The sequence below is a fragment of the Dendrobates tinctorius genome, unplaced genomic scaffold (assembly GCF_039654945.1).
Source record: "Dendrobates tinctorius isolate UK_male_01 unplaced genomic scaffold, ASM3965494v1 ptg000071l, whole genome shotgun sequence".
Classification (NCBI taxonomy): domain Eukaryota; kingdom Metazoa; phylum Chordata; class Amphibia; order Anura; family Dendrobatidae; genus Dendrobates; species Dendrobates tinctorius.
Window position 1 is genome coordinate 1,680,027 of NW_027361739.1, and position 72,089 is coordinate 1,752,115.

The window sequence follows — 72,089 nt, forward strand, 5'->3', positions numbered from 1 at the left end:
GGGGCCTTGTGCGAGCACAGCGGACGGTGAAATGAGTCACGGTACTTAGAAGAGATAGAAATGTAATTTTTTTCTATTACATGGCAATGTGCTTTGTCCAGGAGGAAAAAAATAATAATAATTATCGTGGTCCCTGTGGGTGAGCCCAATGGACAGAGAAAGAATCGGCGGAGAACAAAGCAGATCTATCAGTCTGGGGCAAATTTTTTGGAGAAATATAATGGGCGATCTTTGATGGATGTGTAGGTAACAGCAGGTTCGCAGGATGCAGTGACGAGACGCGAGACTGGTTGAATTTTGAAAAGCAAACTTTTTATAATTTAAAGCCGCTAGGGCTATACTAAGCAACCGAAAAGTGGTAAGAACAGTTGTCCTCGCAGGGACTCAGTACAACCAAACACTATTTGAAAAGAACACGACTAACCCGTCCGAGGCTGGTTACCATGGGGCCACTGCATATCTACCCTCTGCTGCTGGTCTCTTCTCTGAACTGTCAGTGTCCTTCCCGCTCTCTCACTCCTCCTCCGTCTCCTGCTTCGTGTCTGACGTATCACCAACTGCCTCCTCTGCGTGCTCCCTACCCCTTTTATACTCGCCCCTCCCCTTGCTGTCCTGTCACTCTCAACAGTCCACACTCCTCCTCTGTCCCCCGGGTACTGTTTCCTTAGGAACTCAGATGGCGGTCCCCATGGTTTTGGCCCAGACACTCTGTGGGGGTCCTCCTCCCTACAGATGGTTTATGTTGCAATTCAGATATGGATTTATACTCGGACGGGCCCTTTTGGGGCTGGTCAAGAACATAGCATTGCTTCAGATTTTCCCTTTTTTAGTGGCGGTGACAATGTGAAAAGGTCGGCTAACAAACAAGAAGGTTAATTTCAAATGCGATAACATATAAATGCTTCTCCTCCTCCAGTAATTAGGGTGTTGCTTCAGTTGGTTTTGGAATGTTTATCCATCAATGCTTATTTCACCGCATCACATGTCCCGGGTGAGTATAACTCAAAAGCTGATGCACTTTCTCGTTTTCAGTGGGAACGGTTTCAGGCATTGGCTCTGGAAGCAGAAGAAGAGGGCTTACCCTGCCCTCCTGGACTCTGGAATGTGGTATTAGGGCTGCCGAGCCATTGAGAAGATAGGTTTACAACTAGAGGCTGTTTGCAGGTCACGTTTTTGAGATAGGGTTGTTTAGGGTAGCGTTTTCACTGGCATTTTTTCGGGGCGATGAGAATATTGGAATTAGTAGCACCAAGGTTGGGGTTGGAGGCATTTTAGCTACAGACATCATGGCCACCCAGAGAGGGGTAAAATCTTGGATCATGAAGTCAAACACAGACCAAATGGGAAAAGGAAAGAGAATACTGTTGGGAAGGGTGAAGGATCCTGCTATGTCCCCTTTGCGATGTTTTGGGATATTTAGGACTTCTAGGCCCTGTTAGGAGGGATCGTTATTATGTCACAAGGATGGGTTGTTCTTATCAAAATATCAGTTTATTTGGTGTTTCGTAAGTGCCTGAAGGGAGCTGGTGTGGACCCGCACAGATATGCAGGCAATTCATTTTGTAATGGGGCTGCAACAGAGGCAGCTGTGAGGGGTTTGAGCTCAGAGATTGTAAGGAGGATTGGCCGTTGGGAGTCGCAGTGGTATCGGTTCTACGTCCGACCTCAGGGCTGCTGGAAAGCTAATCATTCTGCATATTAAAATTCACTAATTTATGTTTGCTTCATTACAGGATGGGTTCCACTTCTAGTCTGGATTCTAGGCCATTCTTACTTTCACTGGGGAGTGCTGCAAGCAGACAGACAGATGGGAGACAGATGGGTTTTGCAAGGGATGCGGCGTTAATCAATTGGCTTGGTTTTAGGGGTATGGCTTGGAGTCAGGTACTATACGAGGTTCACCGAGCTGTTCACCTCAATAGGGCTGCACATATTTTAGTCTTGCACGTGGGGGGTAATGACCTGGGGGTCCACTCTGGGAGGATATTGGTTAGGGACATTAAAATAGTTCTGATGCAGTTATCGTTGGCATTCCCGGGTTTGAAAATAGTGTAGTCTGACATTGTACCCAGGAAGATTTGGCAGGGGGGCACGGTCGGTTCCAAAGATTAACAAGGGACCCATTAAGGTCAATAAGGCGGTACCCAAATTCGTAGTACACAATGGGGGAGTTGTAGTGCGCCACACAGTTCTAGGTCTTATGGAAGAGGATTTTTGGCTAGCAAACGGAGTACACTTGAATGCAGTGGGGATAGATTTGTGGACTTTAGAGTTACAAGAGGAGAAAGAAAGGGCCACAGCTTTGCTGAAAGGTAGGGCATCGAGCACTTGAGGTGATCAAGGTGCTTTCAGTGTGGCGTTGATGGGTCCTCGAAGTTGGTTACAAATTTGGGATTGGGGATTCATTAAATACGTGGATCTCCTTTATTGGATGGTTATTTGATGGTTATTTGATGGTGATCTGGTGAGATGTGGGTGACACCCGGCAATGGAACATCGGGTTCACATTAACGGTAGTGGAGGACAACCTCTTCCCTCGGTTTCACGATGTTCCTGAGCAGGTGAACACAGCTAGGAGTAAGTCTCAGAGGGGAGGGACAATGTCATGGAAAAATCACCAGATTTTTTTGTAGTTTCAAGGATCTCACCAATGGTTTTAATTATGAATAAATTGGCTGCTGTGGCCATTTTTTATCCAAAGAAAATGGATTGTTGTCAGAGTTTTTATTTATGAGAGGGGGTTGAGGGGGAACTTCCAGGGAGAGGTAGGATGGTGGATAGTGGTCAGGTCACAAAATCGACCTTACCAGAGTCATGATGGTCTTTCTGCTTGTTTTAAACGGAGGTATGTTTTCAACACAGGAAAACACACTAATCATTATGGCTCTGAGTTATCACAAGTACAAAGAGCTTTATGCCACAAAAAGATGCTTGTCCACTACAAAGAGAGGAAGCAACAAACGAAAAAAAAACTTCTTCCTGTAAAGTCAGTGGGAAAGAGTCATTAGAAATCCTAATTAGGAAAAATCCTTTCAACCCGGAAAACTATGTATATATATTGTTATTTAGAGACTCCAAGATCTTATCCAGTTCCTATAATAGCTCTGTGAATGACTGGATGGACTCTCTACACTCTCCTGTATGCTCCCTGTGGTATTCTGAGGCGTTTCTCTAAGTCTAAAATACAAAGATCAAGAAAAGTATATGAAGAGAACATGTCAGACATTGTAATTCTATTTAAAGGAATGTTCTTATTAAGCTGTTGCATATCGCATTTCATTTATTGAAGATAAAGATTTATTCAATATCTACAGTCATGGCACAAAGTTTTGAGACTGACAAATGTTGGTTTTCCCAAAGTTTTCTGCTTTAGAGCTTTTAGATCTTTTAGTCAGAGGTTTAGAAGCATGTCATAAGCTTTTAAACTTTTATTAAAAAATACATAAACTTTATGCAAAGCCTCAATATTTACAGTGTTGTGCCTTAAGGGCCTTTTACACATAGCGAGATCGCTAGCGATATCGCTAAAGCGTCACTGATTTTGCAACGCAACAGCGATATCGCTAGGAATCTCTCTTTGTGTGACACGTACCTGCGACCGGCCCCCCCCACTGGATATCACTGATCGCGCTTGAATGTCCTGGGCCATTTTTCCCTTGTTGGCGTCCCGCTGGCGCCGACTAGCGTCGCATGGACACAGGCGGAAGTCGTCATCATCGCTGCGGTGTGACAGGTAAGAGCGACGGCCAATGGATCGCTTATTGCTGCTGCATCGCTGGTGAGATCTGCCTGTTTGGCAGCTCACTAGCGACCATTTAGCGATGCACCAGCGATCCTGACCAGGTCGTATCATTGTCGGGATCACTGGTGCATCGCTAAATGTAACGGGACCCTTACTTTTCAAGACTTCTGCTATTCGCACAAGCAGCTGGCAATCGGCTTCTGGGCTAAATCCAGACTGATGACAACCCATTCTTCCTTAATTAGTGTTTGGAGTTTGTGATGAGCAAGCGTGCTCAGATAAGGTGTTATTCGAACATGATCGAGTGCTGATTGAGCATCTCTGTGTGCTTCATGCAGGGATTGCCTAACAAACAGGCAATCGCTGCATGCATTAAGGCTGTCAAACAGCCGCGAGACATGCAGCCACTGCAGCTCGAACATAATTTTCTAGCATCTTATCCGAGCACACTCACTCATCACTACTTGGAGTTTTCACAATTTCTGTGTTTTTCTTTGTTCACCTGAATTTTGAGGATTGACCACAGGTTCTCAAAGGGATTGAGATCTGGGGAGCTTCCTGGCCATGGACCCAAATTTTCAATGTTTTTTCACTGAGCCACTGACATATCAATTTTTCCTTGTAACATGGTCTCCATTATGCTGGAAAAACATTGCTCATCATCAAATTGTTCTTGGATCATCAGGAGAAGTGTCATGATCCCAGTGAAGGTTTTTGAGCTGCACGTCAGGGGTTAATGTCTGGAGCTCAGTGCAGGTTTTGACCTGCACACCTGGGGTTAATGATTGTGGCCTCTCTATGGTTCTGGGAGAGCTTCTTACACTCCTGGGAAGCTCCAATCCCTGTCAGTTATACTTTTGCCTTTGGCCGAGTGTGGTGACCTCTGTGTGCCTGTTCGTTGTTATAGCTTGTTTATATGGTTCTGACCCGGTTCTGTTCCCCGTTGTGAGTTTGCCTGTTGATTCTGTACTTCGCTACCCTCCCTGTGTATGACGCATTGCCTGTTATCTGACTACTCTCTGCTCGCCCCTCTTGTACCTTGCAGCTATCTCTGTATGACTCATTGGCTTAGTTCTGACTATCCTCACTGTCTATGCCCCTTGGTAACTTTGTCCCGCAGTTACCCTGCTAGGAGTTCTCGTGTAGCTCCTAGCTCTCTGGAGTTTAGGCCACACCCCCAGCAGTCACTTGCTTCAGGTCCTGCTGTTCAGAAGTACGCACCTACTCGGCTGCTGCCCGCTCCACCGGTATCTTTGAGCACAGTTTGCTTTACTCAGGACACGCGCACTGGCTCAGTGAGCAAGTGCAGTGCGGTGTTCCTGACATTATAACTGACCGTGAACTTTTTTTTTTTTCTCTCCTCACTTCTGCAGCATGGACCCAATGCATGCCTTATCTGAGCAGGTGAAATGCTTGACTCAGTTGCTGCAGAAGCTAAGTTTGGAACTCCAAGCTCTGGCCAAGTCCCAGCGCCAGCTTGCGGACTCGGTTCAGGGGGTGCTTTCAGCAGGCTTTCAGCAGGTGGGGAATAGAGATGTCATTTTAGTCCCACCCGAATCCCCGGTTAAATTGCCAAATACGTTTTCTGGTAACAAAGATGAATTCAGAGCATTTAAGGAGGGCTGTAAGCTCTTTTTCTCTTTGTGACCCCGCTCCTTTGCGGATGAGAAACAGAGGATGGGGATAGTTATGTCCCTGCTTAGGGGGTCCCCACAAACCTGGGCATTTTCGCTTTCCTCTTCTGCTCCTGAGAGAATGTCTGTGGATGCGTTTTTTGAAGCCTTAGGGCTTATTTATGATGAGCCTGATAGAGTGCGTTTGGCTGAGGACAAGGTGATGAATGTCTGTCAGGGGGAGCACTCGGCCGAGTGGTTCTGTACTGAATTCAGGCGTTGGGCAGCCGAGATTTCTTGGAGTGATGCCGCCCTTCAGGGGCTGTTCCGTAGAGGCCTGTGTGAACGTCTGAAGGATGCCTTGGCACTCCATCCTCCACCTGACTCCCTGGAGGATGCCATGACCCAAGCGGTTCGCATGGATCGCAGACTGCGGGCTAGAGGCGTTATGCAACTGGAAGCACCATTATTCTTCAGTGGAGATGAGACCTGGACTCTTCCTGTGGCTATGGAGGTGAGCGCTGTCACCTGTGAGGAAAAGGAAAGAAGACGCCGCTGGGAGAAGCAGTTGTGCTTCTATTGTGGGGAATCTGGACACTGGAAGAAGGACTGCCCCTCCTGTCCGTCATCCTCCAAGATGGCGGGAAACGACGAGGTCTGGGTAGTAGTCGAGGACGCTACCCAGACCTTCAGGTACAATTTTCCTCACGTGCAAAAATGGTGCTGCAGGTGGAACTGGAACTTGGCAATGGTCCGGTTCAAACTACTGCTTTTGTTGACTGTGGTTCTGCCATGAACCTGATTGATGCCAAAATGATGACTCTTAATAAGATAGGGACAGTTAGGCATCAGGATCCTGTTAAACTTGTGGCAATTGACTCGTCCCCTCTTACCCAGGACGGTATCTGTTGCAGGTCTGAACTTTTTTCTCTAAAAGTGGGTTCCACTCATGTGGAAAAACTAAGTTGTCTTGTGCTAGATAACTTGCCTGCAGGACTGGTACTGGGGATGCCTTGGTTTCAATGTCATAATCCTACCATTGATTGGGTGACAGGGGAGATCACTCAATGGGGATGTAAAGATAAATGTGGTAACCTGGGACATCTTGTTAACGCTGTTAAATCCGTATCTGTGTCGTCTGTTGGTCTGGAAGGTATTCCGGAGTACCTGAAGGATTTCGAAGACGTTTTTTCCGAAAGCGAGGCTGAGGCGCTGCCACCACATAGACCCTATGATTGTGCCATTGAATTAGTACCCGGAGCCAAGTTACCTAAGGCTCGATTGAGCACCAAGCCATGAAGGAGTACATAGCTGAGAGTCTCCGCAAAGGGCATATCAGGCCTTCTGTGTCACCTGTGGCAGCAAGATTCTTCTTTGTGAAGAAGAAAGATGGTGGTTTGCGGCTGTGCCTTGACTATCGGGATCTGAACAAGATAACGGTTAGGAACACTTACTCGCTTCCCCTCATCCCAGACTTATGTAACCAGTTAGCTGGGGCCCAATGGTTCTCCAAGTTAGATCTCTGGGGGGCCTACAATCTGATAAGGGTTTGGGAAGGGGACGAGTGGAAAACTGCATTCAGTCAGAAGGACTCTTTGAAAACCTGGGAATGCCGTTTGGGTTAACTAATGCACCCGCTATTTTCCAGAATTTCATCAATGTTGTGTTTTCTGACCTGATAGGCCATTTTGTTATTATTTATTTAGATGACATTTTGGTGTATTCCCCGGACAGCCAATCTCACTTGCAACATCTACAGGCAGTTCTCCAGAGACTCAGGGAGAACCAATTGTTCGCTAAATTGGAAAAATGTTCGTTTTTTGTACAGGAACTGTCTTTTTTGGGGTTGATTGTGTCCTGTGAGGGGTTTCATATGGATCCTAAGAAGGTGCTGGCGATCGCTGACTGGGTTCATCCTCGAGATCTCAATGGGCTCCAGCGCTTCTTAGGATTTGCAAACTATTATCGGAGATTCATTAAAGGTTTCTCACAAGTGGTTAAACCACTCACGGATCTTACCCAGAAGGGCGCTGATGTAAAACATTGGTCTGGACTCGCTAAGGAGTCCTTCTCAGCTATTAAGAAATGTTTCATGTCCGCCCGGGGTTGGTACAACCAGACCCGTCCAAACCATTCATTGTAGAGGTGGATGCTTCTGAAGTGGGGGTGGGGGCTGTGCTGTCCCAGAGTCCGGCCACCCTTACCAATCTCAAACCCTGTGCCTTCTCCAAGAAGTTCTCTTCAGCCGAGAGAAACTATGACGTAGGCAATAGAGAACTTCTTGCGGTCAAGCTGGCGCTTGAGGAATGGAGGCACTTTTTGGAAGGGGCAGCTCACCCTATCACGGTTGTCACGGATCACAAAAATTTGGCATACCTTGAATCTGCTAAGAGCCTTACTCCGAGACAAGCCCGTTGGTCACTTTTTTTTCACGATTTCAATTCTCCATTACTTTTCGACCGGGGTCCAAAAATGTTAAAGTGGATGCCCTGTCCAGAAGTTTTGACCCGGTGTCTACGCCCCGAGCAGCCATCCTCCATTCTTCCCCCAGGGGTGGTAGTGGTGGGGGTCTCATCTGAGTTGGAACAAGAAATTCTAAGGGCTCAGGCCCTAGCTCCGGCAACCAGGCCAGGGGATGAATTGTTTGTTCCAGATTTATTGCGGCCTAGACTTCTGCAGGAGTTTCATGTGTCTAGGTTGAGTGCTCATCCAGGTATCACGGCCACTAGAGAGGCAGTAGCCAGGGGTTTTTGGTGGCCTTCACTAAGGTCCGATGTCAAGAAATTTGTTTCTGCTTTTGGTGTGTGTGCCCGTTCCAAAAGCTCACATAACCGGCCGGCTGGGGAACTCATACCTTTACTGGTTCCTGATAGGCCATGGACTCATCTTTCCATGGATTTTATTACCGGCCTTCCACCTTCCAGGGGCAATACCGTGATCTGGGTGGTGGTGGATAGGTTTTCTAAACAGGCCCATTTCATTCCCTTGGCAGCATTACCCTCAGCGGAAACATTGTCAAGGTTGTTTGTGCAGCATGTTGTCCGATTGCATGGGGAACCCCTGAATGTTGTGTCTGACAGAAGTGTGCAGTTTGTGGCCAAATTTTGGAGGGCGTTCTGTATGAAATTGGGCATCTCACTCTCCTTCTCGTCGGCATATCACCCGGAGAGTAATGGTCAGACAGAACGCACCAATCAATCCCTGGAACAAATTCTCAGGTGTCTGACATCCGCCAGACAGGAGGATTGGTGTGATGCGTTACTGTTGGCGGAATTCGCTTTTAACAACCGGGTGAGTCAGTCCACCAACATGTCCCCATTCCTGATTAACTATGGGTTCAATCCGCATTTTGGGGAGTTTTCACGGGTGGATTCCGGTTGTCCAGGGGTAGAGGGGTCCGATCAACGGTTAAAAAACCTCTGGGCTGAAGTCCAGCGTATTATCTCTCAGGCCCAGAGGAGCTACAAATATTTTGCTGACAAAAAGAGAGCCTCGGGAGACATGTTTCAGGTGGGATAGAAGGTTTGGCTTTCCACACGTAATATCAACTTGAAGGTACCATCAGCTAAATTGGGACCAAAGTTCATTGGTCTGTACGAGATTATGGAGATAGTCAACCCAGTGGCATATAGGTTGCGTCTCCCCGCCTCCTTAAAAATATACAATGTGTTCCATAAATCTCTGTTGAAATCCGTAGGGTCTGTCAAAGAGGACTCCGAGCCTGTTGTTCCTCCAGTGCTGGTGGAGGGTCAATTGGAGTATGAGGTAGGACATATTGTGGACTCTCGGCGGGTGCGCCGCTCTCTGCAGTACCTGGTCCACTGGAAGGGATATGGACCAGAGGAGCGCTTATGTGTCCCTGCTCGCTCTGTACATGCAGATCGCCTGGTTCGGGCTTTCCATGCCAAGTACCCGGGGAAGCCTGGGGGTCCAGAGGCCCCCCGTTGAGAGGGGGTACTGTCATGATCCCAGTGCAGGTTTTTGAGCTGCACGTCAGGGGTTAATGTCTGGAGCTCAGTGCAGGTTTTGACCTGCACACCTGGGGTTAATGATTGTGGCCTCTCTATGGTTCTGGAGGAGCTTCTTAAACCCCTGGGAAGCTCCAATCCCTGTCAGTTATACTTTTGCCTTTGGCCGAGTGTGGTGACCTCTGTGTGCCTGTGCCTGTTCGTTGTTATAGCTTGTTTTTATGGTTCTGACCCAGTTCTGTTCCCCGTTGTGAGTTTGCCTGTTGATTCTGTACTTCGCTACCCTCCCTGTGTATGACGCATTGCCTGTTATCTGACTACTCTCTGCTCGCCCATCTTGTACCTTGAAACTATCTCTGTGTATGACTCATTGACTACATCCTGACTATCCTCCCTGTCTCTGCCCCTTGGTAACTTTGTCTCCCAGTTACCCTGCTAGGAGTTCTCGTGTAGCTCCTAGCTCTCTGGAGTTTAGGCCACGCCCCCAGCAGTCATGTTCTTCAGGTCCTGCTGTTCTGAAGTACGCACCTACTCGGCTGCTGCCCGCTCCACAGGTATCTTTGAGCACAGTTCGCTTTACTCAGGACACGCGCACTGGCTCAGTGAGCAAGTGCAGTGCGGTGTTCCTGACAAGAAGTTGCTCTTGGAAGATGTTTAGATCCCATGCTATATTCATGGCAGGGTATTTAGGCAAAAGTTTGAGTGAGCCTTGGATGAAAAGCAACCCTACACATGAGAGGGCTAAGGAAGTTTTACTGTTGGCATGACACAGGACTCATGGAAGCGCTCACAATTTCTTCTCAGGAAAATCATTCCTTCAGATGTCTCAAACAGTCTGAAGAGGGCTTTATCAGAGAATATAACTTTGCCCCAGTCCTTTGTGGGTCACCCTCACACCCAGGGCGGCGGGATACTCGGTACCAGGCCCGCGGGTCTCCACGAGTGGGGTTGTTGTCACGGCAGCTATGACCCGGTCCGTGGCCCTGGGCGCCCATTGTAAATGGCAGAAATGTTCATTGAATGATTCGTGACGCCACCTGTGGTGTTCGGCAAGAAAGGTGTTAAGCCGACGCTGCGAGCAGATCCTCTGGGACAGATAGTGAAGTGCAGCAATGATGTTGTGGCCCTCCACAGGTAGGGCAGAAGTCCCAGGGCAGTGTAGGTGAAGAGATAGGGGAGAGACGCAGATGGTGCAGTGTCAGGCACAGAGATGTAGCAGTGCTGAGGGTGTTGGCGCAGGAATAAGCGGAGGACACCAGGGCATGTAGTTCCAAAGCTTTACTCACAGTCTGTTGTGCATACAGGTGCCCGCATCCGTGCCGTGTCCTCCAGGTCAGGAGCTCAGCCAACTTCCAGGCAAGATGAAGTACTCCGCTCCAACACTCTGCCAACATATGTGCCTTTTCTGAACGTCTCCCTTTTGCGCCTATAGTGAAGTACTCTCAGTACTGAGTTACACTGGAGTTCCTCCTGTAAGATGTTCTTAGAACTCTACTTGTACAGCAGACAACTGTAGCCTGCTTCGGGGACTCCTTGCTACTAAGCCCCGGCTCACTCACGTTGCTGTTGTGCCCTCAAGTCTTGTGTGGGAATAAAGTGGTGACAACTTCTATCCCTCCGGTGTCTGCTGCAGGACCATTAGTATCCATACAACCTCGGGGACCGGACCCCGGCCTTGCGCTGTGAACTTGGGAAGGATTCTGCTCTAACCCTAATCCTCAGTCCTCCTCTTCTCCTTACGTTCCGTTCCAAATCTATCTTTCTTATAAAGAGTCAGGCTTTCCATCAATGTCTCTTTCCTGTGCCAGCAGACCCAGGTCACTGAGGTCCGCTGCAGCACTTCCCTCGTCCATCCCTCTCCAGGGATCTTCTCTCACCGACTGACCTAGTCAGACTCCCTCAATCCTAAACTCTTCCCAATCTTTGGTGCAGACTAAGCTCCACCCACCTCCCAGCACTCTTCGTGTTCCAAGCAGGGAGCCACCAAAGGGTGCTTTGCTACACTACTATGTTGTGTGGGATGCAGGTGTTGGAGTGTGGTCAGGTGTCTCCACCTTACCTGAATGGTGGGGTACCACACCTCAGGAGGAGGTGCAGTACCTCTGTGGTGACTGAACCCTCAGGGGCGCCACATATGCAGGTCAAAGACTGTACTGTGCTATTTTCTCTGATGGTATTTTCCCTCTTTACAAACTACAAATAATGATTGTACAGAGAAGAAAAGGTGGGCATGAGTCCTGTGTCATGCTAGCATTCTTATTGACTTATAAGAGCTGACTGGTTGCTTTAAAAGGGGGGTGGTGCTCAGAATCATTGTCTTTTTGTTTTAATCATGGTTAGTTACAAGGAAACATGTTCATTCATATGTGGGTTTGCTTTTCATCCAAGGGAGTAAGCTATCTCACAATTTTGTCTAAAATCACTGCCATGAATAAAGAATGGGATCTAAACTTTCAAGAGCAACATCTCCCAATGATCCAGGAGCAAATTGGTGATGAATAGTGTTGAGCGATACCGTTCGATACCCAAAAATATCGTATCAGATGGTATCGCCCGATACAAAAAAAATATCAGGTATCGCCGATTCCGATACCGGAAGTCCCATTCAAGTCAATGGGACTTCCGGTATCGGAATTAAAAAAAGGCCTTTATTTCCTTGTTGGCTAATTCTACATAATTGAAAACAAATAAGAATCATGTAGAATGTATTGTGGGAGGTGGAGGAGACATTAAAAGCATAGTGGTTTATTCAAATCACATGGCATAGCATTAATTCCAATTTTTTTTTTCAAGACGTTCGGAGTTAAAAAGATATTGACTATGTTAACTTTTTTATATTTAGTCAGATATGTATGTTTCGCAACTTCCATGCTCTTCACCTTCTTTTGTACTTCTCCCACACTTTCTCCTTCATGATCCGCAGCAGTAGCATTTTTTTCATCAACTTTTTCTTCACCTTATTCATCTTCTTCTTCACCTTCTTCCCATTAATTTTTTTTTCCATTCTTCATATTCTTCTTATTCAGCTATTATTAATTTTCATATGCTATTTCTTCATCTTCTTCCTATTCTTCTTTTTCTTCATTTTCTTATGGTAACAGGCATTCCTGTAGTACTTATCTATAAAAGTTATAAGATTACACCTTACGTTCTGCCTGTCACAAAAGATTTACAACAGGATTCAGTTTGGCCTGCAGCAGCAGGCATTTTCCAGGGGCACCACGAGGAGGAACGGACTCACCCCCATTTACTGCTTAGTCTTCTTCTGCTTATAATTTTGATTTCTTCTATGCTGATTTTTTGTCTTATGCTTAATGTTCTTCTGCTTTCTGTTCTTCTGCTTTTGCTTCTTCTGCTTCTTGTTCTTCTGTCTTTTGTTCTGTATCTTGGTGGTTGTCTTCATGTTCTTTGTCCTCTTGGTCTTATTATTTAGGGTCATATTTCTGGTCTTCTTTGGTGTGGTCTTCAGGGTCGTCATCATCAGGGTCATCGTCATGGAGATCGATAAGGATTACCAAAGACAATTTCAAATAGCTTGATCTTGGAAATGTAGCAGAAGGTACAAGAAGGCTGAGAAACTGGCGAGAACCAGCAGACAGTGCTGGCACCCGGATGGGTAGCAGAAGGAACAAGAGCCAATGGCACTACCGAGGACCAACTGACAGTGCTGGACCACTGTTTCTAAGCAGAAGGTACCTGTGCTAAAAAGCACTACCAAGGACCAGCTGACGGTGCTGGACCTCGGATACCGAGATGGAGGCACCTAGGCCAAAGGCTGTGGCGAGAACCAGCAGACAGTGCTGGCACCCGGATGGGTAGCAGAAGGAACAAGAGCCAATGGCACTACCGAGGACCAACTGACGGTGCTGGACCACGGTTACTAAGCAGAAGGTACCTGTGCTAAAAAGCACTACCAAGGACCAGCTGACGGTGCTGGACCTCGGATACCGAGATGGAGGCACCTAGGCCAAAGGCTGTGGCGAGAACCAGCAGACAGTGCTGGCACCCGGATGGGTAGCAGAAGGAACAAGAGCCAATGGCACTACCGAGGACCAACTGACGGTGCTGGACCACGGTTACTAAGCAGAAGGTACCTGTGCTAAAAAGCACTACCAAGGACCAGCTGACGGTGCTGGACCTCGGATACCGAGATGGAGGCACCTAGGCCAAAGGCTCTGGCGAGAACCAGCAGACAGTGCTGGAACCCGGGTGGGTAGCAGAAGGTACCCATTGAAAGCAAAGTAGCCAGGCCGCAAGCCGGCCGCAGTTACCGAAACCCACAGTCCTACAGGGGGTCCATGTCCCATTGGCACTACGGATCCAGCCTTCAGTGCCAGTTCCCGCAGCCCACATAGGAGTCACCTAAACTGCAGGCACCATAGAGTCGGCTAGCCCGGCCGCAAGACGACAGGACAACGGATTGGTGGCATAGTGACCTTGACACTACCCGGAAACAGCAGGCGTGCTGGAACCAGGCTGGGCAACAGGGAGTCCCCGTGCCAAAGACACTGCCGAGAACCAGGTGACGGTGCTGGAACCCAGATGGGTAGCAAAAGCTACAAGAGCCAATGGCACTACCGAGGAACAGCTGACGGTGCTGGACCACGGTTACTAGGCAGGAGGTACCTGTGCTAGAAAGCACTACCAAGGACCAGCTGACGGTGCTGGACCTCGGATACCGAGATGGAGGCACCTAGGCCAAAGGCTCTGGCGAGAACCAGCAGACGGTGCTGGAACCCGGGTGGGTAGCAGAAGGTACCCATTGAAAGCAAAGTAGCCAGGCCGCAAGCCGGCCGCAGTTACCGAAACCCACAGTCCTACAGGGGGTCCATGTCCCATTGGCACTACGGATCCAGCCTTCAGTGCCAGTTCCCGCAGCCCACATAGGAGTCACCTAAACTGCAGGCACCGTAGAGTCGGCTAACCCGGCCGCAAGACGACAGGACAACGGATTGGTGGCATAGTGACCTTGACACTACCCCGAAACAGCAGGCGTGCTGGAACCTGGCTGGGCAACAGGGAGTCCCCGTGCCAAAGACACTGCCGAGCACCAACTGGCGTTGTTGGAACCCAGATGGGTAGCAAAAGTTACAAGAGCCAATGGCACTACCGAGGAACAGCTGACGGTGCTGGACCACGGTTACTAGGCAGGAGGTACCTGTGCTACAAAGCACTACCAAGGACCAGCTGACGGTGCTGGACCTCGGATACCGAGATGGAGGCACCTAGGCCAAAGGCTCTGGCGAGAACCAGCAGACAGTGCTGGAACCCGGGTGGGTAGCAGAAGGTACCCATTGAAAGCAAAGTAGCCAGGCCGCAAGCCGGCCGCAGTTACCGAAACCCACAGTTCTACAGGGGGTCCATGTCCCATTGGCACTACGGATCCAGCCTTCAGTGCCAGTTCCCGCAGCCCACATAGGAGTCACCTAAACTGCAGGCACCATAGAGTCGGCTAACCCGGCCGCAAGACGACAGGACAACGGATTGGTGGCATAGTGACCTTGACACTACCCGGAAACAGCAGGCGTGCTGGAACCAGGCTGGGCAACAGGGAGTCCCCATGCCAAAGACACTGCCGAGCACCAACTGGCGTTGTTGGAGCCCAGGGACAATCATGGTGTAGGCCGAGGCCTACTTGGTGGTAGTTTTAGATTGTTTGTAGGCTACAACAGACTGTCAACGTGCTCCAATTAGGCATCTGTCTCCACTCTGTTTCCAGGATTTCACGTGACCACCAACACCGCCAGTTTATGCGTACAGCAGCCGTCTGCCCAATCCACACGTGTTGCTGTGTTACTGGGATTCTGTAATGTCAGCAGATCCCCTGATGTGTGTCTGCCACTGTCTCCTGCTCTGTCCACGTTCCCACCGCTTGCAGTGGGAAGGTGGACAGCGCAGGAGACAGTGGCGGACACATATTGGGGGATCTGCTGACGTTACAGAACCCCAGTAACACAGGAACCCGTGTGGAATGCGTGGACGGCAACTGTGAGCAGGAACTGGCGGTGTTGGAGGTCAGGGGAAATACTAGAGACAGAGTGGAGACAGGCCAAATCAGAGAATGTTTAAATCTGAAGTAGTTACAATTTGGAGGCAGCAGCAGTTTGCCCTCCACACAGCAGGGGATCAGCTGACGTTACCGAACCCCACTTTCACATGAACGAGTGTGTTTTTCTGTGTGGACAGCACTTCCGAGCACCAACTGGCGGTGTTGGAGCCCAGGGACAATCATGGTGCAGGCCGAGGCCTACTAGGAGCCAGGTGTAAAGCTGAGGTATTTTGACTTTGGAGGGAGCAGGACACTTTGCCCTCCACACAGCAGGGGATCAGCTGACGTTACCGAATCCCACTTTCACATGAACGAGTGTGTTTTTCTGTGTGGACAGCACTTCCGAGCACCAACTGGCGGTGTTGGAGCCCAGGGACAATCATGGTGCAGGCTGAGGCCTACTAGGAGCCAGGTGTAAAGCTGAGGAATTTTGACTTTGGAGGGAGCAGGACACTTTGCCCTCCACACAGCAGGGGATCAGCCGACGTTACCGAACCCCACTTTCACATGAACGAGTGTGTTTTTCTGTGTGGACGGCACTTCCGAGCAACAACTGACGATGTTGGAGCCCAGGGATAGTCATTTTGTAGGCTGAGGCCTACTTGGAGGCAGTTTAAGATAAGACGTTGTTTGAATTTGGAGGCAGCAGCAGTTTGCCCTCCACACAGCAGGGGATCAGCTGACATTACTGACCCCTCTTTCACATGAACAAGTGTCTTTTTCTGTGTGGACAGCACTTCCGAGCACCAACTAGCGTTGTTGGAGCCCAGGGAGAACCAAGGTGCAGGCCGAGGCCTACTTGGTGGCAGTTTTAGATTGTTTGTAGGCTACAACAGACTGTCAATGTGCTCCAATTAGGCATCTGTCTCCACTCTGTTTCCAGGATTTCACGTGACCACCAACACTGCCAGTTTATGCGTACAGCAGCCGTCTGCCCAATCCACACGTGTTGCTGTGTTACTGGGATTCTGTAATGTCAGCAGATCCCCTGATGTGTGTCTGCCACTGTCTCCTGCTCTGTCCACATTCCCACCGCTTGCAGTGGGAAGGTGGACAGCGCAGGAGACAGTGGCGGACACATATTGGGGGATCTGCTGACGTTACAGAACCCCAGTAACACAGGAACCCGTGTGGAATGCGTGGACGGCAACTGTGAGCAGGAACTGGCGGTGTTGGAGGTCAGGGGAAATACTAGAGACAGAGTGGAGACAGAGGCCAAATCAGAGAATGTTTAAATCTGAAGTAGTTACAATTTGGAGGCAGCAGCAGTTTGCCCTCCACACAGCAGGGGATCAGCTGACGTTACTGAACCCCACTTTCACATGAACGAGTGTGTTTTTCTGTGTGGACAGCACTTCCGAGCACCAACTGGCGGTGTTGGAGCCCAGGGACAATCATGGTGCAGGCCGAGGCCTACTAGGAGCCAGGTGTAAAGCTGAGGAATTTTGACTTTGGAGGGAGCAGGACACTTTGCCCTCCACACAGCAGGGGATCAGCTGACGTTACCGACCCCCACTTTCACATGAACGAGTGTGTTTTTCTGTGTGGACAGCACTTCTGAGCACCAACTAGCGTTGTTGGAGCCCAGGGAGAACCAGGGTGCAGGCCGAGGCCTACTTGGTGGTAGTTTTAGATTGTTTGTAGGCTACAACAGACTGTCAACGTGCTCCAATTAGGCATCTGTCTCCACTCTGTTTCCAGGATTTCACGTGACCACCAACACCGCCAGTTTATGCGTACAGCAGCCGTCTGCCCAATCCACACGTGTTGCTGTGTTACTGGGATTCTGTAATGTCAGCAGATCCCCTGATGTGTGTCTGCCACTGTCTCCTGCTCTGTCCACATTCCCACCGCTTGCAGTGGGAAGGTGGACAGCGCAGGAGACAGTGGCGGACACATATTGGGGGATCTGCTGACGTTACAGAACCCCAGTAACTCAGGAACCCGTGTGGAATGCGTGGACGGCAACTGTGAGCAGGAACTGGTGGTGTTGGAGGTCAGGGGAAATACTAGAGACAGAGTGGAGACAGAGGCCAAATCAGAGAATGTTTAAATCTGAAGTAGTTACAATTTGGAGGCAGCAGCAGTTTGCCCTCCACACAGCAGGGGATCAGCTGACGTTACCGAACCCCACTTTCACATGAACGAGTGTGTTTTTCTGTGTGGACAGCACTTCCGAGCACCAACTGGCGGTGTTGGAGCCCAGGGACAATCATGGTGCAGGCCGAGGCCTACTAGGAGCCAGGTGTAAAGCTGAGGAATTTTGACTTTGGAGGGAGCAGGACACTTTGCCCTCCACACAGCAGGGGATCAGCTGACGTTACCGACCCCCACTTTCACATGAACGAGTGTGTTTTTCTGTGTGGACAGCACTTCTGAGCACCAACTAGCGTTGTTGGAGCCCAGGGAGAACCAGGGTGCAGGCCGAGGCCTACTTGGTGGTAGTTTTAGATTGTTTGTAGGCTACAACAGACTGTCAACGTGCTCCAATTAGGCATCTGTCTCCACTCTGTTTCCAGGATTTCACGTGACCACCAACACCGCCAGTTTATGCGTACAGCAGCCGTCTGCCCAATCCACACGTGTTGCTGTGTTACTGGGATTCTGTAATGTCAGCAGATCCCCTGATGTGTGTCTGCCACTGTCTCCTGCTCTGTCCACATTCCCACCGCTTGCAGTGGGAAGGTGGACAGCGCAGGAGACAGTGGCGGACACATATTGGGGGATCTGCTGACGTTACAGAACCCCAGTAACTCAGGAACCCGTGTGGAATGCGTGGAGGGCAACTGTGAGCAGGAACTGGTGGTGTTGGAGGTCAGGGGAAATACTAGAGACAGAGTGGAGACAGAGGCCAAATCAGAGAATGTTTAAATCTGAAGTAGTTACAATTTGGAGGCAGCAGCAGTTTGCCCTCCACACAGCAGGGGATCAGCTGACGTTACCGAACCCCACTTTCACATGAACGAGTGTGTTTTTCTGTGTGGACAGCACTTCCGAGCACCAACTGGCGGTGTTGGAGCCCAGGGACAATCATGGTGCAGGCCGAGGCCTACTAGGAGCCAGGTGTAAAGCTGAGGTATTTTGACTTTGGAGGGAGCAGGACACTTTGCCCTCCACACAGCAGGGGATCAGCTGACGTTACCGAATCCCACTTTCACATGAACGAGTGTGTTTTTCTGTGTGGACAGCACTTCCGAGCACCAACTGGCGGTGTTGGAGCCCAGGGACAATCATGGTGCAGGCTGAGGCCTACTAGGAGCCAGGTGTAAAGCTGAGGAATTTTGACTTTGGAGGGAGCAGGACACTTTGCCCTCCACACAGCAGGGGATCAGCCGACGTTACCGAACCCCACTTTCACATGAACGAGTGTGTTTTTCTGTGTGGACGGCACTTCCGAGCAACAACTGACGATGTTGGAGCCCAGGGATAGTCATTTTGTAGGCTGAGGCCTACTTGGAGGCAGTTTAAGATAAGACGTTGTTTGAATTTGGAGGCAGCAGCAGTTTGCCCTCCACACAGCAGGGGATCAGCTGACATTACTGACCCCCACTTTCACATGAACAAGTGTCTTTTTCTGTGTGGACAGCACTTCCGAGCACCAACTAGCGTTGTTGGAGCCCAGGGAGAACCAAGGTGCAGGCCGAGGCCTACTTGGTGGCAGTTTTAGATTGTTTGTAGGCTACAACAGACTGTCAATGTGCTCCAATTAGGCATCTGTCTCCACTCTGTTTCCAGGATTTCACGTGACCACCAACACTGCCAGTTTATGCGTACAGCAGCCGTCTGCCCAATCCACACGTGTTGCTGTGTTACTGGGATTCTGTAATGTCAGCAGATCCCCTGATGTGTGTCTGCCACTGTCTCCTGCTCTGTCCACATTCCCACTGCTTGCAGTGGGAAGGTGGACAGCGCAGGAGACAGTGGCGGACACATATTGGGGGATCTGCTGACGTTACAGAACCCCAGTAACACAGGAACACGTGTGGAATGCGTGGACGGCAACTGTGAGCAGGAACTGGCGGTGTTGGAGGTCAGGGGAAATACTAGAGACAGAGTGGAGACAGAGGCCAAATCAGAGAATGTTTAAATCTGAAGTAGTTACAATTTGGAGGCAGCAGCAGTTTGCCCTCCACACAGCAGGGGATCAGCTGACGTTACTGAACCCCACTTTCACATGAACGAGTGTGTTTTTCTGTGTGGACAGCACTTCCGAGCACCAACTGGCGGTGTTGGAGCCCAGGGACAATCATGGTGCAGGCCAAGGCCTACTAGGAGCCAGGTGTAAAGCTGAGGTATTTTGACTTTGGAGGGAGCAGGACACTTTGCCCTCCACACAGCAGGGGATCAGCTGACGTTACCGACCCCCACTTTCACATGAACGAGTGTGTTTTTCTGTGTGGACAGCACTTCTGAGCACCAACTAGCGTTGTTGGAGCCCAGGGAGAACCAGGGTGCAGGCCGAGGCCTACTTGGTGGCAGTTTTAGATTGTTTGTAGGCTACAACAGACTGTCAACGTGCTCCAATTAGGCATCTGTCTTCACTCTGTTTCCAGGATTTCACGTGACTACCAACACCGCCAGTTTATGCGTACAGTAGCCGTCTGCCCAATCCACACGTGTTCCTGTGTTACTGGTGTTCTGTAATGTCAGCAGATCCCCTGATGTTTGTCTGCCAATGTCTCCTGCTCTGTCCACATTCCCACCACTTGCAGAGGGAAGGTGGACAGCGCAGGAGACAGTGCCGGACACACATTGGGGGATCAGCTCACGTTACAGAACACCAGGAACACAAGAACAAGTGTGGAATGCGTGGACGGCAACTGTGAGCAGGAACTGGCGGTGTTGGAGGTCAGGGGAAATACTAGAGACAGAGTGGAGAGAGAGGCCAAATCAGAGAATGTTTAAATCTGAAGTAGCTAAAATTTGGAGGCAGCAGCAGTTTGCCCGCCACACAGCAGGGGATCAGCTGACGTTACCGAACCCCACTTTCACATGAACGAGTGTGTTTTTCTGTGTGGACAGCACTTCCGAGCACCAACTGGCGTTGTCGGAGCCCAGGGAAAATGAGGTAGTAGGCCGAGGCCTACTTGGAGCCAGGTGTAAATCTGAGGTTGTTTGACTGTGGAGGGAGCAGGACACTTTGCCATACACACAGCAGGGGATCAGCTGATGTTACCGAACCCCACTTTCACATGAAAGAGTGTGTTTTTCTGTGTGGACAGCACTTCTGAGCACCAACTGGCGGTGTTGGAGCCCAGGGAAAATCAGGTAGTAGGCCGAGGCCTACTTGGTGGCAGTTTGCGATTGTTTCTAGACTACTACTAACTGTCAACGTACTCCAATTAGGCCTCTGTCTTCACTCTGTTTCGAGTATTTCCGCTGGCTTCCAACCACGCCAGTTGCTGCTCTGAAATGCCGTCTGCACAACCCACACTTGTTCCTGTGTTACTGGGGTTCTGTAACAGCAGCTTCTCCCTAGAGGTGAGTCAGGCAATGTCTCCTGCTCTGTCCACATTTCCACTACAAGTAGTGGGAATGTAGACAAAGCAGGAGACATTGCCGTGCTCAACTCTGGAGATGAGCAGATGTTACAGGACCCAGGTACCACACGAACAAGTGTGGATTGTGCAGACGGCACTTGAGAGCAGAAACTGGCGGTTTTGTAGGCCGGAGGAAATATTCAAAACAGAGTGGAGACAGAGGGCAAATCAGAGAACATATTAAATCAGAGGTAGTCAGAAGTTGTAGGCAGCAGGAGAGTTTGCCGTACACACAGCAGGGGATCAGCTGACGTTACCGAACCCCACTTACACATGAGCGAGTGTTTTGTCTGTGCGGTCAGCACTTCTGAGCAACAATGGGCGTTGCTGTAGCCCAGGGAAAATGAGGTAGTAGGCCGAGGCCTACTTGGAGCCAGGTGTAAATCTGAGGTTGTTTGACTGTGGTGGGAGCAGGACACTTTGCCATACACACAGCAGGGGATCAGCTGACGTTACCGAACCCCACTTACACATGAGCGAGTGTTTTGTCTGTGCGGACAGCACTTCTGAGCACCAACTGGCAGTGTCGGAGCCCAGGGAAAATCAGGTAGTAGGCCGAGGCCTACTTGGTGGCAGTTTGCGATTGTTTCTAGACTACTACTAACTGTCAACGTACTCCAATTAGGCCTCTGTCTTCACTCTGTTTCCAGTATTTCCTCTGGCTTCCAACCACGCCAGTTGCTGCTCTGAAATGCCGTCTGCACAACCCACACTTGTTCCTGTGTTACTGGGGTTCTGTAACAGCAGCTTCTCCCTAGCGGTGAGTCAGGCAATGTCTCCTGCTCTGTCCACATTTCCACTACAAGTAGTGGGAATGTAGACAAAGCAGGAGACATTGCCGTGCTCAACTCTGGAGATGAGCAGATGTTACAGGACCCAGGTACCACACGAACAAGTGTGGATTGTGCAGACGGCACTTGAGAGCAGAAACAGGCGGTATTGTAGGCCGGAGGAAATACTCAAAACAGAGTGGAGACAGAGGGCAAATCAGAGAACATATTAAATCAGAGGTAGTCAGAAGTTGTAGGCAGCAGGAGAGTTTGCCGTACACACAGCAGGGGATCAGCTGACGTTACCGAACCCCACTTACACATGAGCGAGTGTTTTGTCTGTGCGGACAGCACTTCTGAGCAACAACGGGCGTTGCTGTAGCCCAGGAAATAAAGTTCAGGTCATAGAAACATGAACACAACAGGAGACCTGGATCCTGTTGCCAGCCAATTATTTATTCTGGAAGAGGACTGGCAAATTCAGGTGAGATCCAGGCCTTGTTCATTTTCACAAAAGTAAGCCGGTCAACATTATCGGCGGATAGTCGCGTGCGACGGTCTGTTACCACACCACCTGCAGCACTAAAGACACGTTCCGATAATACACTGGCAGCAGGGCAAGCCAGCACCTCCAATGCATACTGGCTAAGCTCTGGCCATGTATCCAGCTTAGAGACCCAATACTTGAACGGGGAAGAGCCGTCTGGGAGAACACTAACAGGGCACGACAAGTAGTCTGTCACCATCTGACGGAAACGTTGCCTCCTGCTGACTGGAGCCGTCTGTGATGGTGTAGCCGTTTGTGGTGGTCCCACAAAACTTTTCCACATTTGAGCCATACTGGCCTTGCCTTGTCCTGCGGCACTGCCTCTGCTACCTCTTTGTGCAGAGCTTCCTCCACTGCCTCTACCCACATGGCTGCTTTGAAAAGCACTACCAGCAACACTTGTGGGGGGAATGCAAAACATGATGGCCTGCACAAGTGTTTCTTGGTACTCCCGCATTTTTCGCTCCCGGTTCAACTGTGGTATGAGGCTTTGTAAGTTGTCCCGGTAGCGAGGATCTAGGAGGGTGTACACCCAATAATCAGCCGTGTGGAGAATGTTGGCGATGCGGCGGTCATTTAACAAGCACTGCAGCATGAAATCAACCATGTGCTGCAGACTGCCAACTGGACCGGAAACGCTGTCCCCAGCTTGAGGCAGCATCTCTGCCTGCTCAGCATCACCCCACCCTCGCTGTACACACTGACTACTAGAGCCTTGTGTACCCCCCTCCTCTGGAGAGATGTGTTCCTCCTCCTCCATTGACTCCTCGTCATCCTCCTCACTAAGTGTCCCCTGCCTGGGCCTTTGTGTGGAAGCACGTTGCGCAGACTTGCCAGAAGCAGATGGCATTTCTGACTGCTCATCCTCGACCTCTTCAAAAACCTCCTCACTTAGTGCTTGTAAGGTTTTTTGAAGCAGACAGATGAGGGGGACAGTCATACTGATTAGTGCATCATCTGCACTGGCCATCCGCGTGGAGTCATCGAAGGCACGCAAAACTTGGCAGATGTCCCTCATAGTGGCCCACTCAGTGGTGGTGAAGTGTGTCCGGCGCACAGTGCGACTTGTTTGCGCCTGATGCAGCTGGTACTCCATTACTGCTGCCTGCTGCTCACACAACCGCTCCAACATATGTAACGTTGAATTCCACCTGGTGGGGAGGTCACATATGATGCGATGTTCTGGCAGGCGGAATCGGCGTTGCAGAGATGCAATTCGCGATCTTGCCATGCTGGAACGCCGCAAGTGAGCACACTCTAGGCGAACCTTGTGCAGCAGTGCATCAAGATCCGGATAGTCCCTCAGAAAGCTCTGCACGACCAAATTGAGCACGTGTGCCAGACATGGTATGTGAGTGAGGTTGCCTAGGCCCAGAGCTGCCACTAGATTTCGGCCATTGTCACTCACTACCAAACCTGGCTGGAGATTCGCTGGCACAAACCACACATCGCTTTCCTGCTTGATGGCATTCCAGAGCTCCTGTGCTGTGTGGCTCCGATTCCCCAAAGAAATTAATTTAAGGACGGCCTGTTGACGTTTGGCCACACCTGTGCTCATATCTGGCCTAATAGGCTCACGCAGTGCTGATTCCGAGGAACTAGAGTAGGAGGAGGACTCAATATGTACAGACTGCATTCCTGCAATCCTTGGAGTTGGCAGAATACGTACAGAGCCACTCTCCAGATCTGTACCCGGCTCCACAACATTGACCCAATGGGCAGTGAGGGAAAGGTATCGTCCCTGTCCATGGCTACTGGTCCACGCATCGGTGGTCAGGTGGACCTTGCTACTGACGGCATTTAGTAGCGCATTTTTAATTTTTCCCTCCACATGCTTTTGCAGGGCAGGGACAGCTTGCCTGCTGAAATAAAAGCGACTGGGCACATTGTATTGTGGAACTGCCAATGACAAAGTTCCGGAAGGTGTCAGTCTCCACCAGCCTGAATGACAGCATCTCAAGGGCCAGTAGTTTGGCAATGCCGGCGTTCAGAGCCAGTGCTCGGGGATGGTTTGCCGAGTATGGCCGCTTTTTCTCCCATGCCTGTGCTACCGATTGCTGGTGAGTGGCCTGGGAGTGTGCTGATGACTGCGAACGTGGTTCAGTGGGTGGAATCTCACTGGGTCTCTGGACAACAGTGGCAGTGGTTCTTCCATGGCATTCCAGTGAGGAAGCCGAACCAGCTGTGTGTGAGCTGGAGGAAGAGGCCCCAACACGAGCTGAAGAGGTGGTAGGTGCTGCTGAAGGTTGGCCTACATCTTCAGTGTGTCTGTGTAACTCCACCTCGTGCTTGGTACGCACATGTTTCCACATATTTGTGGTATTGAGGTTGGTCACATTTTTCCCTCGTTTCACTTTCTGATGACACAGCTTGCATTTGACAAAGCAAATGTCATCTGCAACTGTGTCAAAAAAAGACCACGCACTGCAAGTCCTGGGAGCGCCCGTTTTGTGTTTTGGAAGAGGATTGCTCCTCACGGGTGCCAAAGTGGAGGCTACAGGCAACCAAGTCTGCCCCCGCCCTCTCCCTCCTCTTTTGGCCGTTCGGGGAATCTCTTCCTCAGAGCTGCTCCCACCACCTTCCTGTGGCTGACGCCATGATGGGTCAAGGACCTCATCATCTCCACTCCCCTCTTCAAGCACCGGCTGGTCCTGGGTTGTCTCGCCAGCACCGTACGCACCAGAAATTGGCAACTGAGTCTCATCATCATCTGATGCATACTGAGGTGTGCTGACCATAGGCACTGGCCCACCCGCCTCTTCAGATTCAGAGGGACAAAGCAGTTGCGCATCACTGCATACTCCCTCTTCTTCACGCTCTAGAATGCTGCTTGGCTGGCCACCTCTTTCCAAGCCAACAGATTCTGAGAACAGAAGTAAAGATTGAGATGGCTCCTGTCCAGGGCTCTCAGACTGCCTGGGCAATTTGGCAGGTGGTGAAGAGACAGATGGTTGCTCTTCAGTGCTCTGGCCTTGGGAGGATGCGGAAGTCATTGAAGTGGATGCGTTAGCTGCCATCCATCCGACAACGGCTTCAATTTGTTCGTCACGCAGCAGTGGGGTACGGCGAGGTCCTACAAAGCTGCGCATGAAGGACTGTTGCCTGGTAAAAGTGGGGGATGCCGGGTCACTGGTGGCCGCAGCAGATACCGAATCCCCACGTCCTCTCCCTGCTGAATCCCCCCGTCCTCTCCCTGCTGAAACTCCACGGCCACGACCACGTGCCTTACTCCCTGCCTTCTTCATCTTGGTAGACTGATAAAGATAGGCAGAAAAGTAAAAAAGGGGTGGCTTAGTGTTCTTATTCCTGAACACCTGCTAACCAGTATAAGAAACACTAATTTGGCTAAGAGTGTGTGTACTACACTTTAATATGATCTAATGTGGCCTAGACAACTGTAAAGTGGAGTGTTTGGTGAACTTTATTTCCTTTTTTTTGGGTGGGGGGAAAGGAAAGGATGTGACCAAAGTTTGAAAGCTATAGCATCACAAACTTTTTGGAGCGATTACAATGCAGGAAGCTAACCTACAATGCAATTGATGAGGCTCCAAAAAATAGGGTGATACTAGCCTGGCTGGCCCTGAAGGGCACAAGCCAGCAAAAAGGCTCCTCTGTCTAATCCTATATAGTGTTTGCAACCAACCAATGACAATGGATGCGGTTGGAAGCACACTAATATAGGAGCAAAAATCTGGCTAAATTAGCTGCAAAAAAAGGACTATGTATGAGGCAGTGATGCACGCTGAGCGGACTACAGCTAGCGGTGGCTGTAGAACACACTGCAACGTGAGCTGCACTCACACACAGAGAGACCTATCAGACAGCCAAAAACAGTGCAGAGAAATGGGCTATAGCACTGAAAGGCTGCTGAAAGACTCCGCTGTCCACTCCTTTAGTGTTTGCAACCAACGTATATGGATACGTATGGAAGCACACTATAGAGGAGAAAAAAAAAAAAGCAGCAATAAAAGAAAAATGTGTATGAGGCAGAGACACACGCTGGCCGGCCTACAAGCAGACGTGCCTGCAGGACACACTACACAGCGTGGGTCTGCACTCACACAGCCCTTGCAGACAGCTGTGAAAACAGCGCTGCTAGGGAAAAGCAAGCTACAGTGGTGGTTTATGTAGCCTGGGTTAAGCACTATATGTTTTGTGGAATTGCTATTTCTAACTGTCCCTCACAGTCTTCAACAGCAGCCTGTCCCTAACTGAATTCACAGCAGAGTGACCTAAAATGGCGGCTGCAGCGCTTTTTATAGTGCATCATGACATCATTTCAGCAGCCAATCACAGCCATGCCAGTAGTTAACATGCCTACATGCCTAACAGGATATGCCCACACTTCTGAGGATCCCCATTGGCTGAATCAAATCGAGCGGGCTCCTAGCATTATGGGAACTTCCGATTCCGGTATTCGATATGAAAAAAGTATCGGAACTAAGTATCGGAATTCCGATACAGCTACTATCGGCCGATACCCGATACTTGCGGTATCGGAATGCTCAACACTAGTGATGAACAATGCTATTCCCAGCACAATCAAGCACAATGTCACTATACAAAAGTGATATCTAAGTGGCTTGGTGAACAAAACATTGAAATTTTGGATCCATGGCCATGAAACTTCTTAGATGTCTATCCTATTGAAAATCTGTAGTCAATCCTTATCCCCTTTCCGACGTTGGGCGTAATAGTACACCCACATCGGAAACCCTCCCTTTGACATCGGCAGATGTTTTGAACAGCTGACATGTGCCTCTAACAGCGAAACTAAAGGGTGATCAAAAGATCGTATATACACCAAAATGGTATCAATAAAAACATCAGCTCAGTGCGCAAAAAATAAGCCCTCACCCAGCTCCAAATCATGAAAAATGGAGGCGCTACAGGTTTCGGAAAATGGCGCCATTTTTTTTAACCAAAGTTTGGATTTTTTTTCACCATTTAATTAAAAAAGAACCTAGATATGTTTGGTGTCTATGAAATTGTAAAGACCTATAAAATCATAGTGGAAGGTCAGTTTTAGCATTTAGTGAACATGGTTAAAAAAAACCGCAAAAAACAAGTGTAGAATTGCACTTTTTTTGTAATTTCACCACTCTATGAAATTTTTTCCCATTTTAAAACCAATCAGGTGCCATTTTTACCTAAAAATAAAAAAGTTATGGCTCTGTGAAGAAGGAGAGCAAAAAACGAAAATGCAAAAATGGAAAATACATCTGGTCATTAAGGGGTTAAAAAGCGAGTGGACAAGCAACAACACAGCAATTATGGTAAACTTCAAGCACAGATTAGACAAGAATAAGTTGTCATGAGTCAGGTTTTGGCCCAGAAGCTGATATGCAGGATGTTATAAACTTGATGTATTTGTTAATAAAAGTGTAAAAACTTATGAAATGCTTCTTATTGTACTTCAGTAATCATAGACGCATCAGACTTAAGGACTAAAAACACTGAAGCAGCAAACTTTGTGAAAACCAAAATATCTGTTAGTCTCAAAACTTTGGACCACGACTGTAGATTACCCATTTGAAAAAGTAATAAGCCGACCCCTCCCATCAGCTTCATAACTGTTTGTCACCCTTGGCAGTAATAGCTGCAATCACAGATTTGTGATAACATCTGTAATAAGCCTTTTGAATTCCTGTGGATTAGATTTAGACCACTCTTCTTTGCAGAATTGTTTTAATGTCTTCCTAAAGCACATTAATGCGATTTAGCCTTGAAGTCTTTATATTGACCCATTTACAGGTGGACTTGCTTCTGTGCTTCAGCTTATTGTAATGCTGTATAACCCAACTCTGCTTGAAATTAAGCTCATGAAAGGATGAGACTGTATTGTCCTTTAGGACTTTATAATAAAGAGCTAAATTCATGTTTTCATCAATTTTGACAAAGCATCCAAGTCTTCAGGAAGCAAACGCGCCCCACACCATCATATGACCACTATTGTGTTGGGCTGTTGAGATATTGTTTTTATAGCAAAATGAGTTGTTAACTTTAGGTGACATTTATTGGGTCGCCCTCTCAGGGCTATGGGGTACTCGGTACCGGGCCGGTGTCAGCGGGATGTGTTATAGCAGCGGTGACCCGGTCCGTGGCCCTGGGCGCCCAAGTAATGGGGGAATGTAATGGTGGAATGTAGTTAGATGGATAGTTCGTGACGCCACCTGTGGTGCTCGGCAAGGGAGGTGTTAAGCCGACGCTGCATGCAGATCCGCCGGGACTGATGGTAGGGCGCAGCAGAGATGTAAAAGCTCCCCAAATGTGAAGCTGTAGTCCCAGGGCAGTGTAGATGTGATTGGCACGGGGATGTAGCAGTGCCGGAAAGGTAGGAAGCAGACAAGACACAGCGGGGTGCAATTTCTGTACCTTTACTTGATAACTGCAGTCCAGGTTCCTGATTACAGATGGTACTGGAGCAGGCTGGCCTGGAAGCAGCTCCGGATTCTCTCTCAGCAGAAGGGCTGTGCAGTCTCCTTCCTAGCGCCTATTTGAATGAAGTACTCCTAGTACTGAGTTACACTGAAGTTCCTCTCAATTCTCTTCTACTCTCTCTCTCTCTCCTCGTATGGCAGACAGCTGTAGCCGCTATTACTCTCTTGGCTCACTCCGTGCTGTTGTGCCTTTGAGTCTTAGATGGGGTAGGGCATCTACAGCCTCCTACTCCTCTGGTATCTGTTGTAGGACCGTTAGTATCCGTACAACCGTGGAGACCAGGCTCCAGTTCATGCGCTCTCGCTGTGAGGCAGCTCTCCTTCCTTAGCTCAACCTCCAGCTTCTCTCTACACGTCTTCACACTTCACCCTCCGCAGACTAACTCACCACTCCTTCCTCTTGGCCCTCAGAGAGCACTCCTCCCCTTAATCCCGGTTCAGAGTTCCCCCTGCTGGTCTGGAGTGGAACTGTGTTGCATGCATAGGTTGACTGCGAGAGAGACCCTTCACTGCTTCCAAGCCTAGCATTAGCCTCTCCTGGAGGAAGGCAAAGCCAGTGTGGCGACCTTACTCCTGGGGGTGCCACATTATCAAGACCGAAGTCTTACAAAACGTTCTCCTTTGATGCATCAGTCCACAGAATATTATCCAAAAGTTTTGTGTATCATCTAGATGCTTTTGACAAACTTGAGATAAATTTGTGTTTTTCTACTCAGCTGTGGTTTGCATCTTGCAACTCTTTCATGGATGCAATTTTCACCCAATGTGTTTCTCATTTTTTAATCATGTTGCTTGACCGTAATGGGAGTCTGCCAGTACAAAATGACTGTTAAAACCAATTACAGGTGCTCAGTGCACCCATGGACTGGCCAAACAGTTTTGTGCACCTTTGCACCTTAGTTTCCCCTCAATATCCAACCTTCTCTGGCTCTATAATGACACAGTGTTTATGTTGGTGGCCAAAAAGTTGAATTTCGGTCTCATCTGACCACAGCACCTCCATACATTTGGGGAGTCTCCCTCATGTCTTTCGGCAAACTCAAAGCGAGTCTTACAATTTTTCTATATATGTAAGTAACGCCTTTTTTCTGCCCACTTTTCCAGAAATACCACCTATATAGATTGTACGGCTTATTGTGGTTGTATGGACAGATACTAAAGTCTTTGCTTGAGAACTCTGCAGCTCCTTTAGGGTTACCTTTGGTCTCTGTGCTGCCTCTCTGATTAATGCCCTCCTTGCTCGGGCTGAGAGTTTTGGTGGATGGCCCTCTCTTGGCAAGTTTGTTGTGGTACTGTGTTCTTTCCATTTGATGATAATGGCTTTGATGGTGCTCCAGAGACCATCAGAGATTGGGATAATTTTTTATAAAGAAGTAGAGTAAAGCCAGCTCACCTGTTGTGGCGTGTTGTCAGCATGGACTACAAGGAGACCGCTTGGAAGCAATGTAGAAAAAGGAAAAGTCCAGCTGATAAAAAAGGCTATTTATTGAAAAATTCAAGTTAAGATCAGCATCCCGCAGACAATTAGCGGGAGAGGTGCGAGGGTGTTAGCAGGGAGACCACAGAAAAGGATGTTACAGTCGTTGAGGTGGGAGATGATGAGGGCATGCACAAGCATTTTAGTAGATTGAGGGTTGAGGAAAGGACGGATTCTGGAAATATTTTTGAGCTGGAGGCAACAGGAGGTAGAGAGAGCTTGGATGTGTGGTTTGAATGACAGGGCAGAGTCAAGGGTTACTCTGAGGCAGCGGACTTCCGGTACTGGGGAAAGCGTGATGTCATTAATTGTGATAGATAGGTCAGGTAAGGAAGATCTGTGAGATGGAGGAAAGATGATGAGTTCGGATTTGTCCACATTGAGCTGGAGGAAGCAAGAGGAGAAGAAGGAAGATATGGCTGATAGACACTACGGGATTCTGGACAGCAGAGAGGTGACGTCTGGGCCAGAGAGGTAGATCTGAGTGTCGTCAGCATAAAGGTGGTCCTGGAATCCATGGGACTTTATGAGTTGACCCAGGCCAAGGGTATAAATTGAGACGAGTAGGGGTCCTAGAACAGAACCTTGGGGCACTCCAACAGATAGAGGGTGGGATGAGAAGGTAGTGTGGGAGTGGGAGATGCTGAATGTGCGGTTTGAGAGGTATGAGGAGATCCAGGATAGGGCAAGGTCTTTGATGCCAAAGGAGGAGAGGATCTGTAGTAGGAGGCAGTGGTTAACTGTCGAATGCAGAGGACAGGTCTAGAAGTAGGAGTATAGAGTATTGTCCGTTTGCTTTGGCTGTAAGTAGGTTATTAGTAATTTTGGTCAGGGCTGTCTCAGTGGAGTGATGGGGTCAGAAACCAGATTGTAGATTGTTAAAGAACAAGTTAGATGAGAGGTGGGAGGAAAGCTCAGCGTGGATGTGCAGCTCCAGGAGTTTGGATGCGAATGGGAGCAGTGATATTGGGCGATAGCTGGACATAGCGGTTGGGTTGAGGGTTGGCTTTTTAAGGATAGGAGTAATTGTGGCATGTTTAAAAGCAGAAGGGAAGGTTCTGGACGTTAGCGATAGGTTGAAGAGGTGGGTTAAGGATGGGATAAGTGTGGTGGTGAGGTTGGGGAGGAGGTGGGATGGGATGGGGTCAAGTGCACAGGTTGTGAGGTGCGATTTGGAGAAGAGGTGATTAAGCTCCCCTTCAGTGATGTTGGAGAGGGAGGATATGTGGTTTGCGCATTGGTCTGGTATACAAAGGGGTTGTGGTGATTGAACAATGAAGACATGCCTTGTTTGGTCGATCTTATTTTTGAAGTGAGTGGCAAAGTCCTCAGCAGAGATGAGGGAGGTTGGAGGGGGCAGTGGTGGGCGGAGGAGGGAGTTGAAAGTTTTGAATAACTGTTTGGGATTATAGGATAGGGAAGATACGAGTGTTGTGAAGTAGGCCTGTTTAGCAGATGTGAGGGCAGATTTTAAAGCGAATGTTGCCTGTTTGAATGCAGTGAAGTCGTCTTGCGAATTTGTTTTCTTCCAACGCCGCTCTGCAGCCCTGGACACTTGCCAGAGCTTTATAGTGGTGTTATTGTGCCAGGATTGTCTGTTGGTATGTCGCATTCTGCCATGAACGAGAGGGGCGACCGTGTCAATAGCTGATGCGAGAGTGGCACTGTAGAAAGCAGTGGCACTGTCTGTATCTTGGAGTGAGGATATGGTTGCCAATGGCAGCATAGAGTCAGAGAGCGCGTGGGTGTCTAGGTGTGTAAGATTTCTGCGGGGGTGCGCATGTTGCTGAACATGGGTGCCAGGAGAAGAGGACAGGATTGAGAAAGTGAGTAGATGGTGGTCAGATAGAGGGAGAGGGGAGGTGGTGAAGTTAGAAAGAGCAGAGGCGGGTGAAGACCAGGTCTATTGTATGTCCATCTGTGTGGGTGGCTGAGGAGGACCACTGAGTAAGTCCAAAGGATGAATGAAGTAAGGGACAGGAGTTTGGAGGCTGCTTACTGAAGGGTATCGGTGGGGATGTTGAAGACACCCATGATGATAATGGGGATGTCAGGTGAAAGAAAGTGAAGGAGCCAGGTAGAGAATTGGTCAATGAAGGCAGTGGTCGGTATATGACGGCAACTTGGAGATTGAAGGGAGAGTAGATGCGGACAGAGTGGACTTCAAAAGAGGGGAGGATTAGGGAGGGAAGAGGTGGGATTGGGTTGATGGTGAGGTTGGAAGAAAGGAGAAGGCCAACTCCTCCATCATATCTGTTGCCAGGGAGAGGAGTGTGGGTGAAGTGGAAGCCGCCGTAACACAGCGCGGCAGGGGAGGCGGTGTCAGAGGGTGTCAGCCAGGTTTCTGTGAGGCCGAGAAAGGCAAGATAGCGAGAGAGAAAGAGGTCATGAATCACATGAAGCTTATTGCAGATGGAGCGGGCATTCCAAAGTGCTCCAGAGAGAGGGAGCAGGGGGTTGGGTGTCAATGGCACGGGTTTTAAGTTGGAAAGATTGCGGTAGTTTTTATTAGATAGCAAGCGGTAGGAAGGGGTAGTAATGGGGGGTATGAGCTGTGGGGGTCCAGGATTGGGAGATATGTCGCCAGCAGTGAGGAGAAGCAGAGTAAGGGAGAGCAGATGAGAGAAGGAGAGTGGGCAGCTTGTTTTAGGTTTCATTCGGACAGATTTGAGGTTGAGGAGCAGTTCAGCAGAGGAGGTCAGGTAGGGAGGAAAGAGGGAAGGGGAGATGATTATTTGGTTAGAGAGTGCTGGGGTTTGGGGATAGCGAAGGAGAGTGAGGATTAAAGGAGCAAACACTGAGAGCATATGTAAACATGGTGAAGGAGTAGGAGGGTGAATAGAAAAACTAGATACATGTAATAAGAGGTGCTTACTCAGCAGACACACCCAAAAGAGACAGGGGTAAAGTGTGGGGTCCTGACTCCTGCTGTGACTAACTGCCGTTGTAATAACTGCATCTTCACGATACTTTTGCTGCAGTGATACTTATGCTGCAGGGAGACACATGCCTGACCCGCACACGTGCCCCATTAGCAGGCATCTGAATATATAGGACTGAGTAGAGGATCAGGTGAGAGGGATTGTGGGAACTGATTTGGGATAAATTACCAATTGCCTAGCACACCAGGGGAGGTTACATAATCAAAGACACAGGGCCTGGCTACATCCATATGCTAGTAACACCTTGCACCTGATAACATCTCTACTGGCCCCAACAGGGATATACAGCAGTAAGTATTGAGTTCAATGTAACAAATTAATTTAGCAAACAATCAGTAGGCACTGTTATATACCATTAATAGAAATGTTGCAGTAGATGGCAGCAAGCAGGGATTGTAGCAGAGATTGTACCAGGGTAGGATTATATGCAATTCATATAGACACATAAGGCGGGGAAGTTGAGTGAATCAGCAGCATACCATTAAAGGAAATGTTGCAGTAGATGACAGCAAGCAGAGATTGTACCAGGGTAGGATTATATGCAATTCATATAGACACACAAGGCAGGAAAGTTGAGTGGATCAGCAGCATACCTGTGTGAAGAGAGGAGAGGAGTTGGATGTTAATTGAAGATTAGGTTTGGGGTTAGGGTTGAGATTAGGGTTATGACTAGGGTTGGGATTAGGGTTAGGGAAGTGTTGGGGTTAGGGTTGGAGTTAGAATTGGGGGTATCAACTGTTTATGTACTTCAGGGGGTCTCCAAACGCGATATGGCGCCACCATTGATTCCAGCCAATTTTGTGTTCAAAAAGTCAAATGGTGCTCCCTCCCTTCTGAGCCCTGCCATGTACCCAAACAGTGGCTCTTCCCCACATATTGGAGAAATTACTCCAGAGAAATTGCACAACAAATTTTGTGGTCCATTTTCTCCTGATACCCTTGTAAAAATAAAAAGAAAAATTGGTTCCAAAGTACATTTTTGTGAAAAAAGTAAAATGCTAATTTTTTCCTTCCACATTGCTTTCGTTCTCATGAAGCACCTGAAGGGTTAATAAACTTCTTGAGTGTGGTTTTGCGCACCTTGAGGGGTGTAGTTTTTAGAATGGTGTCACTTTTACGGTATTTTCTGTTATATTGACCCCCCAAACTCACTTCAAATGTGAGGTGGTCCCTAAAAAAATGGTTTTGTAAATTTTGTTGAAAAAAAAAAAGAAATCCCTGGTCACCGTTTAACCCTTATAACGTCCCAACAAAAAAAATATGTTTCCAAAATTGTGCTGATGTAAAGTAGACATATGGGAAATGTTATTTATTAACTATTTTGTGCGAAATGACTCTGTGATTTAAGAGTACAAAAATTAAAAGTATGATAATTGCAAAATTTTAAACATTTTTGACAAATTTCCTTTTTCATAAATAAACACAAGTTATATCGAATAAATTTTACCACTAAGGCCTGTTTCACACTTCCGTTGTTGGCGGACAGCTGATATCCGCCAAAAACAAAAATTACGGATCCACCTCCGGGATGTGACATACGGATGTCAGTGGACGCTAATTAGGTCGGATCCGTCGAAGATGAAAAGTACAGCAAATTTAAAGTGAGCGCGGCCTGGAAGAGGAGAGAGAGATTTTTCGCCACTCCCGGAACGGCATTTCATGGTTACAAAGCTTCCGGGTATGCGCACTTAAAAATAGCGGACCGTCAAAGAAGTAAAACGTTGCAGGGTTCGTCTCATCCGCCCGGGAGCCGCTAAAATCTTGGCGGATCTGTCAAAAAACGGGTGTGACGGACGACCGTCAGTCAAGATCCGCCACTAATGTAAGTCTATGGGGGAAAAAACGGATCCGCCCCTTTTTTGGCGGATGTGTTTTTTTCTAAAATTGGCGGATTTTGACTGACGTCAAAAAACGGAAATGTGAAACAGGCCTAACATGACGTACAATATGTCGCGAAAAAACAGTCTCAGAATCAGCGCGATACGTTGAAGCGTTCCAGAGCTGTAACCTCATAATGTGACAGTGGTCAGAATTGTAAAAATTGGCTTGGTCATTAAGTACCAAATTGGCTCTGTCACTAAGGGATTAAACACAGGTCGTATTGTAGCAAAATAGTTAAAAAGCAAAGGGGGTGACTACTTTTGCAAGCCACTGTATCTGTGTTTTCGTCAAGTGGTCTGGAGTGCTGAGAGATGCTCTTTATAATTGATTAATCTGGTTGACCTCTTCTACGTAGATGGATTTTCTTGCTCAGTTTTGTATATACAGTATAATATGACATACTGAGAGGTGCCAATTAAATACGTAACAAATACAATGTGTTTATACAGAAATTTCCAATTTCTACAATGTTAATGTTGGCTACAAATACTTGGCAGCAAAAAGAAAAATTCTCTCTCTCTTTCTCTTCTATTCAGACAATGTAACCTTTTCCATCCTTTTCTTTAACTTCTCATTAAGGCTTAATAAATAAAGTACTTGTTTGAAATGCCAAAGAAGGTTGTCATGATAAAATCATAGAACAAATTATTGGAGAGGTCTGGCATGCTCATTAAAATATCATTTAGATGTTCACTGGAAGGAAGGGGGGATGGTCTACCCTCTAGCATACATTATTATCATTTTAACGCTGATACAAATTAACAGTGAGCTGCCCCCCCTCTACATAAGTCACCCCCCTGTGTCTCCAGCAGCTGTAGTACTCTTTCTGGAAAAGGTCGCCAGCATTATTTTATGTCCTCTGGCCAAATGAAAGCAGTGTCTTTGCATCTCCCCCGCCTCCCCTCTTCTCCTGAGCCTGTGGCGGAGGCCAGTTTCAGACACACATGGCGGTCGCCTATGTCATCAAGAAGAACGGGAAAGATTCAAACAAAAGCTATTCTGATCTTTTCTTCATTTATGGGGTTGAAAGCAGAATGAAAAACTGTAGCATGAATCTTCCTTGTCTCCTATTATGTCTTATGTATTATATCTGCAGCGCTGTTATACAAAAATTAGGTTACAGTAATTTTTCAAACATGTCTAACTAAGCAGGGTGCTTACATGATTTCTGTATGCTGGGCATATTGTGTCTGAACTATTGCTGGTATGTCTCTTCCATTTATGCATTATAAACCCTTCCATCGGCTATCATAACCAGAACCAAACAAAAGAAAAGGCCATGAAGAAAAATAAAGGAAAGAGTAGGGGAAAATGGAAAAAAAAGTTAGATTAATTATGTGATCACTCTACCTAAAAATATTTGGTATTGGGGTACACTTAAAACTGTTGACACTAGGAATTAACCTGATTGTTTGGGGTAGTGCATTCCAGAAAGCAACTGCAGCATGAGAAAAGTCATAAAGATATGAATGGGGAGTTTAGATTATAATGAATATTGGTGCAAAACTGTGTGGAGCTTTGTAAGCAGTCTGATAAATTTATATTGTATTCTATAATGGGTGGACTATTGGTGCAGTGACTGGCACCTAGTGAAGGCATTGATTTAGCAGTTAAACATAATTGTGAACCTGGCTGCTGAATTCAGGATAGATTGGAGAGGATACAATTTAAAGAGGACCTGTGACTTGCTCCAAAAAATTAAGTTAAGCACTTGAACTCCTCTGATGCTGATGCTTTTTTTTTTTAATTTTTACTCTGTGTCCCTCCATTTCAGAAATATTCACTTTTGTTGCTTTGGTAGCGCAGTATGCAAAATCTCTGCTTTCAATCCACTAAGCGTTAATTCACAGTCTTCTCTAGAGATGTGTGCTTTCAATCGTCTTCTCACACAGCCTGTGAGATGTGATTATATGCATCTAGGATGGAGCGTTGAAAGCGCACTCCCTCAGAGAAGTCTCTGGAGAAAAGCCCAATTGCACTACATCAGAGATTTCACATATTGAGGTCCAAAAGGGAAGGGACATCTAATAGATGTGCCTTTTCTGGGGTGCCTGCAGCCTGCTATTTTAGGCCGGTGGGGGCAATATCCATGGCCCCTTCCCAGCCTGAGAATACCAGCCCCTAGCTGTTGGCTTTAGTTTGTCTGGTTGTCAAAAATGGGGAGGGGACTGAAATAATTAAAAAACAGCATGGGATCCCTCTATTCTTGATAACCGGCCATGCTAATGCTGACAGCTGAGGGTTGCAGCCTACATCTGCCAGCTTTGCCTAGCTGGTTATCAAAAATACAATGGAGCCCACGTCATTTTTTTTCATTTATTTATAGGGCAGGCACCAGATGATGAATACTCTCATCAGCGTCGCCTCTGCTCTAGCTGTTATCAGTAGCAGCAGGAGTATGGTGATCGGAGCAGTAGTCACATCAGCCAGTGCCTGTGAACGGAGGTAAACTTTTGACCTCCGGTAACAGCTGCGAGCTCGAGCTGTCATCTGACAGATCAGCAATGACAACCACATGGGTCTCAGGCAAACCCCAGGTTGTCATGCCAACAAATCTGCGTCCCGTAGTCATGTGGCAGGGGTGCCGATTGGTGTGGGTTGTGTCCCGCTTCCGACGCATGCATAGTAAATGCCGCTGTCGGAACTCAATAGCGGCATTTAACATGGATCGCAATACCACCCGAGGCTGTTAGGAGCACATGACACCTGATCAGATCAGTTGTCATGTGGCTGAAAAGGTGCGGGAGGGGAGGTGTGGCTTTTGACATTCGGTTACGTTCGTCAAACCATTCACTGAACAAGTCAATGAACATTTAAATGTTAACTGAACGTCAAAAGGTTCGCTCATCTCTAAATATAATGCCCCCTCCTATTTCTGAAAATAGCGATATTCATAATGAATCTGTATAAGTAAGAATGGTTCTGACTTTGAGTGACTTATAGTGCGTACAGAAATTATTCAAACCCCTTTAAATTTTTCACTCTTAGTTTCATTGCAGCCATTTGGTAAATTCAAAAAAAGTTCATTTTTTTTCTCATTAACCCCTTCCTGACATGAGACGTACTATCCCGTCCACGGTACCCGGGCCCGTATGACCGGGGACGGGATAGTACGTCTACCGCGATCAGCGGCGCCCACGTGGTGAGCGCCGCTGATCGCGGCCGGGTGTCAGCTGATTATCACAGCTGACACCCGGCACAATGTGTCAGGGGCGGTCACGGACCGCCCCCGACACATTAACCCCTTGCACACCGCGATCAAACGCGATCGCGGTGTACCGGGAGTTAAAGGGAAGCATCGGGAGGGAGGGGGCTCCCTCCGTGCTTCCCTGAGCCCCCCACGGCAGCGCAATGTGCAGCGCTGCTGCGGGGGGGCTCCTATCCTCCAGGCCCCCGAATCCAAGATGGCGACGGGGGCCTTCGGGGGCCTGGGGAAGCTGGCTTCCTCAGTGCCTGCAAAGCGCAGGCATGAGGAAGCCTTGTGCACTGCCTGTGACAGATTGCTGATCTGTCACAGTGATCTGTGATGTGACAGATCAGCGATCTGTCACAGGACAGTGATGTCCCACCTGGGACTATGTAATAAAGTAAAAAAAAAATAAAAAAAAAGTGTAAAAATAAATTTAAAAAAATCGCCAAAAAAATTAGTAAAAAAAAAAAAAAATATTCCCCAATAAATTCATTTTTTTAAAATAATAAAAAAAACAAACAATAAATGTACACATATTAGGTATCGCCGCGTCCGTAACGACCTGCCCTATAAAACTGTCCCATTAGTTAACCCCTTTAGCGAACCCCTTAAAAAATAAAAATAAAAAACGAAGCAAAAAATAATGATTTATTATCATACCGCCAAACAAAAAGTGCAATAACGCGAGATCAAAAAGACGCATATAAATATCCATGGTACCGCTGAAAACATCATCTTGTCCCGCAAAAAACGAGCCACCACACAGCATCATCAGCGAAAAAATAAAAAAGTTATAACTCGCAGAATAAAGCGATGCAAAAATAATTATTTTTTATATAAAATAGTTTTCATTGCATAAAACCGACAAAAACATAAAAAAACGACCTAAATGAGGTATCGCTGTAACCGTACTGACCCGAAGAATAAAAGCGCTTTATCAATTTTACCTCACGCGGAACGGTGTAAACGCACCCCCCCAAAAGAAATTCATGAAACGCTGGTTTTTGTTCATTCTGCGTCCCAAAAATCGGAATAAAAAGCGATCAAAAAATTTCACGTGCCCGAAAATGGTACCAATAAAAACGTCAACTCGTCCCGCAAAAAATAAGACCTCACATGACTCGGTGGGTCAAAATACGGAAAAATTATAGCTCTCAATATGTGGTGATGCAAAAACTATTTTTACAATAAAAAGCGTCTTTTAGCGTGCGACAGCCGCCAAACATAAAAACCGCCATAAATAGTAAATCAAACCCCCCGTCATCACCCCTTTAGTTAGGGAAAAATAATAAAATAAAAAAAATGTATTTATTTCCATTTTTCCATTAGGGTTAGGGCTAGGGTTAGGGCTAGGGGTGTGTTGGGGTAGGGTTAGGTTAGGGTTAGGGCTAGGGTTAGGGTTAGGGCTAGGGTTAGGGTTAGGGCTAGGGCTAGGGTTAGGGTTAGGGCTAGGGTTAGGGCTAGGGTTAGGGGCGTGTTGGGGTTCGGGTTGGAGTTAGAATTGGGGGTTTCCACTGTTTGGGCACATCAGGGGCTCTCCAAATGCAACATGGCGTCTGATCTCAATTCCAGCCAATTCTGAGTTGAAAAAGTCAAATGGTGCTCCTTCCCTTCCAAGCTCTGCTATGCGCCCAAACAGTGTTTTACCCCCTCATGTAGGGTATCAGCCTACTCAGGACAAATTGCAAAACAATTTTTGGGGTCCAATTTCTCCTGTTACCCTTAGGAAAATAAAAAATTGGGGGCAAAAATATCATTTTTGTGGAAAAAAAATGATTTTTTTATTTTCACGTCCGAGTGTTATAAACTTCTGTGAAGCACTTGGGGGTTCAAAGTGCTCACCACACATCTAGATAAGTTCCGTGGGGGGTCTAGTGTCCAAAATGGGGTCACTTGTGGGGAGTTTCAATAGTTTAGGTACATCAGGGGCTCTCCAAACGCACATGACACCCGCAGACCATTCCATCAAAGTCTGCGTTCCAAAACGTCACTGCTTCCCTTCCGAGCCCCGACGTGTGTCCATACAGTAGTTTTCTCCCACATATGGGGTGTCAGCGTACTCAGGACAAATTGGACAACAACTTTTGGGGTCCAATTTCTCCTGGTACCCTTGGGAAAATAAAAAAAATGGTGACTAAAAGATCATGTTTGTGGAAAAAATACGAATTTTTTATTTTCACGCCCGGGCGTTGTAAACTTCTGTGAAGCACTGGGGGGGTCAAAGTGCTCACCACACATCTAGATAAGTTCCTTGGGGGGTCTAGTTTTCAAAATGGTGTCATTTGTGGGGGGTTTCCACTGTTTAGGTACATTAGGGGCTCTCCAAAGGCAACATGACACCCGCAGACCATTCCATCAAAGTCTGCATTCCAAAACGTCACTACTTCCCTTCCGAGCCCTGACGTGTGCCCATACAGTAGTTTTCTCCCACATATGGGGTAGCAGCGTACTCAGGACAAATTGGAAAACAACTTTTGGGGTCCAATTTCTCCTGGTACCCTTGGGAAAATAAAAAAAATGGTGACTAAAAGATCATGTTTGTGGAAAAAATACGAATTTTTTATTTTCACGCCCGGGCGTTGTAAACTTCTGTGAAGCACTGGGGGGGTCAAAGTGCTCACCACACATCTAGATAAGTTCCTTGGGGGGTCTAGTTTTCAAAATGGTGTCATTTGTGGGGGGTTTCCACTGTTTAGGTACATTAGGGGCTCTCCAAAGGCAACATGACACCCGCAGACCATTCCATCAAAGTCTGCATTCCAAAACGTCACTACTTCCCTTCCGAGCCCTGACGTGTGCCCATACAGTAGTTTTCTCCCACATATGGGGTAGCAGCGTACTCAGGACAAATTGGAAAACAACTTTTGGGGTCCAATTTCTCCTGGTACCCTTGGGAAAATAAAAAAAATGGTGACTAAAAGATCATGTTTGTGGAAAAAATACGAATTTTTTATTTTCACGCCCGGGCGTTGTAAACTTCTGTGAAGCACTGGGGGGGTCAAAGTGCTCACCACACATCTAGATAAGTTCCTTGGGGGGTCTAGTTTACAAAATGGTGTCATTTGTGGGGGGTTTCCACTGTTTAGGTACATTAGGGGCTCTCCAAAGGCAATATCACACCCGCAGACCATTCCATCAAAGTCTGCATTCCAAAACGTCACTACTTCCCTTCCGAGCCCCGACGTGTGCCCATACAGTAGTTTTCTCCCACATATGGGGTATCAGCATACTCAGGACAAATTGGACAACAACTTTTGGGGTCCAATTTCTCCTGGTACCCTTGGGAAAATAAAAAAATGGTGACTAAAAGATCATGTTTGTGGAAAAAATACGAATTTTTTATTTTCACGCCCGGGCGTTGTAAACTTCTGTGAAGCACTGGGGGGGTCAAAGTGCTCACCACACATCTAGATAAGTTCCTTAGGGGGTCTAGTTTCCAAAATGGTGTCATTTGTGGGGGGTTCCACTGTTTTGGTACATCAGGAGTTTTCTAAACGCGACATGGTGTCCGATCTCAATTCCAGCCAAAAACGTCAAATGGCGCTGCTTCCCTTCCGAGCTCTGCCATGCCCCCAAATAGTGGTTTACCCCCACATGTGGGGTATCAGCGTACTCAGGACAAATTGCACAATAACTTTTAGGGTCCTGTTACCCTTGGAAAAATAAGAATTGAGGGTGAAAAGATCATTTTTGTGGAAAAATTATGATTTTTTAATTGTATGGCTTTATGTTATAAACTTCTGTGAAGCCCATGGGGGTTCAAAGTTCTCACCACACATCTAGATAAGTTCCTTAGGGTGTCTAGTTTCCAAAATAGTGTCATTTGTGGGGGGTTTCCACTGTTTTGGTACATCAGGGGTTTTCCAAACGCGACATGGTGTCCGATCTCAATTCCAGCCAAAAACGTCAAATGGCGCTGCTTCCCTTCCGAGCTCTGCCATGCGCCCAAATAGTGGTTTACCCCCACATGTGGGGTATCAGCGTACTCAGGACAAATTGCACAATAACTTTTAGGGTCCTGTTACCCTTGGAAAAATAAGAATTGAGGGTGAAAAGATCATTTTTGTTGAAAAAATATGATTTTTTAATTGTATGGCTTTATGTTATAAACTTCTGTGAAGCCCATGGGGGTTCAAAGTTCTCACCACACATCTAGATAAGTTCCTTAGGGGGTCTAGTTTCCAAAATGGTGTCATTTGTGGGGGGTTTCCACTGTTTTGGTACATCAGGGGTTTTCCAAACGCGACATGGTGTCTGATCTCAATTCCAGCCAAAAACGTCAAATGGCGCTGCTTCCCTTCCGAGCTCTGCCATGCGCCCAAATAGTGGTTTACCCCCACATGTGGGGTATCAGCGTACTCAGGACAAATTGCACAATAACTTTTAGGGTCCTGTTACCCTTGGGAAAATAAAAATTGGGGTGAAAAGATCATTTTTGTGGAAAAAATATGATTTTTTAATTGTACCGCTGTACGTTATAAACTTCTGTAAAGCCCTTGTGGGTTCAAAGTTCTCACCACATATCTAGATAAGTTCCTTGGGGGGTCTAGTTTCCAAAATGGGGTCACTTGTAGGGGGTTTCCACTGTTTAGGTACATCAGGGACTCTCCAAACGTGACATGGCGTCCAATCTGAATTCCAGCCAATTTTGCATTGAAAAAGTCAAACGGCGCTCCTTCCATTCTGAGCTCTGCCATGCGCCGAAACAGTCGTTCCCCCCCACATATCAGGTATCTGCGTACTCAGGACAAATTGCACAATAACTTTTGCAGTTCAATTTCTCCTGTTACCCTTGGTAAAATAAAAAAAATTGAACCTGAAGTATTTTTTTTATGAAAAAAAGTTAGATGTTCATTTTTTTTTAAATATTCAAAAAAATTCCTGTGACGCACCTAAAGGGTTAATAAACTTCTTGAATGTGGTTTTGAGCACCTTAAGGGGTGCAGTTTTTAGAATGGTGTCACTTTTGTGTATTTTCTATCATATAGACCCCTCAAAGTGGCTTCAAATGTGATGTGGTCCTAAAAATAAAATGGTGTTGTAAAAATGAGAAATCGCTGGTCAACTTTTAACCCTTATAACTTCCTAACAAAAAAAAATTTTGGTTCCAAAATTGTGCTGATGTAAAGTAAACATGTGGGAAATGTTAGTTATCAAGTTTTTTGTGTGCCTTATCTCTGTGATTTAAGGGCATAAAAATTAAAAGTTGGAAAATTGCGAAATTTTCAAAATTTTCGCCAAATTTCCGTTTTTCTCACAAATAAACGCAAGTTATTTGAATGAAATTTTACCACTAACATGAAGTACAATATGTCACGAGAAAACAATGTCAGAATCACCGGGATCCATGGAAGCGTTCGAGAGTTATGACCTCATAAAGGTACAGTGGTCAGAATTGTAAAAATTGGCCCGGTCATGAACGTGCAAACCACCCTTGGGGGTGAAGGGGTTAATGTACACTCTGCACCCTATCTTGACTGAAAAAAGCAGAAATGTTGAAATTTTTGCAAATTTATTACAATAGAAATACTGAAATATCACATGGTCATAAGTATTCAGACACTCATATATAAGTCACATGCTGTCCATTTCCTTGTGATCCTCCTTGAGATGGTTCTACTCAGTAGCATAGCTACCAGGTGGGCAGAGGGGGCAGTAGCCACGGGCCCCGCGCTCTGAGGGGGCCCACCCGGAGCTACGCTACTGTAACTGTATCGGCGTGCGCAGCGCGCCGATGCAGTTACATTCTGCGGCAGAGCAGGGAGAACCGATCTCCCTGCTCTGCCGCCTGGCCTCTATGGGCCCCTGAGTAGGCAGGGGGGCCCCGGTGCCAGCAGTTGGCCCCCCACCTGTCATCGATCGCAGGTTCAGCTGTATCGGCATCCAGCCATTACAGCTGACTGCAGTAATGAGAGAAAAGAGCGAGCGCTCCTTCTCACATCATCCTCCTTTTGCTGATAGCGGGTGCGATGATGTCACTGCCCAGGAGATGAGCAGGACCAGTGAGCAGCGCAGGAGCCAGGAGCAAGAGAGGTGAGTATTGGATTTATTTATTTTTTTATGGGGGAGCATTATACTACAGTCTGCCTATGGGGGGGCTGCCTTATACTACAGTCTGCCTACAGGTGATAGGTTGTGCTGCCTTATACTACAGTCAGCCTATAGGGGATGGGAGTGGCTGCCTTATACTACAGTCTGCCTATAGGGGATGGGGGTGCTGCCTTATACTACAGTCTGCCTATAGGGGATGGGGGGTGCTGCCTTATACTACAGTCTGCCTATAGGGGATGGGGGTGCAGCCTTATTCTACAGTCTGCCTATAGGGGATGGGGGTGCTGCCTTATACTACAGTCTGCTTATAGGGGATGGGGAGGCTGCCTTATACTACAGTCTGCCTATAGGGGATGTGGGTGCTGCCTTACACTACAGTCTGCCTATGGGGGGAGTGCTGCCTTATATGAGAGTCTGCCTATGGGGGGTTGCTGCATTACATTACAGTCTGCTTATGGAGGGCTGCATTATACTATATTGAGGACTATCTGGAGGCTATCTAGGGGGCCATCATACATTGTGGCGATTACAGTAAGGGGGCCATCATACAATGTGGAGATTACGGTGAGAGGGTCATCATACAGTGTTGGAGCCATCATTGGGGGATAATAAGGGGTCGTTATGTATACAGTGAGGGGGCACTATACTGTGTATAAGGGAGATGTACAGGGGTTGAGACTCAGGACATTATTAAATGTAAAGTGGGCACTTATTGTTATAGGGGGACTTAGGTTACTGTGACTGACAAATGGGTCACACAGAGGGCATTATTACTTTCTTGGGGACAAAATGTGGGCACTGTTTTCTAGGGCACTTGCACCCGGCATTACTATATTATAGAGGGATGCTTTAGAATTTAGAGGTCACACAGAACCACACAATAGGTGAAGTAATAGGGACACATGCAGCAGCGTCTCAGCATTGGGGTATCAGGTGCAGGAATAGGGACACATACGGCAGCAGCGGCTCAGCACTGGGGTATCAGGTGCAGTAATAGGGACACATACGGCAGCAGCGGCTCAGCACTGGGGTATCAGGTGCAGTAATAGGGACACATATGGCAGCAGCGGCTCAGCATTGGGGTATCAGGTGCAGTAATAGGGACACATACGGCAGCAGCGGCTCAGCATTGGGGTATCAGGTGCAGTAATAGGGACACATACGGCAGCAGCGGCTCAGCATTGGGGGTATCAGGTGCAGTAATAGGGAATAATACGGCAGCAGCTGCTCAGTATTGGGGTATCAGGTGCAGTAATAGGGACACATACGGCAGCAGCAATGGCTCAGCATTGGGGTATCAGGTGCAGTAATTGGGACACATACGGCAGCAGCGGCTCAGCATTGGGGTATCATGTGCAGTAATAGGGACACATACGGCAGCAGCGGCTCAGCATTGGGGTATCAGGTGCAGTATTAGGGACACATATGGCAGCAGCGGCTCAGCATTGGGGTATCAGCAGGATGAGGGGTTTGTGCAGGTTGGGGATACATGGTGATGGGGCTGGAATATGAGAAGTGAAACGTGTCATTGTTGTATTCTCTATAGCTGAGTCCTGGCTGGAGACGTTGTCATTGTCGGTCTGGGCCAGATGGAAAAGACGTGAAAAGTAAACGATTCCATCAGAAAGAACGTTAGCGGTAAGTCACCAATTATAACTGTGCAGAAATCACTTATATGTTTTGTAGGACTGGTACAGTGGCATGCAAAAGTTTAGGCACCCCCGGTCAAAATTACTGTTATTGTGAACAGTTAAGCAAGTTGAAGATAAAATGATCTCTAAAAGGCCTAAAGTTAAAGATGACACATTTGTTTTGTATTTTAGGCTAAAAAGTAATACACATTGTAATTTTTTCACATTTTAAAAATTACAAAAAGAAAAATGGTCCGATGCTAAAGTTTGGGCACCTTTGGAGATTTGTGTGCTCAGATAACTTTGACCAAGGTTTTATACCTTAATTAGCCTGTAAGTGATATGGCTTGTTCACCCTCAATGTTAGGAAAGGCCAGCTGATGCAGATTCCACAGGTTTAGAAACACATAGCCTCCTCTAACCTTGTGCGAAAAAACAGCCACCATGGGTTCTTTTAAGCAGCTGCCTTGCACTCTGAAAATGAAAATGGTGGAGGCCCACAAAGCAGGAGAAGGCTATAAGAAGATAGCAAAGCGTTTTCAAGTTGTCCTTTCCTCAGTTCAATATGTAATTCAGAAATAGCAGTTTACAGGAACAGTGGAGGTCAAGGTCTGGAAGGCCAAGCAAAATTTCAGAGAGAGCTGCTTGTAGGATTGCTAGAAAGGCATATCAGAACCCCCACTTGACTGCAAAAGACCTTCAGAAAGATTTAGCAGATTCTAGAGTTGTGTTAATTGTTCTACTGTTCAGAGACACCTTATCAAATATGGCCTTCATAGAAGAGTCATCAGAAGAAAACCTCTCCTGCACCCTCACCATAAAATTTAGCATCAGAGGTATGCAAAAGAACATCTAAACAAGCCCAATGCATTTTAGAAACAAGTCCTGTGAATCGTTGAAGTTAAAATAAAACTCTTTGGTCGCAATGATCAAAGGTATGTGCAGAGAAAAAATTGCATAGAATTTCAGGAAAAGAACATCTCTCCAACCATTAAGCATGGGGATGGATCAATCATGCTTTGGAGTTGTGTTGCAGACAATGGCACAGGGAACATTTCAAAGGTAGAGGGAAGAATGGAGTCAATGAAATTTCAACAAATTCTTGATGCAAACATAACACCATGTGTAAAAAAGCTGAATTTGAAAACAGGATGGCTTCTACAAATGGATAATGATCACACACATCATCAAAATCCACAATAGACTACCTCAAAAGGCGATAGCTAGAGGTTTTTCAATGGCCGTCACAGTACCCCGATTCGATCATCATTGAAAATCTGTGGCTAGTCCTCAAAATAGCAGTGCATGCAAGACGACCCAGGAATCTCACAGAAATGGAAGAATTTTCCAAGGAAGAATGGATGAAAATCCATCAAACAAGAATTGAAAGACTCTTGGCTGACTACTAAAAGCGTTTACAAGCTGTGATATTTTAAAAGGGAGTGCTACTAGGTACTAACTATGCAGGGTGCCCAAACTTTTGCATTGGCCTATTTTCCTTATTGTAATTTTTAAAACGTAAAAAATGACAATATGTAATTTTTTTGGCCTAAAATACAGAGAAAATGTGTCATCTTTAACTTTAGCCCTTTCAGAGATCATTCCATCTTCAACTTGCTTAACTGGTCACAATAACAGTAATTTTGACCGGGGGTGCCCAAACTTTTAAATGCCACTGTATTTACCACTGACCATATGGAGGTAATATCCATGTTGGTCTTTATATAGAGATTATTTTCAGTAACAGCGCAGTCATCTCCTACATCCACTATTGGGGTGCGTCACCGAGTTGTAATCAAAGTTACCTGGTTAGGGGCCCACACAGAAGTTTCGACCCCCCTGAACCAAAACCCTAGCTACGCCTCTGGTTCTACTCCTTCATTGGAGTCCAGCTGTGTTTAGTTAAATTGATAAGACTTGATTTGTAAAGGCACACATCTGTTTATATAAGGGTATGTTCCCACGGTCAGTAAACACTGCGGGTTTGACGCTGCGTATATCCGCAGCATCAAACCCACAGCGGCCAGATGTTACAGCTTGGTGGATGGGATTTCAGGAAATGCCATCTCCACTATGCGTTCAGAGACGCCTCTGGCTTCCCTGCGTAAACGGACATGACAGCACCCTGAGGAAGCCTGTTATGATTGAGTCACCGTAGGAGGCAAAAACAGAAATGCTAGCTAAGTCCAGAAAACCAGAGAGGTTGGCAGCTATCGGATTGCAGACCCCTGAACCTATCAACACAACTAGCAGTAGCCGTGGGGGGTTTCTACGATGCCCTAGACCCCTCGATCACAGCCGGAGGACTAAATAGCCTAAAGACAGGAAGGGAAGTCTAAACTGCCCCAGAGCAGACCCCAAAGCAAAAGGCAGCCCCCCACATATAATGACGGTGAAGCAAGAAGAAAGAACACAACACAGACAGAAAGATAGACTGAGCAAAGACGGGGCCCAAGCTAACTAGATAGGAAAGGACAGGAAGGCTGCTGTCTGCAATCCGTGAAAAACCCTATGAAAATAAGAGCCAACAGCCTGACAGTGAAAAAGGCCCTGAAGACGCTAGGCTTCAAAAAGACTGTCAGTACTCAGGAATATTCTGAAGACAGAGCAACCGGCAAAAGGAGATTCAGCTCACCCCAGCAGGGAATGGCAGAATCCAGAAAAGCAAGGCAAACAAAAACAAAACACAAATGCTAAAAGGCAAAGCAGAAAACTTAGCTTTAGAGGAGCAGGAATCAGACTGGTCTCCTAGAAGTCCACAGAGAAATCACCCGCAGGGCAGAAGGGCGTCGGCAGCCTTATATCCAGTCCGTGACTCCACTCAGCCAGTCATCATCATTAGGCTCAGGTGCCTGATAATCAGGCTCATTACCTTCCTTTACCAGAATAGGGAGTTCACCAGACCTCAGTGACGAAGGGGAAAATGAACTCACAACAGAAGCCCATGTTGGGGCTGCAGTGTGCATGGTATACTTGGACCTATATGGGTAAGAGCTCCCCCTTTGAAAGCACTATGTCACTTTATTGATTCAGAGTGTTTATATTGTTCACATTTGGTAAAACTACCAATGGTGACCTTAAACTTTTTGTGTTATACTCAATTGATAAACCTCTCCTTATTATGAGTTGCCACATTTATATTGGGACATTTTAGTGCAATATCTATTCATTTTGGTATTTTATCGGGGTGTGCTATACCCAGTCCATATAAAAACTTTGTATACCATCCACTTTACACTGTTCATGTTTTTCAGTTTTTTGAACAATTTTGGTCCATATTAATTTTATATTATGTGTATTCTTAATAAAATTGTATTTGTATGATATTTTAAACAGGCTTTTGTACTCCTTTTTTGTGGTATGCTATATGCTTCTGAGTATTCCTGTTGCCCTTTATATTGTGGCACTATTGTATCGTATTTGTTCTATAGTTTGTTGTAAACGGACATGAGGCGCATCTTTCCAGACTGCAGCATGTCTATTTATGTTGTGGAGACACTCAGTCTTGGCATCGTAAATTACCCATAGACTATCATTGCATGTGGTTAAACTGCATTATCTTATAGTCACATGCGTAGTAAGTGTAGGAACACAACTTACTACGCATGTGTACTAATTTAAATAAAGCTGTACCTTGTGCCACAGCTGGAAGTTCGCATCCACTGCAGTTCTTGCGATGAGATGAGCTGACCGCGAGAACTGCAGTGCACGTGACCACCGGGGATGGGGTAATCTGCGGTCACTTGCCAAGTTTTCACGGTCAGCTGATCATGAGAACTGCAGTGCAGGTGACCGCCGGGGACCGAGTTATCTTCCGTGGTCATCTACAAGCTCCGCTGTGTCTAGATGTCAGGCTGGATGGGGGCATAATGCCGCCGTTCAGCCAAAGGCATCCAGATGTAGCAGAGCTGGACTCGTCGTGGGACAGGATATATATATCCTCTCGCCAGACAGGTATGATATACTGTTGCTTTTTTATTTTATTTCTCTTACAGGAGAAAGAGAGCGTCGGTGGAATAGGCGATGCAGTAAGTATGGCTTTATTAAGATTTATTAAAGGAGTCTGTGTCTTTATTTTAATCAAAAGATTTTATTCTGGCTGTGTCTTTATTTACCATACAACTATAGGATTAGTAATGGATAGGTGTCTCATAAATGCTTCACCATTAGTAACCCGTGGGCTTGATGTCACCGAACAACACAAAGGTGACATCAACCCCACAAATAATGCCCCACTTGCCACCGCTACAGGGCAAGTTGGAAGAGCCAGGTAGAGTGTCACAACTGGTGCATCTTTGGATGCGCCAATTGTGGGGCGACTGCGGGATGCTATTTTTAGGCTGGTGAGGGCCAAAATCTATTGAAATCGCCAGCCTGAGAATACGAGGCCGCGGCTGCCTGCTTTTTCATTTTCTGGTTAACAAAAATAGGGGGGACCCCACGCTATTTTTTTTTTTGCAGGGGATCCCACTAATTTTGCGAACCATCCAAGGTTTGTAGAATGCTGCAGCCTAGTATTATCAGGCTGGTAATGTTCATGGATATTGGATCCTTATCAGCCTGAAATACCAGCCCCAGTAGTCTGCTTTACTCTGGCTGGTTAACAAATATAGGGGGCCCCACGCCATTTTTTTTAAAATTATTATTTATTTATTAAAAAGGAGGGAACCTCTCTCTGTGGTTTCCTCCACTTTCTGTGTCATGTACTTCCGGCTGTGTCACAAGATTCACCATTATGTAAATTAGTACACATGCATAGTAAGCTGCATTTCCCACACTTAATACTCATGTGACTAGGAAGACAATGCTGTTGTGAACTCTCTTGATCTCACTTCTGAGTCGGGGCTCCCTCTGGTGGTTGCCACGGGTAGTGGATCTGGTCATATTGACAGAAGTCTATCACCTGAAGACGATGATTGGAAGTCAGGGGTTACTAACTGGGAGGATTTAAGTGAGTAAGCTTCCTTCAGTTGCTGCTGGTGATTTGTTTGTCTTCCTGTGCATTGTGAAGTCTCCCTCCTTGGTCTTGCATCATTCAGATAAGTTATTTGTTTGCTGGAATCTTTTGCATTTGATATAGTTTTTGCCTTTCTCTGCTTTCTGCTTTGCTGTGTGGGTTCATCATTATTCCCTGCTGGGATTTGTGCTGGACCCCGCTCATATGTCACAGCTTATGTCATTCTGTTCAGTATTGCTAATCCCCTGTTATATTAGTATCTTTTGCTTTGCTTCCAGTTCACACCAGAATGTGGATCTAGCGGGGGAGAGGTCGTGTGGCCTCAGTGTTTTTGTATATCAGACGTGTTGGATTTTTTTAGGGTTTTTGCGTGATTGCAGACAGTATCTTTTCTGTCCTGTCCTATTTTCTGCCTGCGTTTGTGCCTCATCTTGTCTCACCGTCAATATAGGTTTGGAGGCTATCTATTTCTTTGGGGTTTTACTCCAGGGCAGTTTAGCTTTCCCCTTTCTTGCTTTAGGCTTAGTTAACTCTTTGGCTGTGCCGAGGTGTCTAGGGCATCGTAGGCACGTCCCATGGCTAATGCCAGTTGTGTTGTTAGAGGACTGCAGACCCCTAAACCTAAGTTGCCAACCTTTCTGGTTTCCTGGTTGCTTAGGCCTCTTTCACACATCAGGTTTTCGCCATCAGGCGCGATCCGGCGCTTTTGACAGAAACCGGATCCGGCGAAATGCAATGCCGGATCCGGTTTCCCCACCATTGACTTGCATTTGCGCCGGATCGCGCCATATGGCCATGCGTTTCATCCAGTTTTCGCCGGATCCGGCAATGTGTCGCGATCCGGCGTCTGGAAAAAACGGCTACTGTAACGTTTTTTGTCTCCGGCGAAAAAGCCGGACACGCTGGATCCGGCGTGTCCGGCTTTTTCATACAATGAAAGCCTATGAGCGCCGCAATGCGCCGGATCCGGCGACAGCTGGATCCGGCGGCCGGATCCGGTTTCTTTGGTCTGAGCATGCTCAGTAGCTCTGCCCACAAGACATATATAAAAGCAAGACAGTGGGACCCACAGCCACACCCAACATGCCACCCAAGAAAGCAACCAAGCGAAGCAGGAGAAGGCAGGAGACCACTGCAGCACCATCAGCACCACCACCACCCCAAATGGAGCAGCAAATGGAACATGCTAAGGAGGGGAGGCCAGCAGCAGATGAGAGACGGTAATTATCAAATCCCCCATTCCTCCAAACTAGGGCTATTGAATATCAAGATATTCATTGGCCCTTTGTTTCTCTTTATTCAACAGCCGCCCAATAGATGCAGCAGCAGCAGCAGCAATGGCAGCAGCTGGAACACCACCCACAGGCATGGAGTGTGGCCACCAGGAAGACAGCACATCATCTTCAGGGAGCCCTCCCTCGCATCGTCAGCGTTTGACGGTAAGTTTTTATTTCCAAAATCCATCATCTCTGTAATATATGTCTATTCATTGCCTTTTATTTCAAAACAGGATTCCCAAGATGAAGAGGAGCTCCCAGAAGAAGAAGGAAGGGGTGGACAGACACCTGGAGTGGGCTCACAATTGGTAAGTTTTTTGCATCAAACGCAGAAACACAACATCACACTACACACAACACATAGAAAACAATGTTCTGCAGACCACACACAGCAAACAAATGCCTACATCCAAAGACATAACATTTTTTGTTTTCTTCTCTAGTCTTCCCAATCTGGTGCTCGGCCAAGAGGTCCTAGCAGTGCCTCCCAGGGTCGTCGGCGACACCAACGCGGCGGTCAACAGCGTGTAAGTATAAATATTTTTGCTTTGTTTTTTTGCACTTTTTATTTCATTTCTTTTGTGGAGGCTAATTATGTTATTTTTGTCTTTTTCTTTAACAGCCTTCACAGCGTGGTCCCGACTCTGACGGTGAGGATGGAGGACTCGATGTGGACCACCTCATCGATCTCGTCAGAGAAAGGGAGCCACTCTGGAATATGGCTGACCGCCGCCACGCTGACCTTATCGTTACCCGACGACTCTGGGAGGAAATCTGTTCGCTCCTTGTGGGCCGCTGGGAGGACCTCGATGTTCGGGACCAGATTAAAGAGCGTAAGTATATACAGTACCGGTTGCTTGATGTAAACCAGTGTTTCCCGAACTCCAGTCCTCGTGGTCCCCACGGATCATGTGTTCAGGATTTCTATTTACTATGGAAATCCTGAAAACATGACCCCTGGGGACCATGAGGACTGGAGTTTGGGAAACACTGATGTTGTATACTAACCACTTTGTCCTTTCTCGTTTCAGGGAACAGAATTGTGAATCGGTGGCGGTCTGTGAGGGATCGTTTCAAGAAGGAGTTCAATAAAGAGATGCGGGCCCCGAGTGGATCTGGAGGACGCAGGAGCAAGTACAAGTACGCAGAAGCCCTGTCGTTCCTCCGGGAAACAATGGTCACTAGAAGGTAAATATTACACACCACATGTGAAAAAAAATGTTAGATGTAAATTTTTTTTTTCAGCCAGGGCCATACCATGTCAGTATTTTAATTGTTTTTTTTTTTTCTCTTTATTCCACAGCACGGTGAGCAGCACTCGGGAGCCTGCACGATTGGACCCTTCTGAGGCGATCCCTGAGGAGACCGGCACCGAGGGACACTTCGACCGCCCCGGTACATCTGCACCTTCCCAGCCTTCCCACACATTCGACCCATCTGTCCCATCCACCAGCACAGGAGCATCGTGGCCGCCTACATTACATGAAGCTGCTGGTGAGGAGATCGCTTTCCCTTTACCCCACCCTTCTGCCCCTGCCACCTCTAGTACACCTGCGGGTACTGGGCGGCAGCGGCAGAGGGGTCAGGAAAAGACTTATGCGCCAGAGTTCTTGCATCTGAATGCATCTTTCCAGAACTGTCTAAAAGTCTTGTCAGAGCAAATCTCCGCAGGCTATCAGCAGATCAACTCCAGCATTCTGGAGGTGAAGACACTTCTGCAAACCATGCATTCAGAAGCAAGATCTTCGCCAAACCACACCTTTTTCAGGTCTGTTGTGGAGCGCATGGAAACGCTCTCTCCTGCCCAGCAGATGCATGTAATGCATTCATGCCACGCTGCTCTCCAGCAAGTTACCTCCCAACCTCCTCCTCCCACCACAGTAGTTCCTCCACCTGCACCCCCTCCAGCCACTTTCCATCCTCCCCCTCCTATTACATCTACACCCCCTCCAGCCACTTTCCATCCTCCCCCTCCTATTACATCTACACCCCCTCCAGCCACTTTCCATCCTCCCCCTCCTATTACATACCATCCACCTCCCCAGCACCATCCACCTCCCCAGCACCATCCACCTCCCCAGCACCAGCAACCTCCCCAGCACCAGCAACCTCCCCAGCACCAGCAACCTCCCCAGTACCAGCAACCTCCCCAGTACCAGCAACCTCCCCAGTACCAGCAACCTCCCCAGTACCAGCAAACTCCCCAGTACCTGCAAACTCCCCAGTACCAGCAACCTCCCCAGTACCAGACATCTCCCCACTTCCAGCAACCTGCCCCGTACCAGACATCTCCCCACTTCCAGCAACCTGCCCCGTACCAGACATCTCCCCACTTCCAGCAACCTGCCCCGTACCAGACATCTCCCCACTTCCAGCAACCTGCCCCGTACCAAACTCCTTCCCCATACAACTTGCCATCAACATCATCTGCTCCTACAGTCCCTGCCCAACCCTCCACTCCACCACCCACCACCTCTTCTGCTTCCCACATGTCCACCCATTCTGTAGTTTTTTCCACACCTTCACCTCTAACTGTTCCTTCCCCACCACGATCCCAGTCCTCTCTCCACACTACCAGTGTCGAAGTGTCCCGCAGCCCCTACAGCAGTATTTCCACCACACACTACACAGATTTAAAATGTGTGTATTTCAATAAAAATGACCAGTTTTATGGTTTCAGTTTTATAGTTTCAAACAAGTTTATTAAAATTTTAAAAAAGTTTACTAAAAAAAACATTTTTCAATAAAAGTTAAATTATTTTACACTGGTTGTCTGTCATTTCTTTCTGCGGCGAAAAAGGTTAAATACAGGGTATTTAAAAGGTGAAATGGTATTCAAAACTAGGTATATAACGGTAAATTTTAGCTTTTTGCCACAGTTGTGTTCCTGGTTGTGTTTGAAGCAAAGTATTTCACCTAAAAAGTTGTGTTTATTGTTGGTGATTTCCTAACAATGTACACAACTTTTGTTAAAAGGTGAAATACTTTGCATAAAACACAACCAGGTACACACCTGTGGCCTAAAGCTAAAAATAGAGACCATGACAAGATAGCCAACTTTGGTTGGCAAAGGTATATACTGTTGGTACAGAAGGTACACAAGTTTGGTTGGGCACAAATCTTTCACACTCTGTCATCCTGCCAGTGTACTCTGCCTTGAGGTGACATAAAGTATAGTGCAAAATTGTCCCTCATTACTGAAACCGTCACAGAACTTCTAGTGGTAATGTCATGGTAATCTTGCAAGGTGGTTTCTTCAGAGGTGTCCTCAATGGAAATGGGTTCCTTGCAGATAACAAAATTGTGGAGTACCACGCACGCTTTGATCACCTCGTCCACAGTTTCTGTCTTGAGGTTGATCGCAGTCAATAGGACCCGCCATTTGGCTGTCAGAATACCAAAGGTACATTCAACCATTCTTCTTGCTCTTGTGAGGCAGTAATTAAAAATGCGTTTTGGTCTTGTCAATCCTCTGCTAGAGTACGGTTTCAAAAGGTGTTCTGACAGCTGGAAGGCTTCATCCCCTACACAGACAAATGGCATAGGTGGACCAGATGTTTGCGGCAGCGGTCTAGGTGGTGGGAACTGGAAGGTGTTTCCATACAGTTTACGCCCCATGGCAGACAGTTTGAAAACTTGAGAGTCATTGGAGCGGCCATAGGCCCCAATATCAACCGCAATAAATTTGTATTCCGCGTCAGCGATGGCCATGAGGACAATTGAAAAATATTTCTTGTAATTGAAATATTCCGATCCCGATCCAGCTGGCTTTACAATGCGGATATGTTTCCCGTCCACAGCGCCCAAGCAGTTTGGAAACTGACATATCTGTTGAAACTTGTCAGCAATTTCAATCCACCTCTCTGTTGTGGGCTCTGGTAAAAACTCTTCAGCTAAGGAGTCCCACAGTGCACGGCATGTGTACTTCACAATTCCAGATATGGTGGAAATCCCGAGTCTGTACTGGAAATGCAGTGACGAAAGGGATTCTCCAGTTGCAAGAAATCTGTGGGGAATTAAAAAACAATAAATTAGTTTTAAATCACAGCATTACATACCAAAACTGAGCTATAACACTTGGAGATACAAACTACCACCAACAAGATTGCAGTGAAAGTGTGCTCTGATGCGAGCATATCCAATAAATGTGGCTTACCTTAAAGTCACCATCAGATGCTCTGCGGGTGAAACAGAGAAGCGGCAATAGGTGTCCGCTTTTTTTATGAGGTGTGCAATGCGCTCCACCAAGTAATCAAAATTCTCCATTTTCATCCTAACATATCCAAAAAATTTATCCGGGTTTCGTCGAAGGTCCATGCAGAGTGTAGAATAGACCCCACGCGTCATTCTCTTGGCTGTGATGGGGTGGATCCACAAACATCGTCTACGATGCCTGATGCGCTGCTGTCTCGCTCTCTCCTTCTCCAGAACAATCACCCTCAAACGATTCGCCTCCGCTATAAAATCCGCCAAATTCTTCAAAATATTTCCAATGACAACATCCATCTTCGCCAGTAACTTGCTCTTCTCTCCAACCTGCACTTTCTCCTCTACAACCTGTCAAAGAAGGGCTGTAGGAACATGCTACGGTATATATAGTTTTCCAGTAGCCAATCCCGTTCGGAAGGCCACAAGGGTCAATTTTAAAAACCGGATCCGGCGTAATCCGTCGAAAAACGGATAGAAAAACGGATGTACCGGATGAGACGGATCCGGTTTTGTCTGTCAAGAAAAAGACGGATCCGGCAGAAAACCGGATCCGTCACATCCGGTTTTACGAAACATTTGCCGGATCCGGCGTTCCGGCACGACGCCGGATCGCGCCTGACGCCGAAAACCTGATGTGTGAAAGTAGCCTTAGCTAATTTCCTGTATTCCTCCTCGGTGACCGAATCATAACATAATGTGGTTTTACCGCATCTAATGAAAGTCTATGAGTAATTTACGCAGTGGAGACGGAGCGTCTCCACTACATAAATTGACATGTTGCAGTCTGGAAAGAAGCGCCGCATGTCCGTCTCTGCAGGTTAGCCACGGGCATTGGTGCACATATAGTGGGATTTCTTGAAATCTCATCCACTATGCTGTACCAGCTGGACGCTTCAGGTTGGACGTTGCAGATGTACGCAGCGTTCAACCCGCAGCATTTACTGACCGTGGGAACATACCCCAATATATCTGTAAACCGGAAATAACCTTTTTCCTTCCCAGAAGCCAACTTTCAATTAGCTTTATTTCAAGTCACAAAAAAACGCATGCAATGAAAAACTGCATCAAAAACGCATGTAAAAAATGCATCAAAAACGCAGGTGACCTGCCAGTGACCTCAGATGCAGATTTCACCTGCCCCAAATCCTGAGCAAATACTGAGCCATTCCTGACTGTGGGAACATACCCTAAGACCTCACGGCTCACAGTGTATGTCAGACCAAATGAGAATCATGAGGTCAAAGGAACTGGCCAAGGAGCTCAGAGACAGAATTGTGGCAAGGCACACATCTGGCCAAGGTTACAAAAGAATTTCTGCAGTACTCAAGGTTCCTAAGAGCACAGGGGTCTTCATAATCCTTAAATGGAAGATGTTTGGGACCACCAGAAGTCTTCCTAGATCTGGCCATCCACCCAAACTGAGCAATTGTGGGAGAAGAGCCTTTATGAGAGAGGTAAAGAAGAAACCAAAGATCACTATGGCTGAGCTCCACAGATGCAGTAGGGAGATGGGAGAAAGTTCCACAAAGTCAACTATCACTGCAACCCTTCACCAGTTGGGACTTTATGGCAGAGTGGCCTGACTGAAGGCTCTCCTCAGTGTCAGACATATGAAAGCGTGCATAAAGTTTGCTAAAAAAACATGAAGGACACACAGACTATGAGAAATAAGATTCTCTGGTCTGATGAGATGAAGATAGAATTTTTTTGGGTGATAATTCTAAGTGTTATGTGTGGAGAAAACCAGGCACTGCTCATCACCTGCCCAATACAAACCCAACAGTGAAACATGGTGGTGGCAGCATCATACTATGGAGGTGTTTTTCAGCTGCAGGGACAGGATGACTGGTTGCCATTGAAGGAAACATGAATGCGGCCAAGTACAGAGATATCCTGGATGAAAACCTCTTCCAGAGTGCTCTGTGTTAGGAGTCAGGTTCCTGCATCTGCTCTGCAGGAATCCAGACCCTTACATTCTGCGGTCTCTTGCTCTTTATCTACCGCAGAGGAGATTGCCTTGCAGCAAATCTCCCCAGGGGCTAAGTCCCTCTGTCCTCCTACTGAGCATGCTCATGAGACGGTTTCCCATTGGAGATGGGGAGTCATGTGCTCAGGTCCTGCTCCAGATCTCATTGGTCCATCTCGGAGATCTGGAAGCTTCCAGAAGGTCCCGGCTACTATAAAAAGCGCGCATGGCCCTTCCGTCATGCGCTAGTATAGACTACACTGTGTTCCAAATTATTATGCAAAAAATATTTCCTCATATTTTCTCTAAATTACCTATATGAATTGCAGTCATTGTTATTTTCCAGTCATCTAATATTCTAGTATAATTGCAATGTTTTTGAACAAACTGCCTATGAAAACAGTATATTTTTAAAAATAAGAAACACTCAAAATGCACTTATTATGCACAGCAGAGTTTTCAACTTTTTTATTTTTATTTTGAACAAAAAAATGGTCAATTGTGAAATTATAAGCATTATCAGCTTATTACAAAATGAAATCAAACAGTTTTCATGTCAAAACTTTATTCTAGGTGATGTTACATTTGCACATAGGACCCCTTGTTCGAAAGAAGCTTCTGAACTCTCTCGTCCATTGAATTTGTCAGTTTTTGGATGGTTTGTGCTTCAATTGTTTTGCATGTGGACAGAATACCCTCCCAGAGCTGTTGCTTAGATGTGAACTGCCTCCCGCCATCATAGACACTCCTTTTGATGATGCTCCAAAGGTTCTCAATGGGGTTGAGGTCAGGGGAAGATGGTGGCCACACCATAAGTTTGTCCTCTTTTATGCCCATAGCAGCCAGAGATGCAGATGTGTTATTTGCAGCATGAGACAGTGCATTAACATGCATGAAAATGATCTTGCTGCGGAAAGCACGGTTCTTCCTCTTGAACCATGGCAGGAAGTGCTGTTTTAGAAACTCCACATAGATTATGGAGTTCATCTTTACCCCTTCAGGGATCCTAAAGGGGCCGACAATCTCTCTCCCCATGATTCCAGCACAAAACATTACTCCACCTCCTCCTTGTTGTCGCCTTAGCCGTGTTTTATGGGGTGTCCATCAACCAGCCATCCTCCACTCCATCCATCTGGACCATCGAGCGTTGCATGGCATTCATCGGTGAGCAAAACAGTTTGGAAGTCAGTCTTCATGTATCGTTTGGCCCACTGGAGCCGTTTCTGCTTGTGTGCAGTGGATTGAGGTGATCGACAGGATGGCTTACGCACAGCTGTAAACTTCTGAAGGACCCTGCATCTCGTTGTTTGGGGGACGTTGGAGGTACCAGCAGCTTCAAAAACTTGTCTGCTGCTATGACAAGGCGTTTTTGCAGCTGCTCTTTTAACCTGACACAATTGCCTGTTGGAAAGAGTCCTCAATTTTTCCTTATCAGCACGCACACGTGTGTGCTGGGAATCAGCTACATACTTCTTGATTGTGCGATGATCACGATGAAGTGTCTTGGCAATGTTGATTGTAGTCATGCCTTGACCTAAATACTGCACAATTTGTTGCTTCTCAGCAGCCGACACATCCTTTTTCTTTCCCATTTTGGCAAAAAATGTAGGCTGCTTAATAATGTGGAACAGCCTTCTTAAGTAGTCTTGCCTTTATTTGGACACACCTGCCAAACTAATTTGCACGGGTATCTGCAATTGCTTTCAGTGATATAAAGAGCCCTGACACACATCACCATCAATGAGTTTAAATGACAAACAAAAAAATTCTAACCTTATCACTCCTAAACTCTTTTTGCATAATAATTTGGAACACAGTGTATACTGCTATGTGTGAATGGTGATGTATGTATGATACTGGTGATTGACTTATTATGAAACCCCTTCCCTCTGATATTACGCATGAGGTTAGGGAATTAGTTCAGTAGTCTGCGCCAGTCTGTGGCAAGCCTTAGGCCACTGTGCACACCGCAACTCTGTGCTAGCGTCCGACATAGCGCCTGCTTTGTAGCTTTGTCGTCCAGCGGCAGTGTCCTGCGCCGCGCTGCAGTTGCATCCCTTCTTGGCGTTCGCAGTAGCGACGCCGCACACACGGTAGGTCTAGATGGACGCAGCCCCTCTGTCTTAGTTCCTGCTCCTGTGACCTTATACCGTGTGTGCATTTACCTGAGGCCTATGACTCTAACAGGCTCAGCCTTTTGTATGTTTTTGTTGCGGCGCCTCTGTGTGTGAACAGAGCCCGCACTGCGCACTTCAGGTGAAGTTGAACCCGTGCGCATTATATCGCCATATTGCTCATCTGCCATTACTCAGCAGCGGTTGTAACACCTACTGCACGGTGGACCCTGAGCGGCGAACTCACTTTATTATTATTTTTATTTAGTGCGTTCCGCCGTTCCTAACATTATACTAGCGCCAGGGTCTGGCTAGTGATGGCAGATTAGCAGCAACTCCTTCAGTGCATTCGCCAGCTAGAGGGCCGGTTGGCTACTCTTGAGAGTGTTATCGCAGCGGCGAAGTCTTTGGAGGCTGCTGTACAGGCAATCGCAGAGGCGGTTTCTCGTATGTCCACGTCCTCCCACGCGCCGACAGTTACCCGCCTCCCGTTGCCCGATAAATTTTCTGGCGATGGCGCCTCCTGTAGGGGTTTCATCAGCCAGTGCTCTATCCAGCTGGAGTTACTGGCTGTGCGATTCCCTACGGAGCGGGCCAAGGTGGGGTTTATTGTTTCCCTTCTGTCGGGCAAGGCGTTTTAGTGGGCTACGCCACTATGGGAGCGTGGTGACCCAGAGGATCGGACTGCTGCTCAGTTTTTAACAGCTATTAAGCAGGTCTTCCTGGGACCACGGGTCACGCATGACACCTCTCTACAGCTACTGGCTTTGACTCAGGGATCCCTCTCGGTTAGTCAGTATGCCGTTCGTTTTCGGACACTGGCTTCAGAGCTGGAGTGGTCTGACAAAGCCCTCATCCCTGTGTTTTGGAAAGGTTTAGCTGAGCATGTTAAGGATGCTCTTTCTACCAGAGAGGTTCCTGCAAGTCTGGAGGAGCTGATTGCAATTGCCACCTGTATTGATCTCCATTTTTCGGAGCGCGGGCTGGAGTGTGCTCAATTCAGACGGAAGGTTACTCCGGCTCCCAACCTCTTTGAACCTCTGGAATCACCCGAGCCAGAGTGTTCGCTCCCAGAGCCCATGGAGGTGTCTTGCGCCAGTCTCGAGGCGCGTTCGACACTAAGTTCCACTTGCGGCTGCCACTGTCAGCACACTGTTCACCAGGATAACGGTGCCCCGCAATGGCCAAATTCTGTGCCGCTGGGCAAGACCTTTGTCCCCCCTGCAGACCACAAAACTCCTGGCAGGGTCATATTGGTGGCCGCACAGGGCTCGGGACATTAAGAAATATATTCAGGCATGCGCCTCATGTGCTCGGGTAAGCTTCCTTAAACAGAGAGTGGAGAGGCTCGCCGACACACCGCGGCGTCCCACTTCAACTTATGCTCCGGGCGGTTTTGCCACTCCCGTTGTTTCCCACGTGTCCCTTCTTAAACCTGGCGATCTTGCCTCCTCTGATACCGCACCTCTGTGCTAGCGTACGACATAGCGCCTGCTTTGTAGCTGTGTCGTCTAGCAGCAGTGTCCTGCGCCGCGCTGCAGTTGAAGCCCTTCTTGGCGTTCGCAGTAGCGACGCCACACACACGGTATGTCTAGACGGACGCAGCCCCTCTGTCTTAGTTACTGCTCCTGTGATCTTGCACTGTGTGTGCATTTACCTGAGGCCTGTGACTCTAACAGGCTCAGTCTTTTGTATGCTTTTGTTGCGGCGCCTCTGTGTGTGAACAGAGCCCGCTCTGCGCACTTCGGGTGAAGTTGAACCCGTGCGCATTATATCGCCATATTGCTCATCTGCCATTACTCAGCAGCGGTTGTAACACCTACTGCACGGTGGACCCTGAGCGGCGAACTCACTTTATTATTATTTTTATTTAGTGCGTTCCGCCGTTCCTAACATTATACTAGCGCCAGGGTCTGGCTAGTGATGGCAGATTAGCAGCAACTCCTTCAGTGCATTCGCCAGCTAGAGGGCCGGTTGGCTACTCTTGAGAGTGTTATCGCAGCGGCGAAGTCTTTGGAGGCTGCTGTACAGGCAATCGCAGAGGCGGTTTCTCGTATGTCCACGTCCTCCCACGCGCCGACAGTTACCCGCCTCCCGTTGCCCGATAAATTTTCTGGCGATGGCGCCTCCTGTAGGGGTTTCATCAGCCAGTGCTCTATCCAGCTGGAGTTACTGGCTGTGCGATTCCCTACGGAGCGGGCCAAGGTGGGGTTTATTGTTTCCCTTCTGTCGGGCAAGGCGTTTTAGTGGGCTACGCCACTATGGGAGCGTGGTGACCCAGAGGATCGGACTGCTGCTCAGTTTTTAACAGCTATTAAGCAGGTCTTCCTGGGACCACGGGTCACGCATGACACCTCTCTACAGCTACTGGCTTTGACTCAGGGATCCCTCTCGGTTAGTCAGTATGCCGTTCGTTTTCGGACACTGGCTTCCGAGCTGGAGTGGTCTGACAAAGCCCTCATCCCTGTGTTTTGGAAAGGTTTAGCTGAGCATGTTAAGGATGCTCTTTCTACCAGAGAGGTTCCTGCAAGTCTGGAGGAGCTGATTGCAATTGCCACCTGTATTGATCTCCATTTTTCGGAGCGCGGGCTGGAGTGTGCTCAATTCAGACGGAAGGTTACTCCGGCTCCCAACCTCTTTGAACCTCTGGAATCACCCGAGCCAGAGTGTTCGCTCCCAGAGCCCATGGAGGTGTCTTGCGCCAGTCTCGAGGCGCGTTCGACACTAAGTTCCACTTGCGGCTGCCACTGTCAGCACACTGTTCACCAGGATAACGGTGCCCCGCAATGGCCAAATTCTGTGCCGCTGGGCAAGACCTTTGTCCCCCCTGCAGACCACAAAACTCCTGGCAGGGTCATATTGGTGGCCGCACAGGGCTCGGGACATTAAGAAATATATTCAGGCATGCGCCTCATGTGCTCGGGTAAGCTTCCTTAAACAGAGAGTGGAGAGGCTCGCCGACACACCGCGGCGTCCCACTTCAACTTATGCTCCGGGCGGTTTTGCCACTCCCGTTGTTTCCCACGTGTCCCTTCTTAAACCTGGCGATCTTGCCTCCTCTGATACCGCACCTCTGTGCTAGCGTACGACATAGCGCCTGCTTTGTAGCTGTGTCGTCTAGCAGCAGTGTCCTGCGCCGCGCTGCAGTTGAAGCCCTTCTTGGCGTTCGCAGTAGCGACGCCACACACACGGTATGTCTAGACGGACGCAGCCCCTCTGTCTTAGTTACTGCTCCTGTGATCTTGCACTGTGTGTGCATTTACCTGAGGCCTGTGACTCTAACAGGCTCAGTCTTTTGTATGCTTTTGTTGCGGCGCCTCTGTGTGTGAACAGAGCCCGCTCTGCGCACTTCGGGTGAAGTTGAACCCGTGCGCATTATACGGCCATATTGCTCGTCTGCCATTACTCAGCAGCGGTTGTAACACCTACTGCACGGTGGACTGCGAGCGGCAAACACACTATTATTATTTTTATTTAGTGCGTTCCGCCGTTCCTAACACTCTGGACCTCAGACTTGGCCAAAGGTTCACCTCCCAACAAGACAATAACCCTAAGCACACAGTTAAAATAACAAAAGAATGGCTTCAGAACAACTCTTTGACCACTCTTAACTGGCCAGCCAGAGCCCTGACCTGAACCCAATTGAGCATCTCTGGAGAGACCTGAAAATGGCTGACCACCAACGTTCACCATCCAACCTGACAAAACTGGAGAGGATCTGCAAGGAAGAATGGCAGAGGATCCCCAAATCCAGGTGTGAAAAACTTGTTGCATCATTCCCAAGAAGACTCAAGGCTGTACTAGCGCTCAAAAGGGTGCTTCTACTCAATACTGAGCAAAGGGTCTGAATACTTTCATCCATTTTAAGTTTATGCTTAGAACATACAACACTGCCCTTCCTCTCCAAACAAGCCTATTTCAACACCCTCATCACCTCACTGTCCAATAACCCGAAACGTCTCTTTGACACTTTTCATTCTCTACTCAATCCAAGAGTACAGGCCCAAACCACGGAGCTCCAAGCTGACGATCTGGCCAATTACTTCAAAGAAAAAATTGACCAGATTCGACAGGAAATTATCTCCCAATCACCTCATACCATGCACTGTCCTCCCTCCCCCACTGCATCTAGCTCACTCTCTGATTTTGAACCAGTCACAGAAGAAGTAAGCAGGCTCCTTGCATCTTCTCGCCCAACCACTTGCACCAGTGACCCATTTCCGTCACATCTCCTCCAGTCCCTTTCCCCTGCTGTGACCCCTCACCTAACTAAAATATTTAACCTCTCTCTCTCTTCTGGTATTTTTCCCCTCCTCATTTAAGCATGCCATCATACATCCACTACTTAAAAAAACATCCCTCGACCAAAACTGTGCCGCTAACTATAGACCTGTCTCTAATCTTCCCTTCATCTCTAAACTCCTGGAACGCCTGGTCCACTCCCGTCTTATCCGCTATCTCTCAGAAAACTCTGTTCTCGACCCTCTCCAATCCGGTTTCCGCTCTTTACACTCCACTGAAACTGCCCTCACTAAAGTCTCTAATGATCTGCTAACAGCTAAATCAAATGGTCATTACTCCATACTAATTCTCTTGGATCTCTCTGCAGCATTCAACACTGTGGATCATCAGCTCCTCCTCACTATGCTCCGTTCCATTGGCCTCAAGGACACCGTTCTCTCATGGTTCTCCTCCTATCTCTCCGACCGCTCCTTTACTGTATCTTTTGCCAGTTCCTCCTCCTCTCACCTTCCCCTTACTGTTGGGGTCCCTCAAGGATCGGTTCTAGGCCCCCTCCTCTTCTCCTTGTACACTGCCCCTATTGGTCAAACAATCAGTAGATTTGGTTTCCAGTACCATCTCTGTGCTGATGACACCCAATTATACGCTTCTTCTCCTGACATCACGCCAGCCTTTCCAGAAAACACCAGGGACTGTCTAAACGCTGTGTCTAATATCATGTCCTCACTATATCTGAAACTGAACCTGTCAAAGACTGAACTCCTGGTGTTTCCTCCCTCTACTAATGTACCTATACCCGACATTGCCATTTCTGTGTGTGGTTCCACTATTACTCCCCAGCAACAGGCCCGCTGTCTTGGGGTCATACTTGATTCCGAGCTTTCCTTTGCCCCCCACATTCGATCACTGGCTCGCTCTTGTCATCTGCACCTCAAAAGCATTTCTAGAATTCGACCTTTTCTTACTTTTGACTCTGCAAAAACTCTTACTGTTTCTCTTATTCATTCTCATCTCGACTATTGTAACTCTCTTCTAATCGGTCTCCCTCTTACCAAACTCTCCCCTCTCCAATCTGTCTAGAATGCTGCAGCCAGGATCATATTCCTCACCAATCGTTTCACCGATGCCTCTACTTTGTGCCAGTCATTACACTGGTTATCCATCCACTCCAGAATTCAGTATAAACTTATTACCCTCACCCACAAAGCCCTCCATAGCTCAGCACCACCTTACATCTCCTCCCTTGTTTCAGTATACCACCCTACCCGCGCCCTCCATTCTGCTGATGACCTGAGGTTAGCATCCTCAATAGTCAGAACCTCCCACTCCCGTCTCCAAGACTTTACACGTGCCGCGCCAATTCTTTGGAATGCACTTCACAGGTCAATACGATTAGTCCCCAATCCCCACAATTTTAAGCGTGCCCTGAAAACGCATTTATTCAGACTGGCCTATCGCCTCAACACATTAACCTAATCTATCCCTGTGTGGCACAGCCAAAAGTTTTACCATAACCAGATTTCCCGCATCATGTTCCCACATGCTTTATGCATCCATTAGCCCTCTGTGTTTGTACTGTTACACACTTAACATTATGGCTGGTCCATACAATCAGGGCAACTGTTACCACCCACCTCTCGTGTCTACCTCTTTCCTCATAGACTGTAAGCTTGCGAGCAGGGCCCTCATTCCTCTTGGTATTTGTTATAATCTACTGTATGTGATTATTGTTATGCTGTAATGTCTATTGTCTGTACAAATCCCCTCTGAAATGTAAAGTGCTGTGGAATATGTCGGCGCTATAAAAATAAAATTTATTATTATTATACTTATGACCATGTGATATTTCAGTTTTTCTTTTTTCAATAAATTTGCAAAAATGTCTACATTTCTGTTTTTTTTTCAGTCAAGATGGGGTGCAGTGTACATTAATGAGAAAAAAATGAACTTTTTTGAATTTACCAAATAGCTGCAATGAAACAGAGTGAAAAAATGAAAGTGGTCTGAATACTTTCCATACCCACTGTAGGCCCAATTTAGATGACCATCTTGATTTACACCTAAAATATGATTTAAGGCACAAAATGTTGTTTTATCTGTGTTTCAGTGTTTTTTGATCCTTTTTGTCATTGGTATGATGCTCAATATTCCAGAGCATGAAAGAAAATTGCCCCAATCTGCGGCTGCACCGACTGCCGCGCCACATCCTCCTTGGCAGGAGCTGTAATGCATAAACTAAATGAAGGAAAAAGGTGGATGTTATCCAGGCACTGTGATGGAGGAAACCGAAAAGGTAGAGAAAGATTACGCTTTATGGTACTACGCGTTTCAGGAATGGTCCACCCCCTTCATCGGGTGCACTTGTCAATTTTATATGCAACATAACAGGTTACATTGATTCACAATGGCACATGGTTCCTAACTGTACTGTTCTGTACTGTGTTGCCTAAAGACCCCCTAACATACTAGATAATAGTCATCCAAACCCACCAAAATCAGTGGAATCAGCTGACCAACAGCGGTGTGACGTCTGATTATGTTATGCGCAGAGGCGTAGCAAGGGGTTTGGTTCGGGATTCGGGAGGGGGTGAAACTTCTGAGTGTGCCCCTAACCAGGTAACTCTGATTACAAATATGGTGATGCACCCTATTAGTGGACGTAGGAGAACCTCAGCAGATGACCACACTGTTACTACAAAAAAAAATCTCTATACAAAGAACAACACTGATATTACTGTCATATGGTGACCATATAGTGGTAGATACCAGTGCGGCAGAACATGTAAGTGATTACAGTTCAGTTACAGATAGTGACTTACAGCTGACACTCTTTCTGGTGGAGTCATTCACTTTTCCCATCTTTTCCAGACCAACATGACAACTTCTTCCAGCCAAGTTGCAGAAATTACAACAAAGGCACATATGACTTGTCACATTTCAGGCATCATCCCCATCTTTCCACAACCTGCACAAACACCTTATCCTGCTGATGATATCCCAATGCTGAGTCGCTGCTGCCGTATGTGACCCTATTACTACATCTACTGTATGATACTATGTGCCCTCTAATGTTCCTCCTACTGGAGTCATAGATCCCCCTTCCATTGCACCCTATAGTCCATACAGCATAATGTACTCCCCATAGTTCATACAGTATAATGCACCCCATAGTCTATACAGCATAATGCACTCCCCATAGTCCATACAGTACAGTGGACCCCATAGTGCATACATGAAAATGCACCACATAGTCCTCTGTATAGTGTAATGCACCCCATAATCCCTACATCATATTGTACCCTATACTCACCTCTCCTCTTCGTTCCCCCGCTTCTCTGATTTCTGCAATGATCACTTTAAATCTTAGCGAAGTGGGCGCAATGTAGTGACATCATCACTAGAGATGAGTGACTTTGCCTTTTTTCGGGTCGAGTCGGGTTTCATGAAACCCGACTTTCTCAAATGTCGGGTCAAACGCAATCAGCCGATTATCGTGAAAAGTCGAAGGCTGACTGAAACACGATAAGTCAAAGGGGAACCAAGGTCGGCAGGGAGTGGAGGACAGGAAACACACCTACAGTGCCCATTTTAATGCCAAAAACATCAATTCTTATTACTTAAGCTTGTCAACCTTAATTTACTTTATAATAATAGTTAGGCATTGAAAACTGGGGGTTATTTGGCTAAAGTTGTGGGGGGGGGTAGGACTGGCTCCAGATTTTTGTGGGCCCTGGGCCAAAGAGTGTCACTGGGCTCCTTTAACACATGCCACAATTCATGATCCTCTGATACGGCAGAGAAATAGCGGTATAGTACAATGAAAAATACTTCACTTCTTACATCTCATGATTGATATAAATTTTAAATTCTCCAATAGCTCCAAAAACGGACAGTACATTACTCCATACAGTATTATGGCCACCGCATAATGCGCTATACAGAGTAATGAGGCCCATATATTTCTCCATACAGAATCATTGGTCCCATATAATGTTCCATACAATATATGATGATCTCCACATAATGCTACAGTATATGTTGGTCCCCATGGATGAAGCTCCACTGTCTTATGGGCCCAAATAATGCTCCATATATAATGGGCCCCATTTCTAATGCTCCAGTGTGTAATGGGCCCTGTAAATGCTGCTCCAGTGTCTGATGTCCACCTTTGGATTGCTCCAGTGTATGGTGGGCCTCATATATCATTCTCCACAGTATAGTGCTCCCTAAAATTGCTGTCCCAACATTGAAAAAAATTAAATAAGTCTCCTCGCTAGGGAATCCCTGTACTAGTCTGAACTCCTCGTCGTCCCCATCTTCCATCTCACTACACTTGGACTGTTTAGACAGAGGGCGTTCAGACGTGATGTCATCGCGCTCTCTGACCAGAATGTCACTGTCAAGAAACACGGAAGACGTCACGGCGGTGGAGCAGGGAGAGGTAAGTATTTCAACTTTGCAAGTGCTGTAATCCTGAGCAAGCAGGGGGGCCCACTCGTTGGTGATGGCACTGGCACAGGGCCCCTCATATTATGGCAGTGTGTCTGACGGCGGATGAGCCCTCCCACCGGCAGAGACACTTTTGCGTACTATGAGGGGCCCTGTGCCAGTGCCGTCGCCCATGAGTATGCCCCCCCACCTGCTCAAGGAACCTGCACTTTCATCTGCACCTTCCTCTTTGTCACCGTGTAAGGAGGTATAGTATGCGGGAAGGGGAACCCGAGTTTCATCAGGGTCAGATTCTGGCTTTGTAGAGTGCGAGGGGAATGTAGTGGTCTGGGTCAATGTACCAGCAGAATCATCTAGCAGTGGCTGGGCATCAGTGCACTTGTGGTGCCCCCAGGAGTACGGTCGCCACAGTGGCATTACCTTCCTCCTAGGGAGTGTGATGTCATGCTTGGGAGCAACGAAGGATCTCTCTAGCAGTTAAACCAACACACAACACAGTTCCCACTCCAGGCCAGCAGGGACACCTCTGAACCTGACTGCTGAGGAGCTGCTCTCTGTGGTCGGGAGGAGGGAAGTTAGGGCAGTCTGTGAAGGGAAGGGGAAGTGTGTGGACGTGAGAAGGGGAGCTGGAGGATGAGCAGAGTTAAGGTTCACTCCTAGTTGGAGCGCATGGTCCGGATTCCGGTCTCCGAATTTGTAGGGACACTGACTGTCCTGCAGCAGAAACCGGAGGAAGTAGCAGCTGTAAATGCTCTGTTCCCAACTAAGGCTCGGAGGCCCCAGCAGTGACGTGTGTGAGCCAGAAGGAAAAGGTTATGGCTGCCTGCCATATGAGAAAGTTCCAAAAGAGAGTCAACAGGGGGAACTTCAGTGAACTCAGCACTGCGAGTACCTCAGATAAGCACTAGAACGGAGGCCACACTACCTATCTGCAGAGAGAGAATTCCAAATTTGCTTCCAGGCTGACCAACTCCTTCTCCATCTGTACTCTGGGTCCTGGACGGCACTTACCAAGTACAGGTAAAGGAACTGCACGACTGTGTCTGTCATCTTTTTCCTGCGCCTGGCGCATGGCTCTGCTTCATCCTTCACTGCACACCATCTACCAACTCTTTCATCTGCCCTGCGACTACGGCCCTACCTGTGCAGGGCTTCTACATCTTAGCTGCACCACAACATCTGTCCCAGAGAAGCGACACTGCAGCGCGGGTCAATCTGATCAGAAACCACAGGTGGCGTCACGTATCATTCACCTATAAACGTTATTCACCCCTTTGCATGGACGGCCAGGGCCACAGAACGGGTCATCACCACCAACGTGACACATCCCTCTGAGACACCGGCCCGGTACCGATTAACCCCACTGCCCTGGCTGGCCACCCACACTCCATGTCAGATTCATCTTGGACTGGGAAATTCATGATTTGAATTGATAACCTAGGCATGGTATGTGAAAAGAGCTCCATGGAGTAATCTGTAGTGTGGCCTGCCGCATCCTTCACTTTTGGTAGGGGTGAAGGACACAAGGAAAGGTGTTGTTCCTGACCAGGAGCCTCCACTGATGACTCAGTGCTTTTATTTTTTGAAACTTCAGAAGAGGAGGCGAGAGAGCTGGAGGCTGTGTCAGCAATGTAAGCCAAAACTTGTTCCAGAAGCTCCAGGTTTAAAAGCAGTTTACCTACTCCCAGAAAAGGGAGCCTTCGAGGCCTTGTGGAGCCAGACGATGATGCAGGCTCAACACCTCCTGCCTTAGATGCTATTGTGCTTTTGCCACTACCAACAGATGCACCACCAACACTGTTATGAATGGGTCACCGAGGAGGAAAGCTAAACAAGCTAAGTCACAGAAAACCAGAGAGGTTGGTAACTATGCAGATTGCAGACCCCTGATCCTAACCACACAACTAGTAGCAGCCGTGGAGCATTCCTACGATGAATCAAGACGCCTTGTCACAGCCGGATGACTAAATAAGCCTAAAGCAAGAAAAGGGGAAAACTAAACTGCCTCAGAGCAGACCCCAAAGGAATAGACAGCCCCCACGCATGTATTGATGGTGAAACAAGATGAAAACACAAACACAGGCAGGAAAATAGGCTGAGCAAACGATGGGGCCCAAACTAACTAGAAAGGACAGGAAAGGAAAGACACTGTCTGCAATCTGCCCAAAAAACCCTACAAAAATAATGTCCAACACTTCCGATAACAAAATTAACCCTGAAGTCACTAGACTTCTCCTACTATATCAGCACTCTGAAATATTCTGAGACAGAGCAAAAAAGAGGCCAATCTAATAAGGGACAAAACGCAAATTGGCAAATACAGATAAATAAGAGTGGAAATTCAGCATAGCCCCAGCCGGGGCAGGCTGACCACACAAAAAACTGAATAGACCAACAAAATCAAGTGTGAACATTAGCAGAAACACTTAGCTTGAGATGACTGGAACAGAGCTGAAAACCAAGACCTGAAAAGCCAGAAGGAATCACCAGCACCAGAATAGGGCGTCGACTGTCTTAAATCCAGTCTGAGATTCCAGAGATCCAATCGTTATCCTCATCATCAGGTGGCAGATCTCTACTAATTAAATCAACCTCACTACCTCCTGTTACCACCAGAGGGAGCCCGGAAGGAGAACTCACAACTGGTATAGACCAGAAAATGAGTTCACAACACAACACCACCACCATCAGTACCAGCTGGCAACCCCCGCCCACTTCCACGGCGTCTTCCACCATACTTCCTCATTTTTGTGAAAATGTACCCAAAATACCACCGGCTATATGGTACTGTAAAACAAGGTAGAAGGTGTATATAGTATTGGTGAGAATTTGAATCTCACTAGAGATTCGAGGACGCTGAACTAGTATCTCAGGGCCAGTAGAGATTACACCTCAATGTAACAGGCTGAAATTGGATGGTGTATGACAAGGTGGAGGGTGTATATAGTATTGGTGAGAATTTGAATCTCACTAGAGATTTGAGGATGCTGAACTAGTATCTCAGGGCCAGTAGAGATTACACCTCAATGTAACA